Below are 72,089 nucleotides of genomic sequence, written 5' to 3' on the forward strand. Positions count from 1 at the left end.
AAAAGGTTCTAATCTTTTGAGTCCTGAGCCCAGAATTTGTACAGCATCACTTCTATGCTTGTTGAAAGGGTATCTATTTTCACTAACTGTTCCCCCACATTCCCTGTATTCCCCTGGCTCCTGCCTCCATTAACCCTCTGAAGCTGCCCTCCCTGAGGTCACCAAGGACCTTTCATCACCAAATTCAGAGGTCACTTTTTTTTTCTGTCCATGTCTTACATAATTTCTCTGAAACAACTAGCTGTGCCGGCCATTTCCTGCAACCCAGCTCTCTTGGTTGTTCTCACTAACTTCTTTTCTTGTTCCTTCCTCATACACATTGGTGTACTTTGGGGTACAGTCCTTTGGCCTCTTGCCTTTGTTCTCTGCTAGTGCTCTCTACCGGGGATGACTTTGCGCCCCCAGAGACACGTGGCAATGTCCAGAGATATTTTTGGTCATCACAACTGAGGTGCTACTAGCATCTAGTGGGCAGAGATCAGTGTTGATTCTGTGTACCCCACAACGCACAGGACAGTCCCCACTACAGAAAACTATTCAGTCCCAAATGCCAGTAGTGCTGAGGTTGAGAAACCCTGCTTTGGTTTTAAACAGAGGGTGCTGGAGACAGAGTGAGTCTTGCCACTTAGAACACTCACTAATGGCAGAATTTCTGGTCCCTGGGGGAATTATCTCTGCTAAGAGGCTCCCTTAGGAAGTAGTATGGCACAATAGCAGGGCAAGGGCTTTGTGGTCAGTGAAGCTAGGTTTGGATTCTAACTCTCCTAAAGCAGAGATCATAATTTCTATTTTGTGGAGTTGTCTTAGTGAGAAAATGAGCTAACCTATATAATGTACCAAGTACACAGGAGGTTCATAAATGTTAGTCCTTCCCTTTAAATCACATGATGTAGCAGATGTCCCCCTTAAAACTGAGCTCAGTTTGCCACTTAATACTCAGAAGGTAGGTGACACATAATAAGAGTTGAGTGAATATTTACAGGATGAAATATGAATAAACTAGTCACCTTATCCCTTTAAGAGGTTGGTTGGCATGACAGCTGCCTAGCTAGAGGTGTTTTCTTTTTTCTGTGATTGTTAGACACATAATTCTAATTGCACTGTAGCCTGGTCCCATCAGCATAATAACCAGTGAGGTTTTATGAGGTTAGACCATTGGCTTGGCATGCAACCCTCTAATTAGAGAGCATGTGACTGCCCATAATATAGAGCAGTAAACACAGAAAACCTTGTTCTCTTGTGGTCATAGCAAAAGTAGTAGAGGAGAAGAATAAATTCAGAGGCCTATGTGGTATTTTTTGGTCTGCCTATGAAGAAGGCTTCAATCTAACTTTTCTCTGAGATTTAAAGAAAGAATTATCACAGGGTGGTGCCTGTGCCTCAAGGAGTAGGGCGCTGCCCCATAGACCAGTGGTGGTGGGTTCAAGCCCAGCTCCGGCCCAAAACAAGAATTATCATGGAGGTTACTTTCTTAGGATTTTGTACAGTACCAATCATTGACATTTGACATGTTCCTGTCTCCATGTCTCATTCTGATGTTGTGATTCATTCTCCGTATTGTCATCAAGGTAAGCTTTTGGAAACAGGGATCTCATCATGACACTTACTATATCCTACTCCTTATTAAATTTAGGATACAAAAAATTTCATAAAATCGCATGTAACCTCCCATGTGGTCAAGCCTTTCCATCCTTTTCTTTGGACTTCAACTCACCTCCTTGACTATGTCAAAGCCCCCTCATGAAGCCAGGTCTCACTGCTTCATCCTTGGCAAAATTATGCAATTGTTCACTTGTTAGTATCCTTCTTTCATGAACATCAGTTTCTCTTATAAACTCTGCTCTGTGACAGCTGGGATTGTGTATCTTTTAGTCTTTCATAGTATCCCCAGAGCCTGGCACATCCAGCTGCTCAGTCAAGACTTCTTAAATAAATGAACAGTTAACCAATATAGGTAATATCAATTAGTAAGCATCACTTTCCTACTTTAGTCTAGGACCTAACCAAAACCAACTTTTGTCAAAATATGCAACTACAACTTATACACCAAGGAAGATACGAGCTAAAAGTAGAACGAGTTTATTGATATTGATGATAATCCTTATGTTAATATATGTACAGTGAGTCACAAAAAATGGAAATGGATTTTAAGAAAGGGAAAAACCGTATTGTAATACTCAATACATGCTGATAACAAAAGATGAATACAAGTCACATTTATAAGAGGTGTTTCAAGTGGTTACCATCAGTGTCCAGACACTTCTGATTATGGTGAACTCCTGCCTCAGCAATGTTGACCAATGTATCTCTGAGCATGCTGTTTCTACCCTAAGTACCACCACTTTAACTGGTTTGCTATGGTACACCACATCCTTTAAGGTCCCCCATTGGTAGAAGTTAAGGGATGTTAAATGAGGAGAATGTGGGGAAAACTCGACAGCACCTCTTTATCTAATCCACTATCCTGGCGAATTCTAATCAAGGAAAAAATATTCTAATCAAGGTAAGCTCTCACATCTCTGTGCACATGATAATCTTGGGATGAAAACTTTCCATTTTGCTATGTTAAGAATGCACTGTATGCTTGTTCTGCTAACTCCTGTCTCCCATGCACACTGTTCAGTATACTTTTGTGGGGAGTGTCTAAACTGTTCCAAAGCCACAGCAGGAGCAGAGGGACTTGCTGTGCAAGGGCTCCTGGGTCTTCCATTGTGCACGTCACACAGGGAACCACGAGTCTGAAACTGACCACAAATGTGTGCAGTTGTCGGGCGTGTTGGAGGCTCTGCTGCAAACTCACACCTCCATTGTCATTGTACTTCTGCAACGTTCTCACGTTTCAAATACTGCTTCAGAATGGTCTTGCATTCCTCAAATGACAACTGTGCTTCCACCATTTTCTTTGACTGTCCTGCCTGGCACATGGTGACGTAGCCCTCATTTGATTAATGCCGTCTTTTGAGTGAATGTCATACTACACATTGCTACTATAAACTAATTCAACTTAGACAAGAAATATATAGATAACATCTCCCAAGATGTGTATATGTGTTTTTGACACCCTAGTATTTTATTAATAGATAGTTAAATAATAAAATAATTATGTAGGATAGTTAAATCTTAGTTAAAAGTTAGTGAGTGCTTGCTATATGCTGCCAGGTTCTATGCTAGGTAACGGGAAGAAGTGATTTGGCAAAATTAGACATTGTACTTTTCACAAGTTCTCTCATTTAATAGCTCTATTAATTAGGTACAATTATTTTCCCATTTTACACATGAGAAATTGTGACATTGGAAGCTTAAGTAAATTGCTCATGATCATATAGCTTGTAAGTTGGTGATAGAGCAGTTATGTGAGCCCAAGAGTGACTCCAAAGCTGTTAATCATTACATGGCATAATTTTAAAAGGAAGGAGATTGGTTTAGTCCTAAGAGGCGATTTCTATTGGCAAGTGCTGCTGATACTAATAGATGCACCAGAGTTCATGATGAATTGGGCATTACTGTATGGAAGGATTAAGCTGTCATATATACTGTTCGAGGTGCTTTATGTATGTTTTCTCTACTCTCCAGAGTGAGTCTACTGGAAGGTATTATTATCCTCACTTCACAGGTGAGTCCACAAAGACTCAGGTAGGAAGAAGAGGCCGGGAAGGGGGCAGAGGCATGTGGGACACTTGAAAACTTTCCAACTCCTAAAAACATTGCAGTCTAACTTTTAAATTGTATTTCAAAAGTAGGAAAACTTATTGAAATTGGATTCAATAAACCCAGAATTTTTAATATTGAGACACTGAGTCACAGACTTCTACAACTGAAAAAGACTGGAGAGATCATCTGCTTTAAGCTCTTCATGGGGCTTCTGACTGAGTATAAAAGTAGATAAATCTTAGGTAGCTGAAACTTCGATTTTATTCGTAAAATGTTATGATTTATAGGCCACTCACAACTTGCCTTTTTTTTTTTTTGAAATGGGGTCCTGCTCTGTCTCTCAGAATAGAGATCAGTGGTGTCATCCTGGCTCACTGTAGCCTCAGACTCCTGGGCTTGAGAGATCCTCTTGGCTCAGCCTCCTAAGTAGCTAGGACTGACTACATGTGGGTGCTGCCACCTCGGGCTAATTTTTATATTTTTGTGGAGACAAGGTCCTACTCTTGCTCAGGATGGTCTTGAACTCCTGGCCTCAAGCCATCTGCCATCATCCCTCCTAGGCCTCCCAAAGTGTTGGGATTATAGGTTTGGCCACAACTTGACATTTGTAACAATCTATTCAATTTAAATCATTGAGTAACCACTTCAATCAATCTATAACTACATTTATATGAAAGAAAAGTATGTTTTCTTTATAAATATCTAACATTTGTAGTATTTACTAATTCAGATAGGACTTTAACAACAGGTTTTCCCTTAGTGGAGGAACAAGATATGAAGGATATTTTATCATCAAACGAAGTCTCAAAATCTGAGTCACACACATATTCCAGACAAGAAAAGCCCATTCCCAAAGTGAGATAATCATCTTCTCTTTTCCTCTCCCTCCCTCTCTCTCTATTTCTTTGAATTCCATGCCACTGCTGCATTCGATTGTCTTGGACAAGTGAGGATAGATCAGGTTTTAAATCTTAAGTCCTCTGGTCAGCCAGAGGACCTGACATGCTTCTGGCTCCCATGCCATGCAAAAGGAATAACATGGGTTAGAAAAATTGAAGGCTCACCTGAATTTACTTTAATGGGGGCCCCCAACTCCCCAGGGGGAAATGTCTGCAAAGATATCACTGGGAGCTCAGAGGAAAATATTATGTTCTAACCTTTTAAAAATTAATCCAACTATTAACAGGGATCCCAACTGTATTTCATTCAAGCCATAATCTGAAAGGTACGATGATTAAACCAAGACAAATGTAGTGTCATAAGCAAATGTCATGCCATAGATTTACCTACCAACAAGACATTGGCATGGTTCAGGTCAGAGGTTAATTAAAGACATCGAAAGGTCATCCTGTGATTAGGTGAAAGCACAGTTTTAATAGGGCATCAGTCCGACCCACACTGACAGAAGATTTATGCCAGCCGTGATGACATCGCCACAAATCCTGCTGATAACAAGGGCCTCAATATTGGACTGAACAGAATGATGAATGGAGCACACATCTCCTCACACTTCTCATTACAAGCTCTTTCACTCATGGTGCCACTTAGCAGCATTTATTTACTGAGGTTTGAAGGTGTGGGACAGCAGAACAGGATATCTAATACTTTTAAATGGAGACTCGTGATATAAAAATGAAACAAGAGATAAGATTAGGTCTTTGCATAATTGCCCAGCTTTTCTTCCAAGATTATATTCACTGGTACCGACATTATTCCCCCCTCCACGTTCTGCCAGTGTGTGAGCAGTTCACGAAAATTAATTGTCTGAGGCAGAAGGTCAGGGGGAGAAAATTACTGATAAGCATTAACCATGCTGTAAAATAGCACTTCACCACACCTCGCCTTCTGTAGCCCTCAGTGTGTGAACAAAAGATAACATAAAGAAAAGAATATACACATTTCCCCCTATGCCATATTTAGAGTTGCTCCTATTTGGATGAGATTAGGTAAAGGATCTAGAAAGAAAGCCAAATAAATGAAAAATAAACAAAAATCCAACAAACAACTTACAATATTGCTCAGGTGAAAGCAAATATAAGGGAAACTAAAGCCCTGATGAATAATGTTTACTTTTCCACAGAACTCCTTTTCAACATGTTATATATTTATCAAACCACCAGAGTGTAAATCCCATGAATAAGTCCTATCATCTCTCAACCAGTAGGCACCATGAAAATTATAACTACAGGACATTAGTAGTATTATAAAAGGCTACTTTCTGTAGATTCCAACACATCTACTTCTGCAATTTCACCATGGGAAGGCATCTTTCCGCTTGGGCCACCAATGAGGGCACAGTCCAGGAAAGGATCCCATCATATCTAGCCCCAAGCCAATGCTCACTGTATTTATTTATCAGAAATAAAGATGAGTCAGCCTGGCAGAAGTGGGGGAGCTGGTGCGGGAGAGCTCTGGGAATGTTGCTTTTCCTTGTTTTGAGGTCATTGTATTTGTGGGTAGAACAAATTGTAGGTGGCTTTACACAAACTGTAATTTAGCCCAGCACATACAACCACTTGGAGCCATGAAAATGCCTGTGCCAACCATGCACACAGCACTAGGACTCCCTCCTTGGCACTGAACAAACTAAATAGCATTTTGAGTGGCTGATTTAACCCCACATGACTGTAAAAAAGCTGTTTATAAAAGGAACGATTTCCTTGTTGACTAGTTGAAAGGAGGCTTCTTTTAGCAATTTTAGCTTAGTATTTTCATTTGCCCTGACAAATATTCACTAGAGAGGCCTTTAGAATAGATAATATAACCTTGCAAAGCGCTTCCTGGCCTTCTGGTAGTCTGATCCATCAGAGGCTTATTTATGTGAGGAACCTCTGGAATTACAATGACAGGCCAGTGCAGGGCAGTCCTGCCTGGAACAGAAGGTCTCTCAGCCTGGCTACTTGTTCCACCCAGACCAGGATTCCAAGTGGCCATTAGGAGGACTGTGCGATGGTCATCAGAGAAACTTGTCAATCACTTTTTGACAGTCCACATTCTGTCTGCTAGTATTCACAGAGCCCCTTAGCAGTGTGTTTTTGTGAGGCGTAGCTTATAATGGGAGGCATTTGCAATCAGTGTACCGTATAGCATATGGGGAAAGTGTTAAGGTTATATAATTTTGTAGAGAAGGATATTTTGCAAGGTGTCATGAAGAAATACAGTCATTTGCCTCATAACAGCGTTTTGGTCAAATAATAAGTACATATATGACAGTGACCACAGAGATTATGATGGAGCTGAAACACTTCTGTTGCTCGTGACCTCATAGTGCAAAGCAGGGCTCACAAGTTTGTGGGATGCTGGTGCAAACAACCTGCTAGGTGGCCAGTCATCTAAACGTCTAGTATTTACATTATTATATACAGCACCCGATACTTGATAATGATAATAAACAACTATGTTACTGGTCTCTGTATTTGCGATACTGTACTTTTTATCGTTATTTTAGTTACCTGTATAACAGCCTCAGGCACGTCCTCCAGGAGGCATTCCAGAAGGCTCTGTCATCATAGGGGATGATACAGCTCCATGGATGTTATTGCCCCGGAAGCCTCCTGGTAGGACAAGCCTCCAGGTAGAAGATGGTGATATCCATGAGCCTGACCCTGGGTAGGCCTGGGCTAATGTGTGTGTTTGTGTCTTCGTTCTTAATGAATTTAAAAAGTAACATAATCATAATAAGTCTTAAAAATAGAAAAAAGCTTATAGAATAAATATATAAACATATTCTTATACATTGTGTTTTAAACTCAACATTATTATAAAGGAGCCAAAGGTATCAAAGAATTTAAAAAGCTTATGAAGTAAAACTGGTATGGTAAACGGAGGTGAGTTTGTTTATTTATTTATTTAATTTCAAATTAATATGAGGGTACAAATGTTTAATTGCACTGTTTTCCATTCTAATGTAAAGTTCCAGTTGTAGCTAAGCCCTTCACCCAGGGGGCCTGGTGGACACCCTCACATTGTGCCCTTCCTGAGAGATCCCGCCAATCCCCCTCCCTCTTCCCCTCCCCTTCCCTTCTCTTCCATCCCCCTTGCTAGACTAATACTTGTGTTTTTTCTTTCGTGTGGCCATGTAGTCATTTGTATATTGGTTTCACATTAGTATTGAGTACATTGGATAGTTTTTTGTCCATTCTTGAGGTACTTTACTGAGAAGAATGTCTTTCAGCTCCATCCAGGTGAACACAAAAGATGTAAAGTCTCCATTTTTTCTTATGGCTGAATAGTACTCCATGGTGTACATATACACAGTTTCTTGATCCATTCATGGGTTGATGGGCACTTGGGTTGCTTCCTTCTTTTGGCAATTGTGAATTGGGCTGCAATAAACATTCTGATACAAATATCTTTGTTGTAATGCGATTTTTGTTCTTCTAGGTAGATACTTAGTAATGGAATTGTGTGATCAAATGGAAGGTTAATTTTACTGCTTAGAGGATTCTCCACCTTCTTTCCATAAAGGTTGTATTAGTTTGGAATCCCACCAGCAGTGCAAAAGTGTTCCCTTCTCTCCACATCCACACCAGCATCTGCAGATTTGGGACTTTGTGATGTGAGCGGAATTAAGTGACATCTCAGAATGGTTTTGATTTCATTTCTGATGATTAGGGATGATGAACATTTTTTCCATTTGTTTGTTGGTCATTTGTCTGTCATCTTCAGACAAGTTTCTGTTCAAGCCTCTTGCCCACTTATAAATGGGGTTGCTTGTTCTTTTCTTATTAATTTAGGTTCTCTGCAGACTCTAGTTATCAGCCCTTTGTCAGATTCAAGCATGCAAATATCTTCTCCCATTCTGAAGGCTGTCTGTTTGCTTTAGTTATGGTACCCTTAGCTATGTAAAAGCTTTTTAGCTTGATCATGTCCCATTTATTTATTTTCGGTGCTCCTGAAATTGCCAAGGGGCTCTTCTTCATAAAATCTTTTCCCCGGCCAAATTTGACAAAGGAAAGAACGTACAATACTTGTGGCTGGGCAGAACCAAGGTCATCAAAATGTCCACCTTACCCAAAGCAATCTACAGATTTAATGCAATCCCCATCAAGGCACCATGTCATACTTTGAGGAACTTGAAAAGATAGTACTTTGTTTCATATGGAACCAGAAACCCCCCCAAATAGGCCAATACAATTTTTAGAAATAAAAACAAATCTGGAGGCATCATGTTACCAGACTTCAGGTTATACTACAACTCTATAGTGATCAAAACAGGGCAGTACTGGCACAAAAATAGAGATATAGATCTAGGTAATAGAATAGAGAACCTAGAGATCAACCAGCTACAAATTCCCATCTGATCTTTGGTAAACCAAACAAAAGAATACACTGCAGAGAAGAATCCCCATTTAACAGATGGTGCTGGGAGTATTGGTTAACCACGTGTAGAAGACTGAAACTAGACCCGCACATCTCACCACTGACAAAATTTGACTCTTGGTGGACAAAAGATTGAAACTCAAGATACGAAACAATAAAAATTCTAGAAGAGAATGTGGAGAAAACACTTGACAAAATTAAGATTCGTTTATTCTTGAAGACATTTTAAAATAAATTCAGTGTAGCCCAAGGGTACAGTGTTTATGAAGTCCACGGTAGTGTATGGTAACGTCCTGGGCTTTCACAGTCACTCGTCCACTTCTTGTGAACTCACTCAGAACAACTTTCAGTCATGAAGTTCTACTTGTGATATTGCCCTAGACAGGGGTACCATTTTTTAATCTTCTTGCTGTATTTTTACTGTACCTTTTCTATGTTCAGAGATGTTTAGATGCACGAATACACACCATTGTGTTACCCATTGCCTGCAGTGTGCAGTGCAGTTCCATGCTGTGCAGTTTGTAGTCCGGGAGCAGTGGACTGTGCCATGCAGTCCAGGAGTGTAGCAGGCTGTGTCATCTAGGTTTGTGTAAGTGTACTCTATAATGCTCATACGATGACGAAATGCCCTAATGACATATGTCTCAAAACACTCCCTGTTGTTAAGTGACACATGACTCAACACTGCTGTCCCTTTGAGGTTTCAACAAAATCTGAAGCTAACCAACGTAAACAGCCTCTGCCTTCTCACCTCCAACTGCTAGACTGAAGTGTACAAAGACAATAGGAGATGTTTTTTATTTTCTCTTTCTTGGCACCAGGAACATCTTATGAAGAATTTTGGGTAAGTTGTTTCCCCCCCCCAAAAAAAATTAGTAAAAATAATCCATCAACTACCTAGTTGATTGATAACCTATTCTGTGCTTGGTATTACAAAGGATTTAACAAAGTACATACAAATCATAGTCCTTCTCTTGGCTTAAAATTCATTGATAAAATAGATAGAAATGTCAAAGTATAAGTATCAACATGACTAAGCACTAAAGAAATGGTATAGACCAGAGTTCAGCAAACTGTCTCCATAAATGATAGAGAATGCATAGTTTAGGCTTGCATGTTATACATTCTCTGTCTCAACTACTCAGTTCTGCTACTTTTGTGAGAAAGCAGCCACAGATGACATGTAAGTACATGAGCACAACTGTGTTCCAACAAAACTGTCTTTACAAAAATAGACCGCAGCCTGGATTTGGCTGGAGGATCATTATTTGCTGACCCTTGGCATAGACACTAAATACTCTGGGTATTTAGAGAAATGCGGAAGAGTTCCCATGGGTGGAAAGGGAAGTCTTCTTGTGGTAGTAGGAGACTATGCAGACCCCAGGTGGAGAGGGGAGCACAGTGTGAAAGAAAGCTACCTTAGAGGAAGCTGTGTCTGGGGCGGGTGGGAGTAAGAACACAACAAAATGGGCCTCTCCATGAAAGCACCCTGGATCAGTCCATTGTGTGGCTAGAAAGGAAATAACTGAGGCTGGAAAACTTAGAAAGACAAGAGGTTTATTTGGCTCCTGGTTCTTCAGTCTGTATGACAAGCATGGCTCCAAGCATCTGCTTCTGGTGAGGACTTCAGGGAGTTTCCAGTCTAGGAGGAAGGGGATGGGGAAGCAAGAGTGTTACACAGCAAAAGCAGGAGCAGGAGGCGGAGGAGGTGGGGCCAGGTGCTTTTACACTGCGAGCTCTCACGCATGACCTGATAAAGGGACAACCCACTCATTATCCTGGTGAGAGGACCAAGCCATTCATGAAGGCTCCTCCCCCATGACCCAAATACCTCCCATCACACCCCATATTAACACTGAAGATCAAATTTCAACATGAGATTTGGAGGGGATGAACAGCCAACCGTACCACACCCCTAGAAGGAAGGGCATTTCTGCTTGAGATTACCTGCACAAGTCAGGTCCTGAGCTGCATGTTCCTTAAACCGTGGTGCCAGGTTTAGGGGCTTTCGCTTTTCCATCCATCTGTTTTTCCAACCTATCTCTTCTCACAGGACTGGCATTTCAGGATCCAGAGTACCGAGATGTCAGCCCAGAAGAATAATGAAATTAGAGTTGGATGAGTATTTGGGGGAATTTCTTTGTGATGTTTTCTCTGAATTGTCCAAAGCTGCACACCAATCCAAGCGACAGTAGTTCTGAATGTCTGTGTCTCCATTGGCATGGGCTTCTAGTTTAAGCCAAATATTTAAGTCAAAAGGATGGCATTTCTTAAAGTATATTAATCTGAATAGTAGTCTGCCCCGATGATTCCATAAAAGAAGGTTCTGTGGTGCAAATCAAGCTTCCTCTTGGAGATCAACAAGGTACATAGGTGAATTAAAGGATATGAAAAACTCTGTTGCAAAGAAATCTTTTAAATTTGCACAACTATATATTTCCTGAACATTTGGCCATGAGACCATTTTCCATGGAGCATCTGTGAACATCTCATGGAATTCACTTTGGAAAACAGTGATTTAGGGAAACAGATGTGGAAATAAATGTTGTTAGCAGTAACTCATGTGGCTTCAAATTAACATGAAACACACACACAAAGGGTGATGAGAGAAAGATTTAAAAACTCAAATGGCTCTTGAGGGATATAAACAAAGGCTAGAGTTGAACCAACTTATGTGTCATAGGTGCTCACTCCACCCATCCCCAATGTGCCCAGCCATGGCAGGTGAACAGGAGTACTAAAATGCTGAGATAAGAGCAAAAAATGAGGAGCAGGGTATTTAAACTTGTTTTCTTCTTCTTTTTCTTTCTTCTTGTTGATATGAAACTTCTGGCTTTATTCTCTTTTCCCATATCCTTCTGGAGCCTTTGTTTGACTGAAAATGATTGTCATCCTGAGCTATTCTCAGCAGACAGGATTGAGTTTAGAGGGAAAGTAAATGCATGATTAGCAAGTGCATAAACATCCTGGTCCAGGCCTAACTCCCCTCCTCTGCAGAGCAGAGGAAGAGCTGTGCAGAGGAGCGAAGCAACCATGAATTTACTTGACGCATCTGGAGAATTCACTGGGAGAGATTCTGTGAATTTTGCTGCAAATAAGTCACACATTACAATATAATTAAACATAATTGTATGTCAAAGAGGCTCTAGGTGGTGTCTCATAGCATTTACTTTTTGTTCTGTGTGCTTCCGGGACATCCTAATTTTTATGCACTCAATTGTTATCTAGTTCTGCCAACTCATTCACTTAGTTAAGTACTAAGGACCTTCTACATAACAAGGGCTAACAAATTAATGAATAATATGACAAGAGGCTGATAATCCAGATGGGGAGAAAGACACAAAACCAATAAATGTAATCAAGTGTTTAAATGTTAGGCTAGTTATCTGTATAGGGATAGGCGAATTTAAGAGAGGCAGCTGTCAGCTCTTTGTGGGGATGTCAGGAAAAGTTTCAAGCTTAGAACAAAATCTTGCAAAATGAGTAAGTGGGTGCTAAAAAGCAATCTATACCAGACAGATTCTTGCATCTTCCTGAAATAGTTTACTAGTTGGTAAAATATCAGTTCCATGTGTGTTTGGTTGATCAGCAAATTCTTGAACACATCTCATTTTTAAAACACGTTGTACTTGAAAATATTATATCATCAGTGATCTTTAAAGTAAGATGTGTGAATCCCTTGGTCAGTTTTTGAAAAAAAAGTCAGTAAAAAAAAATCAATTAGCTAGTTTACTGATAGCCTGTTCTGTGCTAGGTATTACAAAGGATTTAGCAAAGTACAAATTGTAGTCCTGCTCTCAGTGGGCTTAAAATTCATGGAGAAAACATACAGAATGTCTAAGTATAATTATCAACATGAAGAATCTGGATTGGATTAAGTGCTAAAGAAATGGTATAGACCAGAGTTCAGCAAACTTCCTTTATAAATGACAGATCGTAAATAGGGTGAGGGAGATTCAAGATGATCTACCAGGGTGTGGGAAAAAAATGCCCAAAACTTTAAAAATTTTATCTTATGCCTTTGAAATTTCTATTTTTGAGATTGTTTTATATTGTGCATGTGGCACAATAGGACATATTTTAAATTTATACATAAGTACATATATGTTTGGTGTACATGGTTGAATTTTTTTTCTTACCAGTGAGGAATGGGATCCAAAAGTTTATAGCCCATCTGCATTCATTATTCATCTATATTTGTTTATTTATTTTTAAGACAGAATATCTCTCACTTTGTTGTTGCCCTGGGTAGAGAGCAGTGGAGAGCTATCATCATAGCTCACAACAACCTCAGACTCTTAGGTTGGAGTGATCCTCTTGCCTCAACTTCCCTAGTAGCTGGAAGTACAGGCGCCTGCCAAAGCCCCTGGCTAGATCTGAGTTCAACCACCCCTCCAGCCTCAGCTTCCAAAAGTGTTAGGATTACAAGCATGGACCACCACGCCTGGCCTTCATTATTCATCTATGAAGCGATTGCCTTCTTAGGTTCTAGGTGGACGCGAAGTTTTTGGAGAAACTATTCAACTTACCACACTAATCTATTATTATCAACATGAAAAATGATATATTACTAAGTAGAAAATGTATTAAATAGCAGTATGCCTAGTGTGGTTCTATTTTTTAAAAAATAGTGTATATTCACATGTGTGTACACATGCATAGAAAAACATCTGGGAGAGCATTTGCAGAAATGTTAGTAATGCTTATCTCTGTGCGATAGGATTATGGGTGATTTTGGTTTTATTCTGTATTTTTTCCCATACAGTCTGAATGTTTCGCTATGAAGAGATAATTTAAAAAATCAATTTCTCTTTCTTTTTTTGAAATAAATCTATATTTGACTCAAATTTTCTAAATACTTTAATGACAGAGTATCAAGCCCTATATTAGGCTAATACTTTGATGCTTACAGAAAAATCACTTGAGGGAAAATGGTTAGAAAGGATTTTGCTTTTTGTTTGTACAGAAAAGCACTTTATCAGCTCTTCGCAGGTTCCTAACCTCAAGTCTTTTGTCACTATGTCCACCCCTCCCCGCCTCCAATTAACTGCAAAAATCCTCTAAAGCCAATTTTTTACTCTTGGTTATACTCATACGGCTTTTCCCTCCATAGAATCTTCAGATATCAGGCAAAAGATTTTACAAGTATTTTACAGCATGAATCACTATCCTCTTAAGTTTTCCATATGCAGAACCTCATCATTTCACAATATTATGACTCAAGGACGAGATTGTCTCAGATTTCTTTTTCTTCCCATTTTGTGGTTCCCCAGCTCTGAACACAGAGAAGTCAGCTAGGAAAATGTGGTTATGTGAAAGACTAATTTCTCGCTCTAAAGACACCTTTTAAAAATAAACGTTTGGTTTCCTAATTGTGTAATGTTTTGCGAGAAACTGAAGAATTTCTCCTAGGAGATAGGTTTTTTATTTGCAGGAATTCTGTTATTTTTCTCAACCACTTGGTCATTAATATATTAGTCAGCTATTCAAAAAGGATCATTTCTGTACTTTTTATTTCTACACTTAAAAAAATTCCAGTCCCCCCCCCAAAATTCCAATCCCTAGTAATGTTCAGATTGCTTTGTGCCACTGCCTTTGTAATTTAGTTTCATGTTTTGCTACATGAAAAAAAAACCTTGTAGACCCTTAAAATTAGGAATGCTGAGAATATTAATAGACATATATACAAAATTTACCATGAGTTCCTTACCAGACTAAGAACTCTCTGAAGGCACAAACCGTGTTTATTTATTTTATTATTATTATTATTATTTTTGAGACAGAGTCTGTTGCCCTGGGTAGGGTGCCGTGGCATCACAGCTCACAGCAACCTCAAACTCTGGAGCTTAAATGATTCTCCTGCCTCAGCCTCCCAAGCAGCTGGGACCACAGGCACCCACCACAATGCCTGGCTATTTTTTTTTGTTGTTGTTGTTGCAGTTGTCATTGTTGTTTTAGTTGGCCCGGGCCAGGTTCAAACCCGCCACTCTCGGTGCATGTGGCCAGTGCTCTGCAGACTGAACCACAGGTGCTGCCTTTTATTTATTTATTTTTTCTGAGAAAAGGTCTTGCTCTGTCACCCAGACTGGAGTATAGTGGCACTTTCAGAGCTCACTATAGCCTTGAACTGTTGAACTCAAGTGATCCTCTCACTTCAGCCTCCCAGATAGCTGGGACTACAGGCATGCAGTATTACACTTAATGAATTTTTAACTGTTTTGTAGAGACAGAGTCTTACTATATTGCCCAGGCTGGTCTCAAACTCTTGGCCTCAAGCAATCCTTTACCCTGACCTACAAAAGTGCAGGGTTTAAAAGCTTGAATCACCATGCCTGGCCACTGCAGATTCTTAAGTGGGCCCCTGAGCCCTCCTGAGGCTGTTTTGGTTTGTGGATAGCTGTCTATAAGGGTGAACGACATGAGTCTGAACCATGTGGGTTCAATAATACGCCAATTTTCTTCCACCTCTGCCACCCCCGAAAGTGCAGGATCAACTCCTCTTCTTCCTCTTCCTCCTCAGCCTATTCAACATGAAGATGCAGGATGAAGACCTTTATGGGCATCTACTTCCACTTAATGAATGGTAAATCTATTTTCCTTATGATTTCCATTTCTAGAGCTTTGTTTATTCCAAGAATACAATAACATACAATATATGTGTTAATCGACTTTTACCAATAAGGCTTCAAGTCAACAGTAGGCTATTAGGAGTTAAGTTTTTGGGGAATCAAAAGTTACACATGGATTTTGGACTGTGCAGGTTGTCCAGGGCAAACTTGTTTTGTTTTGTGAAGGGAGAGAATGAAGGCTGGTATCTCCTACTCTGCCATCTTGGGGATATCACTAACTTATAGTAGTACCATACTGACCCATCCCATTGACTAAATGAACTTGTTTATATGGCTTCCAAGATTCTAGGCCTCTTGTCAGCTTCATTCACTTGAAACTCAGGATATTCCTTTCCCATTAGAGATGGGCAGTGACAGGCTTGGAAAAGTGCAAGGATAAAGAGGACTGACAGATTGTCCTTACCCTGTTTTTAAGTAAGCACACTTCCCTCCGGGGTATAAGGCATGCCAGTGTTTTGGCTCCCAGCTTTGGCCCCACTCCACACTCACTTTTATTTTTTATTTTTATTTTTTTTTTTTTGAGACAGAGCCTCAAGCTATTCCCCTGGGTAGAGTGCCATGGCATCACGCTCACAGCAACCTCCAACTCATGGGCTCAAGCGATTCTCCTGCCTCCGCCTCCCAAGTAGCTGGGACCACAGGCGCCCGCCACAACGCCCGGCCATTTTTTGGTTGCAGCCGTCATTGTTGTTTGGTGGGTCCGGGCTGGGGACTCAAACCCGCCACCTTAGGTGTACGTGGCTGGCGCCCCAGCCGGTTGAGCTACAGGCGCCGAGCCCACACTCACTTTTAGGCTGTGATTTAGGGATGTAAGAAGATGAGCAATGGGGGAGAGAGTTCTTCATTGAATATGAAAAGGATTAAAGATACGGATCTATTGCCAGCTCCTCATCTATCCCACCCACTCCAGCCATCACGTGGGTACAGCATGTTCAACAAAATCTCCCTGCCTCTGCCATGCACACTGTCTAAATAAACATTACCTGTGGCTTCTGGGAACAGCAGACCCACCACACAACCCCCCTACCCCAGGACAATGTCCATGAACTTCACCAACCTCTGGGAAGAGCGTAGAGATTGACCATATTGATGAATTATTTGGTGGATATACGGTGAGAGGGCAGTTTGGGATATCCAGAGCCAAATGGACTCAGTGTTTCAGGAAGGTAAGGTAAGCACAGATTCTAGATCTCATTCATTCTTGCAGAGATGGTGAGGAACCCAGAAGTTTGGTTACCACTGCGGGAACAGCTGCTGCCTCCATGCCAGTGGTAATATCTTCAGCAGAGGTGGCAAGACAGAATTAATTGAAAAGGAAATGCTCTATCCCTCTCCCAGACTACTAAAAGATGCAGAGTGCCAAAGCCTGCTGAATGTTATCACTGTGTGATTGCTGGCTTGACTGAACTTGGTATTATTTTAGCAATTGTCTCTCACAGAAAAGAGGTAACATTTGTTAAAAAGGAGTAGAGATCCCTGGGGGGCTTCATTCAGAATAGACTTTATGATAACATCAGGAGTAGAAGACACCTTCCTGATAAAACACAAAAGAAAAGAAAAGAGCTGAATCAATTGGGATGCTGAATAACAGAACAGCATTCTGCATAATTATTGGTGCAGGAAAGGAATGCTCATGTTGTTTGCATCCTTTCTTGCTTCCATAGAAGCTAAAAAATACCAATAAAGTGGAAGTCTCAAGACTTCCAGTTAACAGATTATTTAAGAAAAAAAAAAAAGAGGTTTCCAAAAAGTAAAATAAAGTCTTACTACAAAAAATAGCAAAATTGTAAAGGAGGGGAGAAAAGTAGCCTGAGATTTGTGAGAAATATCGGTCTGCAAAGCCCATTATCCAAAGACCCTGTACGTCAATACTAGATTTGAATTATGGAGCTGGGTTGTGCCTTCATTTACATGGTATTTCCCCAAGTAGCCAGATAATATCAATATCTTGCATTTATATGACGATCATCTTCCCAGATGGCTTCATTAAATTGTATGTTTTATGAGACCCACTCTCTGAAATGTGGTCATCTCTGAATGAGAATGATGCTCCTGGGTAACCCGGGGCAAGGGATAAATCGTGTTTTGCATTTATGCTGTCTTTCTATCAGTGATCATAAAAATCTTCAGTTAGCAAGCATTTCCTGAGCATCTGCGTGGGCAGAGCCCGAGACGATGCTCTATACGGCAACATAAGGAAGATTAAAAGGTGTGGTCCCAACCCTCCAATACCTCCGTCTCTATTAAGAACAATTTTTCTATTTCACAAGCATGAAAACTTGTGGCCAGACAAGGTTAGAAATTGGCGAAGGTCATAGAGTAAATTTTTTCCAGAGATGGAGACTTCATTTCCAGGGTTGGGTATGAGTGGTTTTGAGAGTAACATCTAAAAATGTTTAAAATACCCTTGATACATTTAAGTATCAAGGTTAAGACTTTGGTTTTAGTTAAGAAAGAAAAAAACAGCCCCCGGAAAGGAAAATGGAGAAGGACCTATTAAATTGTCAATACAGATTTGTGAATGTTACGAGTATCTAGGGCTGCGGTCATTGTGGTGGAGGGGCAGAAGAGCAGGTTTCCTACTCTGAAGAGTCTGGCTGATTTCCGAAGTAAAATACTGCCTATATGTGGTAATTTCAAGAAAAGAAGTCTTCTTCAATCCTTAAATATTCAACTTTTGGGCTTATTTCTTTCTAACTCCTAAAATTTTAAATATTTCTGAAAGAAGTCACATGCTCAGCCAGCCCAACGTGATGTTGGCACATAACAATCACTTCTGGAATTTACCATAGCCTTTCCTTTGCTTTTTTTTTTTTTTTTTTTCCTCAAGACAGTCTCACTCTATTGCCTAAGCCAGAGTGCCATTGCCTCAGACTAGCTCACAGCAATCTCAAACTCCTGAGCTCAAGTGATCCTCTTGCCTCAGCATCCTGAATATCTCTGATTATAGGCATCTGCCACAACCCCTGACTAATTTTTCTACTGTTTTTTTTAAGCAGAGATGGGGGTCTCACTCTTCCTCAGGCTGGTCTTAAACTTTTGAGCTCAAGTGATACTCCCGCTTGGGCCTCCCAGAGTGTTAGGGTTACAGCCTTGACCCACCATGACAGGCCAAGAACCTAAATTTTAATGGGTTTGAGGGTGGGGTGAGGTGGGGAGAGGAGAAGGTAGGGCTAAGGAGTGCCAAAGAAGGAAAGAATTAAGATCCAAGAGCCAAAAGGAAGCAGAAAGAAGAGCCTAGAGGTTGGAGGAAAACTTGTCTTTCAAATCTCATTTAGGGGACTCACTGATGTGTTGTCTACTACATATCTGATGGCATGGGGACACAAGACGAGTGCACTTAAAATACACACACCTGTAAGTTCATATATCATAGTAGAATTTCCATCTCTTAATTCTGATCTGCTTGAGATTTAGAGCAAGTCACATCACTCACTGGGACCCTAGAGATCCCCTATCTGTTACACAAAGGGTAGACTAGATGGTGTCTAAGACAAATTTCTATTATAATGGGTCTGTTTGTTCTACCTAAACAAAAATATCTTGTTTCCATTGGAAACAAGAAGTAGGGGAGCTCTGAGGCTTACGTAACTTGGTGAAGAGAAGGGACGATATTCTAATCTCAGATCTAATAGCCAGGCGTTTGGCAGGTGCCTACAGTCCCAGCTACTTGGAAGGCTGAGGCAAGAGAATTACTTGAGCCCAGGAGTTTGAGGTTGCTGTGAGCTATGATGCAATGGCACTCTACTGAGGATGACAAAATGTGTGAGACTCTGTCTCAAAAAAAAAAAAAACCCTAAGGTCTAGTGACCCTTTCTTGATGGATTCTAGAGCATTTTCAACACTTTCATTTACTGATGAAAGTATATTGGATTCTACATTGTCTATGTTAAGAGACTTGAGACAACTTCAGATGCATTTTGAATAATGGATGATCCATCTTTGCTCTAGATTTTAAATTTTTTTTTAAAGGCATATCTAGCTTGTGGCTCTGTAAGTGAGTAAGAAAACTTTAAAATTTTTACTTAAAAATTAAACTATTTCCAAAACATTCTAAATTTCAAAAACCTTTTCCGCAAGATGAAAGTGCTAGATCATATATAAATTAAAATTATAAATGCTGCAGGAATTCTGAGAGAAGAAAGATTGTCATGGTCAGGTAGATAATCAAGAAAAGCTTCACAGTAAAATTGGGGCTTAAAGTTGGGCCTTGAGGAAATGTAAGACTGCAATTGTGGGAGATAGAGGCTTTCTAATTCAAAGACTATCTTACAAAACACGAGGCCAAATGCAGGTTGATTACTATTCTGGCTCAGGATGAAATTTTCACTGATCTGTGACTACTAAAAAGAATAAAGGGCAATGCAATGAGTATGCCCAAGGACAAAACTGAAGCAATTTAAAAGGCTTTATTCTCCTTTATTCTGAGATAGTGTCCGTCCTTGTTTTAGTGTTAAAACACCCTTTCCTGACATGATAGTGGCAGTGGATAATGGGTATTTTTATTTTGAAGCAATGGCATCGTTTGCCTCCCTATGATGGTCTCTCCTCTTTTTTTTTTCCATTAAATCATAACTGTGTGCATTTATGGGGAAAGTGGAATGCTTACATCAAAGTGATTAACATAACCATCACCTCACTTATTTGTTGCAGTCAGACATTTGTACTCTACTCTTAATAGATTTGTACTGTATAATTGCATTGTGCACAATAGGTGAGGTCCCACCAAATACCCTCCCTCCTCCTGCCCTTCTCCCTCTTTTCCCCTCTCCTTCCTTCCTCTTCTCTCCTTCTTTTTGGACTGTAGTTGTGTTTTATCATTTGTATGAATGTTTAGGTGATTATATATGGGTATCATAATGGTATTGAGTACACTGGGTACTTTTTTCCCCATTCTTGAGATACTTTATTAAAAAGAATATGTTTCAGTTCTATCCAGATAAACATAAAAGATGTAAAGTCTCCCTCCTTTTTTATGGCTGCATAGTACTCCATGATATATTCAGGGGTCCTCAAACTTTTTAAACAGGGGGGCCAGTTCACTGTCCCTCAGACTGTTGGAGGGTCAGACTGCGGGCCCCAGAACACACTGGCTGCTAAGCAGGACAGGCAGCGGTGGCAAAAACACCCGGCGGGCCAGATATATGTCCTCGGCAGGCTGCATGTGGCCCACGGGCTGTAGTTTGAGGATGCCTGATATTTATATCACAATTTGTTAATCCATTCATGGGCTGATGGGTATTTGGGCTGCTTCCATGACTTGGCAATTATGAATTGGGCTATAATTAACATTCTGGTGCAAATGTCTTTGTTGTAAAATGATTTTTGATCATCTGGGTAGAACCTAGTAGAGGAACTGCAGAATTGAAAGGTAGGTCTACTTTTAGTTCTTTGAGAATTCTCCAAACTTCTTTCCAAAATGGCCAGATTAGTTTGTAATCCCACCAGAAGTGTAGAATTCTTCCCTTCTCTCCACATCCATGCCAACATTTGCAGTTTTGGGATTTTGTGATGTAGGCTAATCTTACTGGAGTTAGATGACATATCAACATGGTTTTGATTCGCATTTTTCTGATGATTAAAGATGTTGCTCATGCCTGTAATCCTAGCACTCTGGGAGGCCAGGTGGGTGGATTGCCTGAGCTCACAGGTTCGAGACCAGTCTGAGCCACAGAGAGACCTCATCTCTAAAAAAAAAAAAAAAAAAAAAGCTGGGCATTGTGGCAGGCACCTGTAGTCCCAGCTATTTAGGGGGCTGAGGCAAGAGAATCGCTTGAGCCCAAGAGTTTGAGGTTGCTGTGAGCTATGATGCCACTGTACTCTACTGAGGGTGACAAACTGAGACTGTTATAAAAAAAAAAAGTCTCTCTCTTTCTTTCTCCCTTTGAAATTTTACTGGCCAACGAAATCCAAAGATCTAGGCACCACCAGCTAGGTGAATATTTCTAAAATGGTAACTTTACTACATACAGCCTTTACCCACTTAGGCCAAGAAGTCAAGTACAACTTTCTAGCAAGAAAAAAGGCCACTGAAGTTTAGGATTTTATTTCCTGTTCCTGTGATACCATCATGGCAGTATATGCTGATTAGGCTTAGCTCTGATGTTATCAGAGTCAATCTGAGTATGCTGGACCTAGGTCGTGTCCCAGATCATTCAATGTCCTAGGTCATTCAATGAGATAGCACCCTAGAAAACAAGATTTTGTTTTGCTGATTTTTACTCTATTTCAGAACTTCCTGCCACGTTGGCAGTAGAGTAGTTGCCAAAATGTTTACCCAAGTCTCTGCTTTGTGTTGATTAAATAAAGCAACTATTTCATAATCCTTTCTCATTCTGTTGATGTGGAATAACTAGATCTTTGGATTTTCAGCTTAGTATAGGCATGCCAAGTTCCTTTCTCAGAAGCCAATCATGGGTATTTAAAGGTCTGCTCACCTCCTGGATACGGCGTGTGTGTGTGTGTGTGTGTGTGTGTGTGTGTGGTACCACCTCTCTAAGCCGACATGGAAATGCTCATTTTCCTTTGAGTGAAACAGTGTGAGGACACAGTGTTTTAGTACAAAACTTTATGGTTTTCTGTTTCCCAATTTGCTCCTGTATCTCCTAGCCCTGTACTAATACTAAAAAGTATAAGGAAACTTTTTATGGTGGTACTTGGGTTGGTGTTCTGAAAAGAAATAATGAACTTTCTGTATTTTAATTGACAACTTTTATAAATGTTTTTATTAGCTCACTTTGATCTTTAAACTTCTATAAGAAAAAATTAAAGCCATGAACTCTGATTTTATCTGTTTCATTCCAGAGATGAAGGAAATGAAGGCCCAGATTTGATAGTGACTAGCTCAAGGTCACCTAGCTAGTTAGCTGAAGTGCAAGGACTTGAAGTTGATCTAGTGTTATCTCTCATACCTCCCTCCAATACCCCACTGGAATTGAAATCACTGCAATAGCCACTGCCAAGTACTTAACAATGGATATTTGATGGTGGTCCTTTAAGTCTGTACCAGGATGGTTTTCAGTTTTTCACTTCATCAGCACAGGAAGGCAAGGACATTGCACTGACTCTAATATTTCATGCTTAGCTCTGGATTCCCTTGGTTTTATATTTCTGACTCTTCCCTCAGTTTCTTGTAGGACTTTATGATTTAATTTAATTTCATCTTATGGCTGGCTTTGGTACCCAGAAGAGTGGTAATTTGTCCTTTAAATTATTCACCCAGGGGAGTCGGTGTTCTTAGGAAACGAGAGGGGAGACCCTATAAGCTTCATCCCAGCAGAAGGATACATGACACACACTGATGCCTCACTCACTTGTTCTTTTTCCACAATACCTTATCTCCTGTGTTCAGCCCTGGTTCCTATAATACCTTGTATTTCTGCAGAACTTTTCACATTAACAAATAAAGCAATTTACAGTGTATTTATACACTGACTAGTGACTAATTATACACCTGCAAGCACTGCAATCATTCTGGACAAACAACATTCCTCTACATTAGCTTCACTGTAGAAAGGTGTCTTAGAGTTGTTTGCGGAAAGAAATTGGGGCAATAATCATTCTTGGCTCTGACACTTGGTTGTTCAACATGAGACCAGTACGTTTATATAAACTAAGATGCACCTCTGGACTTTGTACTTCAGACCTGAGCTAGGGGCTAGAAAGGGTATAAAAGAAGAGAAAGAGTGGATAAATATAATCCTAGTAATCCTTACTAAAATTGTTGATAAACTTGGTTAAAGATATGCAACAACTCATAAAGAACATGCGGGATTGTGGAGACATCTGCCAGGGGGGTATTTGGTATGCTTTATGCAGAACCAAGGCATAGAATGGAGGAGATTGTTATAAGTCTCAATTACTAGAATACAAGATGAATAATATTAAGGGCTACTATTTAATGAGTGCCTGCTGTGTACTAATTTCTTTACATATATTTCATCTAATATCATTGCTTGTTATTTAATCTTACTGTCATACCCACTTATCACACACAATTCAGGTTTGAAGAGGTAAAATTATGTCCTCAAGATTACACAGATGGTAAGAGAGAGCAGGAATTAAAACCTTGGTCTGTCTGATTCTTAACCACTCCATTATCCTTTACTAAGCCTAAGAGAAGGATGACAAGCATACTAAGATGGAAATATCTAGTATGTAGACAGAAGAAGAAAAGGATTCATAGCATTCCATTTATAGGGATGCTAAGAAAATGAATTAAATATTTTCAAAGTTTAATTTTTGGCAATTCAGTGGGGTGGGAACATTGGGGGTGCTCCTGATAAACTGGTGTGTTCAAGGGTTGGTCTCCAACGAATTCAAACAGGAAACAGATGAGTAATCACATTTAAAGATAGGGCAGCAATATAAGCTTGTAAGAATACTAAGCACTAATGTTTGGAATGAAGTGAGTGAAAAATGTTAAGCAAGCAAAATGAAGTCTACATGTTCATGGAGAAGGGAGAACAAGTAAAAAATACTGTATCTTCATTGCATGATGGTCCGTTCACTGGGCTCTGCTGACCCTGGCATAGTGGTTTTAAAACTTTTCTGCAAATGCTCTTCTCTCTTTGAAAGGTAGAGTCTGTTTCCTCTCTTTGAATCTGGGCCAACTTCAGTGATTGGTTGGCTAAAAAGAGTATGGTGGCGGTGACCCAGTGTGACTTACAAGGTGATCCAGCTGCTCCTGGTTTGATACACAGCATTGGATAAATGGAACACCTGGTGGGAAGGTCAGACCTGAGAGTAGGTACCCAAAGGAAAGAACCCATTTCCTGAGGTGGGGCATTCACTCTTGGTAGACCAAAGAACAAAATTAAAGTGTGAGAAGTATCAGGTCTAAGGAGGGAAGTTGGGGTGAAAGATAAAAGTAAGTATTGAGGTCACACTGGGAACAGGTCAGGCTCTAGAGTGCAAGCACTGATGATTGTGCTTTATGAACAAGACAAACAGAATTGGCTCAGGACTGACTGATGTGGTAAGGAATGCCAGGCACACTTTTACATGCAGTACAGAGACGTTCCCAAGGCTGAAGGAGCCAAATAGTCCCAGACACTGAATAGGCAAGGACAGCACTAACACTGGTTTTTAAAAAATAAAATAGGTAAAGAAGCTATTAAAAAATGTGGCTGTTAAAAATGTGTATATGTCTCATAACCTAGATGAGGTATATGTTTCTTAGATACTGAAAGAACTTTGAGGTAAAATAGAAGATCTCCTGTCAAAAATCTTTGAAAAATTGTGACAATTACAGAAGACTGAAATGGGCAAATGTCTTCTTCTCAAAACAGAGGTGAATCCTTTGAACTGCAGGCATGTGGACTTCATATATGGATAATCTTCTAGAACAATTCTTTAAAGAGATGGTTTTTAAGCCCTCAGCAAAGCAAAGGAGTCAGCATGAGTCAGCAAAGATGATGTGATTAGCCTGATTTTTTATATGAATTTCCCAATCTCTAATGACATCATTCTGAATAGGGGCTAGGCACATAACAGTTAGATAGTTGTGGGCCAAGAGTTCTTTCTGATGAACAGATTCATGTCAACCAACGGGTAGGCCTTTAGAGTCCTCTACAGGCTTCTGTGCTTGGTGCTGCATTATCCAAAATGTTTATTAAGGACCTGGAATGAGGTTCTGAAGGCATGCTGACGCAGGCTGTAGGCACTACAAAGAGCTCATCATGAGGCTGAAGGACGGAATTCATACAAAAAGATCTTGATAGCTGGTAACTATGGACATGTTTTAACAAGAAATTTGACATGGAAATTTATAAACTCTTTTGTTTAAGTACCCATCCCTCATCTGCAATGGAAAAAATCCGAAGCCCCCCCAAATTCTACCCCAACAACAAAAGCACAGGACAGAGAAAATAATGGTTTGTGGACATGAAAAAGATTTATCTAAATTTAGCATCTCAATATAACTTAGTAGTGGGATGTGACTGCCAAAAATGCTACTGTGATGGGACATTGGGTCAAAAGAAGTATCTAGAACAATGATGAACTCTGGTTTTTGTTCTGGAACTGGCCTTATGGTTTGGATACTGACAGACTGAAGCACCTTCAGAAGCAAGCAGACATTACAGTAAGGGGACAGAGAATCTGACAGATGAAAAGAGGCTACAGAAACTGGGTATAGATCGTTGGGACAAAAATCTCAGAGGGAGCCTGGAGTGAGAGGAGGATTTAACAATTTAAAGGATTTCACGTGGAGTGGAGGGGAATGGGTGTGGGCTATAACAAAGATGAGTCTAGTTGAACCCTTGGAAAAACTTTCTCAGATCATGCAAAGATGAAAACAGTTTCCTTAAGACAGGAGGAATTCCCAATTCTGGAGGCACTCAACAGAAACAGGAAGGTCATTTGTCAAGGATAGTATCAAAATGATTAAGAATAACACCCATAAAATGATGTTTTATCACCACTGTATCACACTTATTCCTTACAACAGGAAGCACTTGAATGAGGAGGAAATGGAGGATTAGCAAAGTCAATTAAGTTGCCCAAGAATACCCCATGGAACCCAAATCTGCCTTATTGCAAACAGTGCCTGCACCCCAAGATTTCTCAACTAAAACTCTTATTTGTGAGCTTTGATTTTCAGGATTGGAAACTTTATGAATGTTTAAAATAAAAGAAGAGTAATGGGATCTACGGAAGCTAAAGCCTCTGATAAGCCCTCTGAGAACATTAAGTATCACCAGGAATCTCCTGGCCATCAATGAGTTACACATACTGTTTCTCAGTTCAGAATGTGTTTTCTGATGGTAATTCCATCATAGATCAATATTAAAATTAATTTTATAAATGTAACATCTGCTTCTGAAAAGTTCTTTTAATTTTCTCCAACCATTATTAGCACATTAATTCCTAGCCTTTAGAAAAGGTAATGCTTCCTGGATTCCAAGGGGATTAAATTTAAAATCATTTCACATAATTAGCAAGTCTGAATCCCAGAACAAATCTAAATTCAAGTCCTTGAGTTTCTGTAGTGTATTTTATGTCTATTACATCACCTAGCTTTATACATATTCCTGTTGGGGAGGTTCAGCTATTGGTTGATTTGTGTCCTTCATCTGCTATCAAATTAAATCTTCTGCTTTTGTGAACCAATGTATATACATCTATAATTGGCAAATCAGAGGAAATTCTCTGCTGCTTCTATTAGTCTTTTATAAAAAACAACATACACTCAGACAACTATGAATATGGCTTACGTTCAGTTACAGATGAAAATACTTACATTGCCTTTGGGAGGGGTAAAGGTATAAAAGTCCCTTGAGTGTGAATTTGCTTTGAATGAGGGAGTGTCACAGAGCCCAAACAGCAGTAGAGTGAATTAGGAGAGAAATCTCTTAGGGAACACTTTGTGTTTTTGATTTTGAATTGTAGGGGCCCTTTTAATAAAAACGAATAGGTAGCGTCACCTCTATATTCTTGGCCTCTTCTGTTGCCTCTCTGACAAATAGTTTATAGTCTATAATCTTTCCGGTCGTCTTCTCAGTCTGCTGTTTTACACTTCAGTGATTCTGTCTTAGAGTTAGTTGTGTTCTGCATTTGCTTGCTCATCCACACTGACCTCGTTTGAGCTCTGTTTAGTTTATTTGTTGCTGGATGCTACATACCAACCCTTACAGGGACCATTTGACATTATAAACATTCAGTTTATTGACTTTAGATGTCACTGCTTCCTAACAGACCTGTTCAAAAATATCACAACAGGGTTACGCCATTAAAGGGTGAATGCCCCGCTGACTGCCCTCTTATTTTTGGAGCTTTGGAAGTTTGATGTCCCCCCACCCCCCCACCCCCGCTCACCTCAATGTTGATGGAGATATGCATCAATTTAAGAAAATATCTTTTATGTTACTATAGTTTTAAGCTTGCCCATTTTATGCTTTTTTTCATAGTTATTTTGCAAGGGTTTTGGTTTTACTGATGTAGGGGAGCTTAAGCCTAAGAATTTTCTCTCTAGTTTTATAGGTATAACATTGTAACTTTTATAGGCTTAAGTACTATTATAATCAACATAATTTAAATCAATGCTACTAGGGGTACATAAGACTTATTTGTGTGAAAAGACTATCTGGGATACTTCTGTTGCACTTCTGAATGCATCATACAGCATTCTTCTTAAATATTTAGCCTATATTTAAAACTGGTTTGCATTCCATGGCCATGTATCATCTATCGCATTTGCTATGTGGCCTGAGAAAGTCTGGAAAGTATTAAAAGCTCATCATGCATAATCATGAATTGACTGTATTCAATACCACTGCAGAAGAAAAGAGCTTTAGTGACATATTCAAGAATAGCAACATCACATTTTTTCTTCCCCATCTCTGTTGTCTTTTTAAGAAAATTCCACACACAGCATACATATTACATAAACATAGCTTCAACTTCCTTCCTATAAATCACTATTTCCAGACCTTCACTTCTAGACCAATTTGCTGACTTGAAGATATGTATTTCCACCATTCTACTAGACATTCCTACCTGAAAGTTCAACCAGTATTTCAAACCCATTCAACCTGAAATTCAATTCTTGTGCTCTTATTCTAGATCAATAATAATACTTCTAGTCTCTCAAACTCAAAACTTTGATGTTATCTTGCACTTCTTTCTTTTTTTCACCCTCACGTCAGTGGTCAGCAAGTTGGGCTAATTCTCTCTGTGCCTTGTGCCACTGTCTTAGTTTAGGCTTGCACCATCTCTCAGCTTGCAATAGCTGCCTGCTTAACGTCCCTGCCACCAACTACCTTCCATGGCAATCTGGCTTATAAAAGGAGGCACACAGATGATCTCATTGAGAGTCCCCACTTGACTTGCTTCTGTTTACATGGGTTTGGCTACTTCTGCCTTATTAGATTGTGAATTTATTGAAGGCAAGACCTCTGTCTCATTCATCCTTGTGTCTCAGTGTTTAGCAGAGTTTCCAGAACAAAACTGATACCCACTCCATGCTGAATGGGCACGAGGGAGTGGCTAGGAGTACAGGCTTTGGAATTAAACATATCTAGGTTTAATTTCTACCTCCCCTGCCACTTGCTGGGTGACCTTGGACAATTAACATTGTCAGTGATTCTCAATTCTGGATGCGCATTAGGATTACATAAGAAACTTATTAGAAGGGCCCAAATCCCCTCTTTGGTTCAATCAAATCAAAATATGTAGAGAATGGGGCTTAGGCACTAGAAATTTTAATAGATCTACGGGTGATCCTAACACACAGCTAGGGTTGAGAATTGCTACTGTCAGCCCTAAGTTCTCATCTACTTTTGGTATCTTTTTCAAAGGGATTTTGGGCATGTGAAATGAGAGTAAATCTAGCACTGTGCCTGACACACAGTTAGTGCTCAATCATGTTAAAATGGAACTTCAATTTGTAACTTTCTTCCTTCTCAATGGCTACCTCCAGCTATTCTGCCTTCCTTTAAATTTCTGGAATGCACAAGATTTTCCAGCTTTTGTGCCTTGATACTTGCTCTTCATCCTGCTTTAAGCAGACCTCTCTCAATCTTCAAGTCCTATTTCAAGTCACACAGTCTCCAGACATTTCCCTTTATTCTCCACCACAGTATGAAGATGCTCAATCTTTATAGCACTTGTCTTAATCTGTAATTTAATTCAACCATTTACTGGGTGTTTCCTCCACTAGACTATAAGCTAAGAACCTTCCCTGTTTTGTTCTTTTCCTAAAGTCCAGTGCCAAGTGCCCAGTATCTGCCAGTCGCTCAAATGATAATTGGATTAATAAATAAACCATCTTGAAATCTCAAAAGGGCAAAATTCCTTGAATTTTCATGTCCCTCATATCCCACATCGAAGCACTATGACAAAAACAAAAACCTAAAAAGTAGGATGGTCTCTACTGACTAGGAAGACTGCAATACTTTATTTTAACATCAATTGATGGATGTCTTTAATTTAGGTAAAGCTTCCAAGTCTAAGGTTCTTAGAAGCTTACTGAACAGCTTAGTCATCAACTCGTAGGCAATAATTAATGTGAGTTTAACAATATCTTGCTGCAAGAAGACCAATAAACTTTTGCATTAGTTAAGAAAAAGTTATTTTTTTCTAAATTACCTTTTGATTTGTTCTGTTGGGAGGCCACACAACATGTAAAATTAATGGGAAAAAAACATCCTCTGGTCACAGAACTATCAAATCAAATGATAGTTCTAATTACGAAAAGAACCTCAGGAATCATTTAAACTAATCCTTAATTTTATAGATGAAAAATGTGAGTTTATTATATATGATGACAAACACGCTGTCACAGAACCAGAATACAATCTAGGCTTCAAGAATCCTTCACTGGGTGGTGCTGTAGCTCAGTGGGTAGGGTGCCAGCCACATACACCAAGGCTGGCGGGTTCAAACCCAGACCAGGCCAGCTAAACAACAATGACAACTGCAACAAAAAAATAGCTGGGTGTTGTGGTGGGTGCCTGTAGTCCTAGCAACTTGGGAGGCTGAGGCTAGAGAATTGCTTAAGCCCAAGAGTTTGAGGTTGCTGTGAGCTGTGATGTCAGAGTAGAGACTGAGAGCAATGTAGTGAGACTCTGTCTCAAAAAAAAAAAAAAGAATGCTTTGGTGGGATTCCATTGACAAAAAACATTACACCAACTTCAAAGTAATTCAAAGTAGTTGCGATTTCTCAAAGTTCTTAATCTATTTATATTCTGGTATCAATTAATTTAAGATGTCAAGGTTTTTATAACAGAAATTTAGTCCAAATTCATGAGCTTGACATTTAGAACTCATGTTTCATTTACATCTTTTACATGGCAGGCTCTACAATCTGTTTCATGTTTTTCCAATTCAGCTCCAATCAGAATGCACATTTATCTGCATATTTATCCTCAATGCCCATTGAAAGACCAAACTTTTCATGCAAAGTGTCCTCATACCTAATTAAAGAAGACAATGGTCTTGTATTTTTCCTAAAGATGTACTCTGCCTTGTATTGCCATAGAAATGGCTGTACTGGATGTAAGAACCGGAAGAACTGGTGCTATGTGGCTCTTGCTTTTTTAGGTCAGGTCCCTCTTTGCAATAAATAGTGATATATGCCTCCATAGGCTAAATTTCTTCATGAGGATCTTCTTGAAGGTAATTTCTGATTGTACGAAAAAAAGTGGGTTGAGGTAAGCATAAGTGGGACATTAAAAACTCGTGTTGTTTTTTTAAAGAGAGCTATATGTTGGAAAATTCTGAAAAAATTCTTTTTTCTTTTAAAAATTTCTCATCCATTCTGTATAACTGGCCTAGATCTTTTTTACCGGTAGTGCACTAGTCAAAGTAAAGAAGCAAAGGAGTTCATCAACTGACACTCCTTTGCAAAACTGTCATGTAATTATTCTAGGCCCAATTGCATCTAAAAAGTCCAAGACTATTGTAACCTACACCCGCAATACATTTTTGGTTAAGCCAGCCCCCAAACCCAAAAGTTTATCTATGGAATAGCCTAGTAATGTAACACAATAAAGAAAGATTTTTGTCTTTTCCATTTCAGAATAGGAGACAACTCCTTATAATCAACGTCTTTTGACACTTACGTTATGGTTTGCTTATACATTGATAGCATAACTTTCATTCAAAACAAAAGTTCGCCTGTACAATCTCCAAAGATGCTTGGGTTGTTTAACGTTCTAAAAGTATGGTTTTAGATTCAACGGAAAATAATACTTCTGACAAATAAATGCTCATAAGGTTTTGTATTTCCTCTACTTTGGTGTAAACCTCTAAAGCCTTTTCTATGAAACAAGTGCCTCCCAAATCACGTTACCTGGTGGTCCTTGGGGAACGATTTTGAAGGAAAAGCTCCTAAAGCGCTGTCAAACAGAGAGGAACGATAAATATCAACTAAGCTCTTCCTACAGAAAAAGTTTTGACTTACTAGGGGAGGAAGAAGGGCAAGGATTTAAGCCGGGCAAAAGCACAATGATACTGGGAACCTGGTGGTCTGCCCTCCAAAGCCGTCAGCATCAGCCTCCCGCTCCGAAGGCAGCCCCTCTGTGTTGAGTGTGCAGGTGTCAGGGGGCGATTCCCTAACTCCGCCCACAGTTTGGGCGTCCTTTACAACCCTCGACTCCCTGGTCAGCAAATAACAGCTGATCCGGCAGCCTCGTGTCACCCGGCTTGCCCACGCCCACCGCCTGCAGCCAATTTCGCGCAGACCGGAAGCCCTTCTGCCCCGGCTCGCTGGCCCATTAGCCGGCGCTGGCAAGAACCGGAAGCCCTTCTGCCCTGATCCCCAGCGCGCGGTCGCGTTAGCCGCACAGGCGCAGTACCGCACAGGCGGAGTTGTGGGAGGGGAGGAGGAAGAGGCGGAGGGGTTACGGGGGCAGGTCCCAGAAGATGGCGGAGGCGGGGGTGAGTTGGGGGGTCAGCCGGGAGCCGAGGGTGATGTGGTGCTGAAGGAAGCGGCCTGAGGAAGGGGCTCGCCCTCGGGAAGAAGAACTACTTGTGTTTTTGCAGCCTGGGAACCCTGGTGGCAGTTGCGGGGAGCCAGGACCACAGATAGGCCTGCGGGGTGAGGGTCTCCGCTTACCTGAGAGGGGTCGGCGAGGTCCAGAACGGGACCTTGGTGTTGGGGACAGGTCATAGGAGAGGCCGAGGCTTTCGGATAGTGGAAGAATGTCTGAGTGGGAAGAAAGCTGAAGGACGGCGGGAAGGGCGACCCTGCAGGTCTGATGGGGTGGAGGTCGGCGAGCTGTCAAGCATATTGCTGCCAGAACTTGAGGGGCTCGTAGCCAGGGACACAAGCGTCAGTCCAGGGAGGGAGAAGGATCCAAAGAAGGTAGGTATCATGGGCAGGTTTAGAACTCACCCAAAAGATACGGCGTTGGGTGGAGGAGTGGGACTTGGCATTTTGGACTGTAATGAGAGCCCTTTGGAGTAGGTGTGTGGGTAAAGCCAAAGAGAACTCTTTCTTCGCCGGGACCTCGAAGTCGGCTGATAGTTAACTGAAATTTTAGGGCCGCTCGGTAGGAATTTGCAATATGGAGAAGGAAAGCAGTATGGATTATGGGGAAGGAGAGCGGAGAAGAGTGCTAACACTTAGGTGACAATGAACCATGTCCTGCTAACGAAGGAAAAAGTTGTTAAACTGTGGTGTTAACCAGGTACATAGTTGAGGCAGATAAACCGTGGCGAACTTACTGTTTTGTAGGATTGAGGAAGGAATGCTTTCAGAAAGAATGGCTCGGCTTGGCAGCCGGGCCACTGAAATTGGCTGGCATCTGTATCGCAGTAGAGCTGAAGACTGCAAGGGAAGACATGCCCCAGTCTTGGTGCAGAAAAAATAAAAGCGATCAAGCAGAGGCTAGATTGTGTTATCCACCTTTTAGGTTTAGCCCTGATGGTGAACCACTGAATAAAAATGAATGAAGGAAATACTCCCGTTAATGGGGTGCCCCAGACAAAATTTAGTCATGTACTCATCCTGTTTTCCTCTTGTTCTTTCTTTGGACTTTCTGTTTACTACTGTGTTTTGTCATAGTGTGTTATGTCTTAGTTCCTGTCTGTTGTAGTGACCAAACTGTGAGTCAAGTATATTTGGCAAAGAGGTTGCTTCTTTTTAAGCTGACAACTGTTGCTTTTTCAGATGGTCACACTGAGAAGGAAAAGATACAATGCAATTCAGTAATTTAAAAACAGCTCATTTTCATTGTTATCTGAAAATTATCCCCCAGACGGCTTAACAACTCTTTTAGGCACTGATATTTGACATTTAGAAGTGGTAATGGGATTTAAATTGCTCCTAGCTTAATTGTTTCTGTGTTTGGGTTTTAATGATGAGAGGAAAAAGGTGCAATGTCTTTAAGGCAAACGTTTTTTTCTCCCTAGAAGGTTTTAATGTCCCTGGCTGGTGATTCAAATGTGTATGCTTTTGTTTAAGGAGAATTAAACTGTTTCATTGATTTAAGTATCTTTTCTAATGGTAATGCTTACTTTATTTTGAGAATGTCATTTAATTAAGAGAGCAGGTGATGAACAAGATGTGAGGTGGTAATTTAACTATATTATTTATCTAACCTAAGCACCTGAAGAGACAATAATCTGAGGGCTCAAACATAGTTCGGTGACTGCTAATCATTGGAAGATGAGTGATTTTGTTGTTTGGTTTTAGGGGATATTGCAATTGTTAAAATGCAGTGTTTCTTAAGGTTACTGGAAGATTTTGTATGTGTGTTTGTTTTCAAATGCCTGTTGTCTGTTAAATTGTTTCAGTGGCCGGTGTAAACTTTGATTTTTCATTTGTAAAACTCATAATCACTTATAACCCCTTTTTATTTACTGGAAAGTAAAAGTATCAATCCATTAGTAGGCAGTCGTACACCTGTAATACTGTTTTCCCAGTATTTATTTATCATTTTTCAATTGCCATTGCTTGGTTTATTCGAACTATTTTTCTTTTTGATCAGTAATGTACTTTTCTAAACATTGAAGGTCAGGGCTCAAAGTTGAATTTTTCACCTATCTTGTGGAAAGGTAGAGAAGTTTTTCTTTGTGAATTATTAAAAACATTATTTTGGTATTAAGAGTGGTTTATCAATATGACTTTAAAAACTTTCTTGTGTTGGCACTTAGGTTGTTTTTGTATGGTATTTGTAGATGGAGAAAATGTGGTCAAGTAGAAAGAACTTTGGACATGGCATCAGAATGGTTGGGCCTAGTCCTGGTGCTGCCTGGTAACAGTTTTGTGATTTTAGAAAGTTACTGAACCTATTTTATTTTGTAAAATTGGGATTGAAAATACCTGCCTGATTACTAGAATTATTGTTGAGTACTATAGAGACATTGTCCTTTAAGCAGTGTTTTTATGCCAGAGAGATATTTCTTCCCTGGCCAGCAAATTATTTGTCAAGTGTTTTAAATTTTTCAAATGCAGATTTTTCTTAAATTTAGAGAATCAAATTTATCATTTATGTAGGAGAAATATTTAAAGATATAGGCACACTTTAAGAAAATGTCAATGCATAATAAGAAAAACAAACTTCAAAACAAACTTAAATTAGGGGATACTTATTCCTTAGAGTGTTCCGTTTAAAATAACCCCCTTCCCCAGTGTGTGACTAATACTATATATACATGTATTTTTTTGAATTTTGTTGTTGTGTAGTAGGGGGTAAAATAATTTGGGGGAATTTCCTATGCTTTGATGAGTCTGTTCATTTCAGCCATTAACTGTACATGTTCGTGGTAATAAGATCCAGTGGTACAGTCTTGATGTTGTCAATTTACTTGGTGAGTTTGCATCTCATTCACCTTATCTGTAACATGAAAGAAATGTTAGCACACTGTTTCTTAACTTCGGTAGAATAATGGGTTTTTTTTTTTTGAGTACTTAAAGTAAGTTGTGGAATTCTCTTTCCAGAAAAATGCACCCATACACAACTTTCTGTTTTATTTTGCATGATGCTCATAAATTCCTGGAATGGATGATCTTCCAGTTCCCTGCCATTTCTTTCTTTTTTTTTTCCTTTTTAAATTAAATCATAGTTATGTTCATTAATGCAATTATGGGGTACAATGTGCTGGTTTTATATACATTTTGAAATACTTTCATCAAACTGGTTAACATAGCCTTCACCGCATTTTCTTATTGTGTTAAGACATTTATGTTTTACACTTAGTAGATTTAACATGTATTTGTGTTTCCAGTAATTATATACTGTTGTATTATAATGTCACAAAATTAGCTTTTTGGACCTCATTTAAATAAACACCAAACAAGTGTTCTGTTATTTAAAAAAAAACTTTTGGGGTGAGGTAAGAAACTGCAAACAAGCATTTCCAGGAAAGGTTAGACCAACAGGTGTGGCAGAAAAATAGAAATAGTTTAGAAAGTCTCTTCAACCTTGAAATAGAATGTGGAAATAAAGTTCTACCCATCAGTGGGTTTCAGTCTCTAGCAATAAGTGCCTTCCCTGAGGGCGTTTGGAAATAAGGTGGGGACAATTTTGGTTAACACAAATGGAGGAGGGGATTTAGTGGGTGGGAGCTGGGAAGCTAAGTGTTTTGCAACGCTTAGGACAGTTTTACACAAGGAGGAATTGTCCTGCCTGACATTCTGATGCCCTTTGAGAAATGATGGCAAGTGTGGGGTGGTGGCTTACACAACTGAAATAGCTTTTTAAAACCAAAATTATTTTGGTCTTTTAAAAATATTATTAAATGTAAAAAGTGCTTTGCTATTCCGTTTTGGACAAATTTATAGACATAAACAAATGTTTTATTGGAGTAGTTTGGGTTACTCAAAACACATACCCGTCCTCTACGTGCTTTTGTTAGCAGCACAGTGGGGGATGGTTGCTGTGTCTACTAGGATTTGAGGAAATGAAGAGCCAACTATCAGTCTTATATCATGTGTAAGTTAGCCATTTTTTTACTTTAAAACATCTTTTTACATCTTAACCTAGTAGTTTTAAAGAAAATTTCAAGGTTATTTGTACATTTTTTCCTGTTATCTCTGTGCCATTATGCCATTGCCTACTTACATTGGCTTAGTATCGTAGAATATGCTCTAGAGTTAAAATGGGTTTTCAATGTCTGTACTTCTCTTCAGTAACCAGACACCTTTATGTAGACTTCATGCCAAGAAAGAAGTCTGAGTAATCTAAGTGGAATGAGACTTGAGGTATAGACACAAGCGTGTCTAACCTGAGGTCCGTGGGCTGCCTGCTGATTTTGAGGATGTTTTTTGCTTATCTGTGATGTTGGATAGCACAAAAAGTGTGCAGGGACCTTTTTTTTTCTAATTAGGTTTTGTTAATATTTTTGTATTTATTGTGTGGCCTAAGACAACACTTATTCTTCTAATGTACATCACAAAAGAAAAAAGGTTGAACACCCCGGAAAAGGAAAGGATAGATTAGACCTGAGGTAAAATTCTAGTTCTAATGCTACATGTCATGTGACCATAAGCAAGTAAATCTCTTTGATTTAGCAGCTTTCATCTGTAAAACGAGGAAGATCATTTCTATCTTTAGTATTATTTTGAAGATTAGAGTTACTTCTGATCTGTCATGGAGTAGGCCCCCCATAAATGGGTGCTCCTATCAATAGTGATGATAATGATGAAGAATTTTGTAGCTACTGAAACTTTATAAAAATGACCAGAACATGACACACTAATGTGTCTGGATATCACAGTGAAGACTAGTCTACAAGGGCCAGGTCAGGAGGAGATGTTTTCTGGGCATTTTCAGTTGGATTAGAGTCTATTTTCCTGTGAACCAGCTGTACAAAGTACTGTTTTTTCTAGTCCTCCAAGCCACAGAGCTTAGTTGTACTATAGACTAAATAAGTAGGTTTGTCAGCACTAGCTTGGGGACAGAATTCTCCTTGAGTGTTGGGCACAGAGCTTTGCATGTTTCAGAGGCTCAGTAAAGTCTATTAGTCTGTGTTTATCACATGGAACTGATAGGCTGTGACCGTTACTAAACATTCTCATTTTTAATAAATTACACTTGGGTTTTGTTCCAAAATTCATTTGTAAAGTAGTTTGAGAATTGGAAATCTAAGAGAAAATGTGTATATTTTAAATGATAATTAGGTGCTCTGTTTGCCTTCAGGAAGGCCTGCTTAACCCTATATAGCTTGATTAAGAAAGAGCTGACACAGTTTATTTGAACAAATGTGAAAACATGGAGCTGCCGTCATGGGCTAAGCAGAAACCTTTCAGTTTGCATAGGCATAATGGGTGATATAATAATGAATAAGACCTACATAAAAAGATTATAATCCATAAAGCAACTATACTTTTAATTATAAGGTAGCCATTATAAGTGCTAATCTAAGGTTTTAAATAAACTGCTTTGGGACTCGAAGGAAATATTATGTACTGGCTTGTGAGGATGCCCAAGATGTTTTGTTGCTGTGCGGGATAAAAGTAAATTACAAAAATAGTCTGTGCAGTATTTTCCCATTTAAAAACTGTCAGTATTCATAGAAAACATGTAAATGAATATGTGACATTGGGGAGGCTAAATCATGGTAAGAATGATGGTTTTGGAGTAGACTGCATGGATTTGAATCTTAGCTTGGCCTCTTACTCGGGGGTATGGAGGTGGTCACGTGACTTAACCTTTCTTTGCTGTTTTTGCCTCACCTGTAAAACAAACAACTGCATGTACTTAGGGTTGTTGGGAGAATTAAATGAGCTACCCACCACCTGTGAGGTCCTTGGCCCAGTACACAGAGAAGGCCTCCAGGCTTCGACATGCCCAGAGAAAAGATTGTTTTGGCAAAATGGGTGAACAAATACCTAGACTGATTATAGTAGCAAGGTTCTGGGTTTTAAGAGTCAGGGACCAAGTGGATAAAACTCCTTAGAATCTGGCCGTTAGGCTGCTTTTCATTCTCTTAGCATCCTTTCTTCTGCTTCTTCCTCTAGTTTTCTCACGGTTGCTCCCAGGATTGTCACAAGGACAGACTGAATTGAGGCAAGGGTGGGACATAGCTGTGGTGCTGGGGAGAGTGAGTCAGATCTGGCTGCTGTGGTTAGGGTAGGTGTACATGTGTGCTTGGTGGTCTGGTTTTTATAGAATGCTTTTGGGCAAAAATGTAAACATATAGATATTAGACATTAAAAGAGGTCATTTTGTTCTCTGCAGAGGTTGTTCTTATGACCAGATCACCTTCTGTTGTGAAAAAATACAATATCTTGAGTCAAAATATGTTGGTTTTCTGTAAAATAGAAAATACTCTTTTGTAACCCCTAGGCTTGAGATGTAGGGAGAACTGGGTTTGGTCTTCCAGATTTGGGTGGAAGTGTGTCAGATTATCTATTTCTCTATTTTCTGAGGTGGGGCAACCTGCTTTTACTATTATTCTAAATTTCAGATCTTTTTAGGTCACTTATTCTGTCCTAGTAAATGTTAACTGTAGCAGTTTTTTTTTTTATTACATCAGGTATATAAAAATACCTTTAAACCTTTTCTTATTTAGTGAATAGCAAATTTAAATAAATAAGTATATTGTCATTACATCACTTGACTTTAATATTAATTAGCTCTGAAATCAGGGAAATTGTAATAATTATATATTAGACATGTATTGATTTCTTTTTTCTTATTTCTTGCAGGATTTCTGGTAGGTCCTACTTTAGGACGAGATGTGATGGTACTGTTGAAACACGTTGATCTGCTTTGATTCACAGACAGTTGAGCTTTTCAGCTGGGAAGCCTTTTTTTTTTTTTAACAGCTTACTGAGCTTATGAAACCATGGCAGAAGGAAAGACAGATTCACCTGGTCCAAAGAAGTGTGGCCCGTATATCTCATCCGTCACTAGCCAGAGTGTGAACTTGATGATTCGAGGAGTAGTGCTTTTTTTTATTGGAGTATTTCTTGCATTAGTATTAAATTTACTTCAGATTCAAAGAAATGTGACACTCTTTCCACCTGATGTGATTGCAAGCATCTTTTCTTCTGCATGGTGGGTACCACCATGTTGTGGCACAGCTTCAGGTATGTGTAGGATGTTTCTGTAATATGTAGAAAGAAAACAGGGTAAATGAGTGTGGATATTGTCTAAGCAATAAACTTTTAAAAAATATCACCTTTATTGAAGTATAATTTAGATACAGTACAGTGGACCTGTTTTAAATGAACAACTTGATGTGTTTAGGCAAATGCATATAGTGATGTGGTCAGTGCTACAACTTAGCTATAGAACATTTCATCACTCCCCCAAATTTCTTTATGTCTTCTTGCAGTCCATTCCCCACCCTCAGCCTCAGCTACCACTGATCTAGGTTATGCTGCCATAGATTATTTCTGCCTATTCTAGAATGTAATACACATATAAATGGAGCCGTAGAATATGTACTCTTTTGTGTCTGGTTTCTGACTTATGAACTTTTAAAATTTAATTCTAAAAACAGTCCTTAGGGATGAAGCCTTTAAACTCTTTACTTTTGTCCTTTCTTCAACTTATCTCATCTAAGTTTTAGTTTAAGTTATTTAGCTGGTCATCACTGTGGTTTGAAGGATTTGATGTGTGCTCTGTGGTCTTGCTTTTAAAGTAGAGAACATGAAATAATGGAATAGTTTTATTCAAGTTCAAAACTTCATGTTATATTTTTTAGATTTTTGTATATGCTTTTTTTCCTTAGTATCTTGTTTATTTTTATTTATTTATTTATTTATTTATTTTGAGCTAGAGTGTTAATTGATCACCCTTGGTAGAGTGCTATGGCATTATAGCTCACAGCAACCTCAAACTCTTGGGCTCAAGCAATCCTCTTGTCTTAGCCTCCCTAATAGCTGGGACAATAGGTACCCACCACAACGCCCGGCTGTTTTTCTTTCCTTTTTTTTTTTTAAGAGACAGGGTCTTGCTCTGGCTCAGGCTGGTCTAGAACTCCTGAGCTCCTGCCTCAGCCTCTCAGAATGCTAGGATTACAGATGTGAGCCACCACATCTGGCTGTATCTTTTAAATGTACCTTAAGAATAGTAAGTATTTAAAGAGATCAATAAAGTAGCCTCTCTTTGCTTAAAATTGTTATTATCCTGTTATTTACTTTAACCTTTTTTGGGGGATGGATGTTGTATAATAGATAAAGCAGAGCATTTTAGAATGCTTTGTAGAAACCACACTTCCATGATGGATTGCTCTTTAGCTTTTTCTAATGACTGAGCTCAATAAATTAATACTATTTTATGTAACAAAACGGTGGAAGGAAGCTATAATCATGTGGTGGAAGATAATTCTGATTAAGAGAGGAAATTGCTTTTTTGATAGCCATTTGGTGTCCACCCTTAATGTGAATACCTTGCAACATAATGTAGGTACTTCTTAGCTTACATCCAAGAGCTGGAGGTCAAAGGGCAAATTTGAAGGGTGAGGTTGAAGTTATGAGATGTTTTAGAATAACCACATGAAAACTACTAAACAATTACATAATCTTGTTGCATGGATAAAAGGGCATTATTGTAGTATGGTTTCAGTGTCGTTTATGTGTTGATGTCTCAATATTACAGTATTAACATTAAAAGAGAAGTCATGAAGGTAGTGACTCCTAGGTTCCCTAGGGTTATCTCCTCCAAAAGAATAGGCAAAATAGTCTAAACAAAAAGAAGAAAGCATAAATTATATATTATCACTCTGCTGTATATGCTTTTGGTTCTTATGCATTTTCCTTTCTTTCGTTTAAACTCAGAAAAGAAAAATAAAGTTTTCTCAACAACTTTTTCTAGTTCTTTGTTTATTTTCTTCTATGGTTTAGTCTCTCCCTGGCTGCCGGTGGAAGGAAGCATTTGGGGACATGGAAGAACAGGTCTTTTCAGGATAAACAAAAGCAAGGTTAGAGAAGGGAGACTGTTGCTTATAGAATGTTTGCTAATATGCCAGGACCATCACTTAACCCCGGGGCTCTATTGGGCAACTTTGGGAGAGAGAGATTTGGCACCATGTCTGTTTTGGGGGGATGAGGACACAGAGATGTAGAAGTCAATGAGCTTAGAGTCTTTGAGCCAGTGAGTGGTAGGAGTGGGCTCAAATGTCACATGCTGGGGAAGGGGAAAGAGGGAACTACTTGTACTTCCCCTGCTCAGGATGCCTCTTTTCAAGCCTCTAGACAGGTGGCAGAGTGGGAGGGAATTCACTGGCATGCATTTTGTGTTTTGGGTCAGGGCAGTAGAACCTAACTTAGGTTTCATCGTATCTCCATTATGGAGAGAAAGGGGCTGCATCTGCCGCCTGATGCTTCTGCCTGTGTAATATGGGCACTTTTACCACAAACTTGTATTTTATGAAGGAAAATTTCAGATGCTAACATATACTACAGTTCAGCCACTTTGTCTCTACTTTCCTTCTCATTCTCAGCCACTAGGTTCATCACACAAACTTCATAGCTTTTCTTTTGGGGATTTGTATTCACATTTCTCGCTGAAGTATTTCTTCTGCAAGCAGTGTGTACCATAAGGAAGTAGAGCGGCATTAGGAAATCTAGATTCCAGTTAACTTTGCTACCAATTTTGTTGGGTAAGTCATGCGTTCAGTAGATGAGAGTGAAGATAGCAGATTTGTAAGAGTTGCCTAAGTTAGAAAATGGATTCTCGCGTGATCTTTGCTACTCCACGCCCCTCATCATCATTTTAGGGAAACTATCAAGGGAAAAAAAGTTAATGATGTAAGAAACAGTGGGTATGAGTTTGGGTGTGTATGTAGTGTGTGTATATTCTGTGTGTATGTGTTAGTATGCACTTTCAAAACCTTTCTATGTTCTGAACCATCTTAAATCAGAAAAAAACTGATAATTGTCCTGTGATTTTCCTCTCAGACCCATGTTCGTAGACTGAGCAAGTCCCCTTTGGAGGGCTCTGGAACCCGCACTTCCTGTGTGTAAACCAAAGGACTCCTGGGTATTTGCTGCCTTTTCCTAGAGCACAGTCCTGGAAAGTCTGCCATTGGTGCTTCTGGGGGGACGATTAGTCAAGAACGCTAGTAAACTTCTTTTGGTCTCATTTTCCTTTTCTTAATTTCCTGTTTTTAGTTTGATAATGCTGATGTTATAAGGCAACAATTCACTGGATTTGGAATTGGAAATCCCTTGAGCATTATTGGGGGCCACAAAGGAATCGAAAGAATAAACAGAAAAAAGACAAGCTATGTGGGTAAAGTCAGTAAAGAATTTGCCTCAAAAATCCCAGCTAGCCAGGTTATATCCAAAGCTGTGAAATTAATATCTAATTTGAAAAGAAATCTTTCCTGTTGAGCTGTTCAGTCAGTTACTGCGTTCACTCTCAGAGAGCCCTGTAAGCGTGCTGCCTTTCTCTCATCTTCCCACAGCCAGTTTCCGAATTCTGCATGTTTCCTCTGTCTCTTTCTTGGTCCAGGCCCTGGAGCATGGTGCTTGCAGTCTTTAGACTTTCTCTTTCTGCCTCTAATTTTGTACACACACCATCCCACCCCTTTGTGTTGCATACTCACTGCTTCTCTCACTGGTACAAAGGAGAAGATACTGTGTTCCAGATTGCCCAGTGTCTTCAGGGTAAGTCTCTATGATTATGGCCTTTGCCTGTGTTTCTCTTCTTCAGAGTCCTTCTGGACTGAAGCTTCCTCCTTTCATGCCTAAAGCTTACAGTTTTCTGGTAAGGCTGTTTTTAGTTGTCCATGCTTGTCCTCAAACACCTCCTTTTTTTTTTTTTTTGAGACAGAGCCTCAAGCTGTCCCCCTGGGTAGAGTGCTGTGGCATTACAGCTCACAGCAACCTCCAACTCCTGGGCTCAAGCGAGTCTCCTGCCTCCGCCTCCCAAGTAGCTGGGACCACAGGCACCCACCACAACGCCCGGCTATTTTTTGGTTGCAGCCGTCATTGTTGTTTGGCGGGTCCGGGCTGGGGATTTGAACCTGCCACCTTAGGTGTACGTGGCTGGCGCCTTAGCCGGTTGAGCTATAGGCGCCGAGCCCAAACACCTCCTTTTGCTGAGATAGCTGCTTCCACAGCATTGACTGCAGAATGTTTCTGCCCCAAGGGTCACTTCTTAGTAAAACTTTTCAGACAGCCCAGGACTGCCCCGCCCCCAGCACCTGCAGGAATACTGGGACTGCTCTGTGTCCTGTCAGCACTCCCCTAATGTAGGAGAATATTTAATTGTTTCTGTGGTCACTTTGCAACTGGAATCATGTCTGTCTGTCTTATCAAGTCCCTAGGAAATCCCAGGGACTACTTTCATTGTTAGGGCTTAAGTATTTGTTGAAGAAAAACATTATTCTTTCTCAGTTTTCTATGAAAGTATTTTTCACAGAAATATGAGTGATTTTGTTTTTTTAGTTCCCGTTTCCTTGAAAAATACCTGCTTTAAGCGTGTTCCCCTTAGTGCCTTACTGCATCAAGCACAGTCCCATGGAAAAGCCATAACCTACTATGGATGTTTTACAAGCTTCTGTGTCTAGTCTTGGTGGATTGTAATTAGTCACTGATAACCTAAAGATAACACAGGAAGTGCGATTTTGCATCAGAGAACCATCTGATCAAGCAGGACTGTGTTTGCATTTGATTTTACACAGGCATGATTTTAACAGTCTCTCTTGCTAATAGAAGTACAGGAGAGGAAAGGAATCCCAGACATGTGCTCCTGAGCTCTCAAACAGAAGAACCTCACAGTGCTGTATGTATTGCTGTCAGACTCTGCCATGCCTTTATTTAAAAGAAAGAAAGAAGATATTTAATGGGAAGTGACAAGCTCCCTGGAATTCTCTTTCTCAGTGAGCAACTGAGAACCATGCATACTCAATGGATTTGATTTTTACTGGCAAATCCCAAAGTTGGCAGAGTGGCAATTTAAATTCCTTTTTGTGTTTTTGCTTTCTCTCCTCAGTTGTCTCTCACTTACAAGTCTGATATCACATGCATCAAAAGATAATCAATTTTACTTATTTATGTCTTTGCACACACGTCAGTATTCTCTATGTGATAATTCTTTACCTTAGCATCAGCTGCTGTGCAAAATTGACTTGGAATGCCTGCTCTTAGTTGATTTTTACTCAACAACATAGAGGGAAGAGAGGGTAATGATAGATAAACTGTTAAGTTTGGTGACCCATTGAGAAGAAAAAAAGGTGATATTAGATACATTTCAACTGTTGGGCGTGCTTTTTGCCATTTTAATTGTGCAGAAATTTAAAAATGCTGTCAGTGCCACAGGATTTTATAGTCTTTTAAATAGGAATATAATGTGAAACTTTAAAATTTACTAATAACTGTTAGAGCTAAGCATTGCTGAGACACGTTGTTAATCTCTGGACGGTCTATACTCAGCACTCAAATGAGTTGTGGACTAGAAGATGCATACAGAATTGCAGCATCTTATCTCCAGATGGAAGGGTGGTCACATAGTCTCTTTAGAATGCTGCACCATTGGTCTGCTGGCCTGTGATTTTTGATATTAATTGGTTTCTGCTTTTCTTTGAAGACTGAATGCATCCCTTGTAGGAGACAGCCAGCCATACCAGGTGGGGGAAGGGGCTCCCAACCCTCAGACACTTAAATTTTGGTACAATAATTTCATGATACATCGTAGGTAGTATTGGATATCTGAAACATGATTTTTAACTGATCGGACATTAGCATCTTTATTACCAGAATGGCAGCATAATCATTTTGTCTTTAGGAAGATTAGACAATCAAAGCTGCCTAGCTATTTCCTGTTAAATTTAATCTGTGGAAATAAAATTTTCCTTATGATTTGCTGAAGAATGTTTTGGATCATTAAATGGTCTTTCTAATGACTAACTTAGCATTTAAAATCTTCTCCTACTACATGAATAAAATGTAGAGGTTTGACAGATATTTAAGTTAAGAATTGGATGACAATATTTTGGGACTTAATCATAAACATGTTGTATACAGCTATTTGTAATTAACTACAAATTAGCATTCAAGTTCTTTCTAAAATTAGGAGATAATACTAAGATGACTTCTTCTACCAGTGGGTTTAAACTTTAACTGAAAATTTATAATTTCTATAGACCTTGTTTCCTACATTTTTTCTATGTGCAGAATGAGTCTTATGTGTAGATTTCTGTTTCAAGTTTTCCTGCATTGATAGCATGACCTACAGTCTCATTAGAGGGCCTGGTTGGAAAGGAGGGGCAGGAAGAGAGGCTAGACGCAGAAGCTTGTAGGGGTGAGACTGATGTACCTAAGAGGCCAGCCAGAACTATTGGAACATTGTGTGTTGTACATTTGTTGCCTTTAATAGTGTATTTTATGGTTTTATAGCTTCGAGAATTTTGCTTCACTGCTAACTGGTTTCATGCTTTTTATGTCTCAGAGATAGCAGTAGTAGAAAAGCAGCATGAGTCACCTCCAGTCTGCTAAATTGTGAATCACACTTAAAGAGTGTTTTGTCTGTGATAATTTTAGAATATTGTTATAAGCGTTTACAATGCTTTCGGTGATGTCATCCTCATTTTCTTTTTCTTTTAGTAGATAAGGTTAAAAATATCAGTGATTGATGTTAAGTAACTTTTTTGTAAGGAATTTTTAAAATGCTTATGGTGGTTGTAGTGATTCTTTTTAACTTAACGTGTTGCCAGTATGGTGTTGGAGATGACTTAATTTTTTCTCTTTTTTTCCCCCCACAGCTGTGATTGGGTTATTATACCCCTGCATTGACAGGCATCTAGGAGAACCACATAAATTTAAAAGAGAGTGGTCCAGCGTAATGCGGTGTGTAGCCGTCTTTGTTGGTATAAATCATGCCAGTGCTGTATCCTTTAGCTGTAATGAAATGTATAATAACAAAGCAGCTTCCAACAAACCAAAGGTTAAGCAGCCCTTTGCAACTTCACTCTTGTCAAATTATGATATGCCCACTTAGTCATAAAAAGGATGTGAACTGTATTGTTCAAACATCAGGGTAGCAGCTATGCAATTATAGAGTGGTGAAGTATAGCCTCTCATTTAAACCCCTATTTTTTATTATGACTTAGAAACTTGTGCACATTAAAACAATTTACATGTTTGTCTTAAATTAGGTTACTTAATTACTTCCATATAGTTTGGGTAATCCTAAGATTGAAACAGGTACATTTTTGAAGAATTTTCTTTCTTCAATCAGAATTTGCCAATAAGCTTTTAAATTGTGTGATAATCCACTCTGCTTGTTAATTATCTGGGATAATGAAAGAGAAAGTCAAGAATGTAATTTGATTTCAAAATTAAGTCAACTGTTATAATAAATGGCTTTTTTATTAAAAAAAGTAAAATTTACCCTTAAGGACATGTAGTGGCTTCAGGTGCAATTTATTATTTGTTTTTTATGTCTCTTAATTTAAAAAAGCTATAATTTTTCTTTAAAGGCTCCATCACTTATTGCTTTTAATCAAAACCAGCAAATGACATTAAGTATTTTAAAAAATGGCATAAGTAGAAATATCCAACTTAGACTTTTGCCAGAAATAACAACTTTCCCCTAAGGTACACACATTTCATCATTTGAGGATCCAGACATTTTATTTAGTGATTGATGAATATGTTTATAGTGTCCTAGCTAGAAGGATGAGGTAGCTTCTGTTTCTCTCCCTGTGACTCCACCTCCACCCCAAGTGTCCATTCCTGGAGCAAAATTTTTCCTTCATGAGGTTTTTAATCCAGTTATCCTCCCTATTTCCTCTCCTCTACCTTCTCCCCACTCTTTCTGAATTTCCTGTGTAGAAGAGTATCTGGGAAATGCTACTCTTGCCTTCTTTTGTCAGAAGACGTGGTGTAGACAGTGAAGGGGGCAGGGGCCTTGGGAATTGGAGAGAGCATGAAGTGTGACTCAGGCTGCCGAAAGTTTGCTCTTATCACTTTGCACTGTTCTCAGGGCTGGCAGAGTTGGCTGGAGAGAGAGGGTGGGTTATATGGCAAGTACAGACCTGTGTCTTTCATACAGCGTATCCAGGTGTCTTGGAGAGGCTTGGGACAGAAACCACTGAAAGATGCCAGGTCGTATATCCTGAAAAACACAACTGCCTTCCGGTGCCTGTTTGTGCTGGCCCTTGCAGGGCTGTGAATGTAGAAGTCCTTTAGTGGCTGTTATTAATTTAGTTTTCCATTTCCTTTTGTATTAAAGGATTTTCTATCATCTTTATTTTAGTGAACTTTGTGAAATTTAAGATTTTATAAAAACAAATCTAGTGGTTAGTAGAGCTTAGAAAGATAAAATCATGGATTATTATATACAGAAGAGAACTTGGAAATCATCTACTTCTACTTTTCTTTGTAAAGATAAAAAGACAGATGAAAGCTGGAGAGGTTGGGTAATTTGCTGAGTCATTTATACTGCCAGTTTGCAGCAGAGCTGACCCCAGACTCCAGAGATCCTGAGTCAAGTGTAGGAGATCTACCCAGGAGTAGATAGACTCATTCTCTACCCGGGAGTCACATAAGAATGTAAATTTCTCTCTATCTGGTGGATCAGACCTTTCTATCCCAAACATTTCAGCTCTGTTTTTAAGTAGAGAAATTAAAATAGGCTTTTCTGAAATTTTAAAAACATTCCATATCTAGGTTAAATGCTTTGTTCACTCTTCTTTCTCTCTCAATGAACTACTTAAATATACCAGTCCTATCTGTTCTGTCTGTTCTGTAAGCAAAATGAAAAATGTTTACAAAAATGCATAGTATAGACTTTTACTATTAGGGTACATAGACTTTAAAAAGCAACACTGGAATACTTTTAAGATTTATATACATGTATTTTACCTGTTTACCCTGGAGGCCTCCTTAATTTTCTTTTGATGCTTTAGATTTTTAAGGAAGTTTAGTTAGCAGAGATAGAATGCAATTCCTATCAAATCACACTCTTTTGTGGATTGTTTAATGAGTAATTTATTTTCATTATAATTATCTTAACTATCATCATGCTTCTTCTGTGGATTGTATGGAGAAATTAGAGCTCCAAACCTTTTTTTTTTTTTTGGAGGTTAAGTATAATGATAACTAAAGAATAAGAAAGCTTTTTCCAGAAACCTATAGGTTTCTTGATAAATCAAGCCTAAACAAGGAATGATCTGGGGACCCACAAGTGCCCTCAAGTGCTGAGAAATAAACAAGCTGGGTGTTCAGGATACTGGTTGGGGTGGGGGAATGGTGGTGAACAAGGGGGTGTGAGAGGAAGCGGTAAATGGCTTTATATGCATATTTTGTTGACTTCTCTGTAGTTGTAGTACAGCCAGTTAGTTTGGTGAGATACGTGGTTCCTTCCCCCCACCTTGGGAGCTGGTTATAGAGCCAAGATGTGGCCTTTGGGATATAGATCATGCCCTTTCGATGACATTTGAAATTAATTCCTTTAGTGTAATCCTCTAGCAAAGAAATGAGAAAGTCAAATTTGTAATGCTTTGTTTTACCCTTCATTTTGTCCAGAAATTTTGGAGTAGGAAAGGGCCATACATTTGTGAATAGATATTTAAGTAGGTGACAGAAATAAAATATCATTTGAGCAAACTGTCCTATACCAAAAAGTCTCAGACACCAAAATAGCTTGGCAGGTTGCAAGATAATGTTCACTTCAAGGCTTTATCCTCAACAAATTAAAACTGGAACAGGTGACATAATAGAAAGGGATACTGTGTCCTTGGTACTCTTGTTTCTGAACTGCATTATTATAAAATGTGTCTGTCAGTAAATCATAGAGAGAATGTGGTGCCCTGTTAAATAGCTGTCATCTCTTCTATTTTCAAGTTTCTGTATGTTGTTCAAGTAATTCTAAACCTGTTTGAGAAGTAATATTAGTTTCCTTTTTCTCAAAATTGTGTTCCTTTAGTAACACTATTATAAGGCGTCTAGTTACGTTTTTAGCAAAGAAAGCATTTTTTAAAGTATGGGCCTGGCCTTGTAATTGGGAATTTATATAGACTGTTTTTTTTTTTTTTTTTTGAGGGGTTATAGGTTGGTAACATCTATTAATTCATATCACTTGGTATTTGGTATTCAGTAAATACCAGAGACAGTTTTAATTTCATTTAGTCTCATACATTGTATACATTGTGTTAAAAGACTATATACTCAAGTATAGGCAATTAATTCTCTTCTCAACAGTAACAGCTTTTATTTTAGGAAAATGAACAGCTTATATTTTCTGGTTTACAAGTTTTGACTCTTTAACACTGATCTCAGAAAGTGGATTTTGATAACAACATACAGTTGTCTCTTACCCTGGCTGCACTCTCCATTGGACTGTGGTGGACTTTTGATAGATCTAGAAGTGGTTTTGGCCTTGGAGTAGGAATTGCTTTCTTGGCAACTGTGGTCACTCAACTGCTAGTCTATAACGGTGTTTATCAGTGAGTATTAATCTTTTTAGTGCTTGTTTATTAGATAAATAATGATTAACTACATTCAGAATTGAGATTTTGAAGTTACATCCACCAGTTTAATGAGTAATTTATTTTCATTATAATTATCTTGTGTATCATCACGCTTCCTCTGTGGATTGTTAAAAATATTTCTATTATTCTAGATATACATCTCCAGATTTTCTCTATGTTCGTTCTTGGTTACCGTGTATATTTTTTGCTGGCGGCATAACAATGGGAAACATTGGTCGACAACTGGCAATGGTAAGCTAATGCTTATTTAATCACTTTTCTGTATGAGATATATGATAAGTTTTCTCTAAATGGCAGCCCTGTAGGGAAAGCAATTTGTGAAGTCAACATTCTTTTGTTTCTCTTTTGTATTTACATTGAAATAAATCATTTGGAAGAATTTAATTATAAATGTCTAAAAGTTGAGGAGCCACTGCAGAAAAAAGCCAAGTGTGTTATGGATAGCATGATACGATTTATCAACCATGGAGGATATTAGATTTCTTTTTTTTTTTTAATAATCTATAGGTTTATATCCCATTATATCAAAAAGGGATAGTTTTAAAAGTGAAAAGGGGGAGAATTAATAACTGTGTGGCTACTGGCAGGTATAAATTTGAATTGTCTCCAGAAAATTAAGACTTTTGATCATTTTAGTTATAAAGGAAAAGAAAAGAGCTACATTCATTCAGAGGCCACGACAGCTAGGAAAGTTGAGTGGTTTTCTTTGCTGGATGATTATTCTTAGAGGTAGGGTGTCTCTCTGTTGCCTTAGCTAGAATGGAATGGCATTGTCATGGCTCACTGCAACCTGAAACTCCTGGGCTCATGTGATCTGCCTGCCTCAGCCTCCCAAGTAGCTGAGAGTACAGGTGCAGCCGCTATACCTGGCTAATTTTTCTATTTTTTTTTTCTTTTGTAAAGATCAGGTCTTGCCTTGTTGCTATGGCTGGTCTCAAACTCCCTGCCTCGAATGATTCTCCCACCTCAGCCTCCCAAAGTGCTGGAATTATAGGTGTGAGCCACCATGCTCAGCCTTGCTGGTTTTTTTGTTTGTTTGTTTTGATAAACTAGTCACCCAATTATCTTAACACCACTGGTTTCTGATTTTGAATTGTGGTATGCATCTGTATAACTGTACTTTAAAAATACTGTTTTGACTGGAAGCTTTTACTAATGTGATGGATTTTTTTCCCCTTTAAATCACAATGATTCCAAGAAACAATGATTTAAATTTCCTATGTCAACTCTGTTCTTAAGTGCATGACCTGTCCCTTGCTGCTTAGCCTTACTGAGCACTCAAAGAAACCTTCTTAGCTCCTTCAATGGTATAGGATTGCTCTTTCATATACTGTTTTTATTTGCTCATAATGCAGAAACCTCATCTTTTTCCTGCTTATTGCCGTGGCTCTTTCAGTTCTAGAATATGAATTATCTTTTTCCCAATTCACATTTGTCATTTAGTGCTAGTTAATTGTGCAATTCTCAGATTCTTTGAGAAATAAAGTGGGCATATATTAATTAAGCATTAATTTTTAGAGCTTTTTAATTTATTTGGAAATTGCTGTTCAAAAGAAATCTTAATCTGTTAACCTTTTAATTTTTGCAGTATGAATGTAAAGTTATTGCAGAAAAATCTCATCAGGAATGAAGAAGGCAAAAAGTATCTTTTGAACAGAGTAACAAGATGAAAAAGACATGTAAATGATAGATATACCAACAGAACTTTGGACTGTAAAATTGCCAGGATGCAGTTTTTCTCCTTGATTGGTGTGTATATGTATGTATACACACGCATATATATATTACTGCAATCTGTGATTGCTTCATCTGTAAATCAGTTATAAACCTTTATGTATTTGACTTAAATAACTGTAAGATATATATGCACTACATTAAAAAGTTGATTAATAGATGAAATTTTTAAATTAATTTTTTAAACATACCATTCATTGTATCTCAATATTGATGTGCCAAAATATGCTGTTACTGTCATGCAGAGTATAAGAATGCTTTGAACAATTTATAAACTTAGTGAAATAAGAGGAAAGCCAAAAAGCCAAAAAAAAAAAAAAAAAAGCAAATGAGAAGCTGGTATTTTCTCTTTTACTTGCTGTTGTGCCTTTTATTTTTCTAATCGCAGCAGTATGAGTTATGAGTGTCCTAAGGTGTGGTTAGTTTCTATTTTACTGTGGTTTCATGGAGTTTTGAGTATGTAACATGGTAAAAAATGAACTACTGTACAATGATTTCAAACCTGCATTACTGGAGAGAGCCTAAAGAGTATTGTTTTTGCTTGTTTTATATTTTATTGGAAGTATATGTGATGAGCAGGAGAGGTTATCCGCGTTAAATTGTTTAGAGTCTAAATATGGAAGAGTCTATATAAGTAAAAGTAAGGACCACTAGGAAATTTAACTGGAATAAATATATGTTTTGGAAATACAAAGTGAACCTCCTATAGTGCCATAAAGTGTAAAGTGATATTAGCTGTCATTTGCAATGCAGGATCTCACTACTTGTGCACATGGAACATATAAGAAACTAACTGATCAAAATGAAATTTTTAATTTTGCTGGGTTTTAGAAAGCAAACCACTTTAGCTGGGCTCATATGACTGATTGTGAATGGAATGTCTGGATTTTCAACCTTATCATGTGTGGTCTGAGGAATGGATGGGTACAGAACTTCTTGTGTGTCCATATGACCATAGTGAGTAGTTCAAGACTATTTATGAATGACTTGTGATGGCATTCTGTGCATGTTAAAGATCTTGCAAATGGTTTGGGACATATTTTTTCCAATAACTAGCTTCATTCAAATATGGCTTAAATATATTCTTAGATAACTTTTTTTCCCTCAAGTTTTGCTTTTGATGACAATTATCTGATACATCAGGGGAAAATCTTCTGACTACTCTAAGGGTGTGTGTGTGCGTGCATGCACGTGTGTGTTGGAGTGAGTGAGAGAGAGGATGTGTATGTGCATGGGCCTATGCTTTCCTAGAATGTCACGTAGATATTTAAAATTTTTGGTTTTAAATGGTTGCTGTCAGACTGAGTCTTATATGCCAAACTTTAATCTGCTTTTATGTTTTCAGGCTGAAAATATGAAAATCCTAAGAGGATTTCATATGGAATATATATACACAACCTTAACTATCGTGGTGGAAAACATACTGCTGTAATTTATTATTCTATCTTCCAGATAATGGTATTCATTTAGAACAAAATAAGGTATATTTTTAGAATCAACTTTGTAAGCATTATAAAATCTTTAATAAGTCATAAGGTCTATAATGTGTTTGCTTTAAAAATTGCTGTTAAAAGCAAGATGTATTAAATACATAATTATACTCTTGGTTAAGAGTCTTTTTTTCTTCCTTGTGGTAAATTTTAGAATATAGAATACTATGGATTAGCCTAACAAAATTAACATATGTGATTGAATTTACCAATAAATGATGAAAAGAAGCTAATTACAATTGACCCTTGAAAAACGCAGGCATTGGCGTGCTGACCCCCCAATAGAGTCAAAAATTTATATCTAACTTTTGACTTTCCCAGAACTTACCTACTAATAGACTATTATTGATCATAAGCCTAAGGATGATATAAATAGTAAATTTAAAAGTATTTTATATGTTGTATGTATTATGTACTGTGTTCTTAAGCTAGAGAAAAGAAAATGTTATTTAAAGAATCATAAGAAAAAAATTACTATTCAGTTGTTCAGTAAGTGGAGATGGATCGTAATAAAGGTCTTCATTCTTGTCTTCTTCACGATGAGTAGGAGGAGATGGGGGAAGGGTCTTGCTGCCTCAAGGGTGGTACAGGTGGGCAACCTCACAGAACTCAAAACTGCGTGTTAGTGGACCCACACAATTCAAAACCATATTGTTCAAGGGTCAGCTGTATTTAGTGTTAGTGAGATTGAATGTTATTGGAGTTTTGATATTGTTTTGAGATCATCCAGGAAATAAGAAAAGATAATTATAGCAAAAAATATAATTGTTCTGGGTGATGCCTGTGGCTTAAGGAGTAGGATACTGGCCCCATATGCTGAGGGTGGCAGGTTCCAGCCCACCCCGGCCAAAACTGCAAAAACAAATATATATATATTTTTATATATATATAAAAAATTGTTATGATGTTTTGATAAATATATTTGTGCAATGAAAGATAGTGGTAAAAATTTTTGAACATTGCTATATTGGCAGTGCTTTTGTGCTTTTATTATTTAAGGTTATAGAAATTGGAACAATTGAAAATGGTACTAAATTCTACAAAAGCACAAAAGCCAACACCAATTAACTAGCCAGAGCCCTGCTAATGTTTTTGTTGTAAAATTTATTTTCACTGGGCTGTTTTACTTCCATTAAGGGTAAATCACCTAATGTCAGAGATGACAAGTTTGTCATTTATGTAATTTTGTTTTCTTTGTAGACAATGTCTTTTTGCTCCTGGAGATTTACATGACTTTTATCTGTAAGGGCTTTCAGTTTCAGTCTGATCTGGTTGGTTGCAGACTTGTTTTTATGTCTCTTGCTTGGCATTTGGTATGCACTTTCAATCTGAGTTCATTTTTTTCCCATTTCTTTTTTTTTTTTTTCTTTTTTTTATTGAACGGTAACTATGTACATTAATGCACTTCTGGGGTACAGTGTGGGGTTTTCACATGCAATCTGAAATACTTCCATCAACTGGCTGAGTTCATTTTTTTCAATTCTGAAAAGTCTTAAATGTGGCTGTACATTGGAATCACATGGGGAACTATAAAAAAAAGGCTGGTGCCTGGGTTATACCCGTAGACACTCTGATGTAGTTGGTATGGGAAATGCCCAGCCATTAGGATTTTAAGAATTTTCCCAGGTTGTTCTAATGTACAACCCACATTGCCAGTCACTGGTGTAGTTTGTGTAAAAATAAAGGGGTAGAGGCCGTATGAGATGGGTAGTGACACTGGAAATGGAGAATGAGGGACGTGTTTTGGAATCAAACCATCTGATCTTGGTGACTTGGGTGTGAAAATTAAAAAGAAGAGTCAAAGGTGACTTAATTTTTCTATCTTGGGAAACTAGGTGGATGATATTTTTATAAGCCAAAAGAGGATTGCAGAGGAGGAGGTGAATGGGTAATGTTAATGAGTTTGAGTTGGTATTTTGAGGTTGGGTTTTATAGGGTTCATCTGAGAAAATATTGTAAGCAAACGTTTGTGTATTTGAATCTGGGTTATCGGATGTAAGTGAGGGGAGTCATGAGCACGTGGCAGTAATAGAGGAAGGTATAGAGAACACCTAGGGAGCGAGTTATGATAAAAAGGGAAAGGTGAAGAAAGTCAAGGAGGTGTGGTCAGGGGTAGGAGGAAAACCGGAAGAGAAGAGTGGTGTGGGGGAAGCCACGACAGAGGGAGTTTTCAGCAAAGGGTAACTATGACGTTCAGTTAGAAGGATGAATAATCTTAGAGATAAAGGGGAAGATGATATTAGATTGGTTTATGTTGAAAATGCTTTTTCTAACTTGTTATATATACATATATATATATATATATTTTTTTTTTTTTTTTTTTTTGGCAGTTTTTGGCCAGGGCTGGGTTTGAACCCGCCACCAGCAAATGGGGCTGGCGCCCTACTCCTTTGAGCCACAGGCGCTGCCCAACCTGTTATATTTTAACACTTAAAATATTTCACTATATACTAATAAATTAGGTCACAAGATATTTCTAAGAATCTGATCATATAGTGGCTCTTTTACTGGAACCAGTGGGGGTGTGGGGAGTAGCTAGAGAACTTTGAAGGAATGTTGGAGATTTGGGTAACACCTATGAAGAATGGACATAGGAACAGACTAGAAATAAGGAATTGCCAGTTTTGAGGCCATTAAGGACCCATGAGGCTAGAGGTGAGATATATGAGTTTGAGATAACATAAAAATCAAGGAATGTAAAATCCATATAGACAGAAACAAATAGCTCTCCCGACACAGATAAGTCAAGCAAGTTGAAACTTGCACAGGTGAATCAGAAAGGATGCTGTTGACTGTGTCTCTTGGAAGAGAAATAATGGACCCTTTTTATTCTTCTAAAAGTCCTCTGTTAAAGAGATCTCTGACCTTTGTTTCTGTTTTCTGTTTACCTCTTAGCTTTACTCTTTGTTGTGCTGCATTCGAGAAGAATTATTTAACTGGTTATTCCAGCTCAGTGAGTTGCTCTTCAGTTGTATCTATTTAGTGTTCAGCCCATCAGTTGAGTTTTTAATTTCATTGATTGCAATTTTAATTTTTAAGATCTCTACTTTTTTTTTTTTTTTTTTTTTGTGGAGCTTTTGACTAGGGCTGGGTTTGAACCCGCCACCTCTGGCATATGGGGCCAGGGCCCTCCTCCTTTGAGCCACAGGTGCCGCCTCAGATCGCTACTTTTTTTAATGGCACTATATTGTCATTCTTTTATTTTCTGAGCATGTTCTTCTAAATTTCTGAATGCTTCCGAAGAGCCATTGCAGAGAAGGGCAGGATGAGTCTGCCACTAGCCTAGTGTGTTTGCTCTCTGATTTCCATGGGGTGCACTGCTGAGCTTGTTGGGACTTGGTGCCCACACCCACCACTCGCATCAGGGGCTGAATACTGTTTGTCTCTGCCTGGTCCAAGGTTTGTGAGTAAGAGAAGTGTGGAAGGATCAGCCAGCCTGGCTGCTTTCACAGAAGCCTGGTTGAACCCATCGGGTCAGTTGTCCTCAGCATTTCCAGCTCCAGGCATCGGCTGCCTCTGAGCTTATGACATCACGGTTTCATTTTTAGCAAGTCTTCTCGAATGTTTTGAGCCATGGTTTCCCTCCATCTAGCTGCTCTTCATTTTTTCTTGCTTTCAGAGATTGCCTGCAGTTTCTGGGTCATGGAGTATAAATCTTATTTTGTGGGATAGTTGTGGATTTCTTTTCTTTTTAAGGATATTTTCTTTTTTCTGTTTTGTTGTTTCTATGGATTTAGAGTGGAGGGAAGAAGCTATAGCTTGCCCAGTCTACTGATGAGATTCAACCTTCCCCACCACTTTTATACCACAAAATCATGCCATTTCCCTGATGATTTGTCTTTACATTTCAAAAGCTCAGTTTAGTTAGGAGCTGAGATAAATAGATTAAGTTGGTGGGTTTTTACTGAGTCTCAATAAAAATTGGGACATAGAGAGTTTTTTTCTTCTTGAAATAGGTATAATTCATTCCGTTCATTGTGCCAGCAAGCATACTTGTATCTGCTCCTTTATGCCGCCCTTCTTTTTATCACCGATGAGATCTGTGAAACCTGTCATCTTTCTTTGTGACTTACAAGATAGACTTTTCCAGGGTATGTCAGCTGTTCTGAAGACAATGTTGTTAAGTATCAGATTTGGCAGATCAGATAGATAATGATGTGCCTTGGAAAGACTGGGCTATTGATGAGCCTCGTGTCAAAACTGATTGCCATATAAGGGCAATTTTTCCCTTTCACTGTTTCCCTGGTTTCAATTTCTGTGAGGATTTTTATGTCAAGGGGCAGTTTTGATTCCACATCAAAATTGTGCTGTAGCAACTGTGTCCTATTCTGCGTTCACACGGCTGTATCTCTAACTGCTAATCTTTCTGTGGTCTCTCTGAAGGTGAGCTTTAGAGTAATGAGCACTTGAGGAACACATTGCCATTTAAAAATAATCCTTTCCGATTACTGTTCTGAAAACAATAAATTCACTTAGTACTACTATGCTTCTATCAGATTGTTTCTTTCGCAAGATTGCTTTCTCTTTGGGAAATACTTTTTGAGGAAACTTGTACAGAACGTGACCATGGTCTGATTCCTTATAATGAGCAATTGAGTAGACAAAGGAAAGAAAGAACCCAAGTGTTAAGTCTGTTTGTTTTAGAAGAAAAGTTTCTGAAATGCATTCCCTGGGTGTTTCTGCCATTGAATGAAACTCTTTTCTGTTCCCTTCATAGTCATCACATGTCACTCCTAGATCTTCTGGGAACGTCTGCTCCACCAAAGTATGACAGTGGCAGTTCTGTTTTGAAACAGTTCTTCTGCTTATAAAAAAGCTTGAGATTTCCCAGCAAGACATGATGGAAGACAAAGTGCTGCCCCGTCACCTTAGGTCTGGCTGGGCTTGGATGCTTGCAGACTGACACCTTTAAGACAAAGCTTAAAGATGTGTATAAAGACGAATCCTTGTGGAATTTTCAGTGCCCCAGACCCTAGTGTATGCCTGTCCAAGGGAAAGCAGGGCAGTGCATGTTGAAGCAAATCTTTCTAGAATTCATGTAAAATTCATACTTAAAGTCAGGTTCAGCTTTTTTCCCAGAAATCGGTGAGTTTTAAATGTTTGATATTTTCATTTGACTTTCAGATGGTGACTTGTTTTTGTTAATGTGTAACTTGGTTAGCTTGTTAGGATAGAATATGGTATAAGAAGAAATTAACCCTTGAAACCTCAGGGACTTTATGTAACTGGGTTTATTTCTCACTTATGTGCCATGGATAGCCTGGTTCACAAGAGGCTCTGCTCCATGGCCTGTGGTTGCCCTCCTCTGAACATGTAGCCTCACTCATCGCCAAGGCATGGCCACAGGGGCATGGGCTCTCATCCCTGCTCTTCTCTGCTTGGGCCAGAAGGAATATGCTGCCCTTCTGCTCAGTGCATTGGCACGAACTACCTACTTCTCTTGACCTCAACAACCTGCAAGGGGGCTGGGACTAGTAATCTCTCCTTTGGAGGGAGGGAAGAACCAAGTACTGGTGATCACTGGTAATGTCTGCCGCAGTTGGTGTAAAACATTTTGTAGCACACTGTTCCCATTAGAATATTTTTCCCTTTAGTGAACACAACTATAAGAAAATAAGAAAATGTTTTGAGTTTTGGTGGTATAATTTTAAATGATAAAATTGTAGTCTTTAAAGTATATAAAATTTAAACTTTGCATCTAAATCCTGAAGTGGTGAGAAAGAAGGAAGAGTTTCATTTTTGTCTTTCCCTGTCATCTGAAAGGAACAATGAGGGCAGGGAATGGACAAAGCATTTCCCTTTGTGCTCCTGTGAATATCCCCACATACCCCTATGGACATTGGCCCCATTTTATGGCAGCAAAGGTCCACGTTTTCCTGACTGGCAGGACAGAGTCTCAAACCCTGCTTTGACCAACAATTCTTCCTCATCACCACACTGTTTACATCCCTGAAAGTCCCTTAGCTGCTCATGAGTCATCTTGCATATGCATTCTAACAGATTTCTAATACCATCCCTTAGAATATGTGGCTTGGCATTATACGCACTGGTGATATCATTGCAAATTTAGATTCTTAGTAGAAAGATGAAGGACTTTGTAGACGTATTCAGGTTGAGTATGTTCCTTCACTAAGGAATCTGAATTTCTTTAGAAAGTTCCAACCTAATTTTAATGCTACCTGCATACGCTCTTACTTACTTTGGGTGAGAAAGAGGTTGGTGGATTACTTGTAATTATCCTGTAGTTTTCAAAGAGAAAAACATAAATATGAATTCACCAGATGGTTTTATAATCTATTTTAGGTTACATAAAATAATTCAAGTGTTTTTGTTTATTTTTGTTCATAAATGTTTTGAGTGTGATACTTCTTGAAACAATCTCCAGGATGAAGTCCAGGCTTCCTCTTGCATGTCTTACAGTAGAAAATGGTTTCTCTCCTTCCACCTTTCTGATTTCTTCTGCTGCAGACCGTGGAATCCTTTGTTGGTTTTTTTTTTTTCATTTTTAGATTGTAAAATACATCTTCCCTTTGCTCAGTGTCAGAAGATGATGGTTTTTCCCTATTTTTTTCAACTTTTATTCTTCATGTTGCTCACAAGCTGAGTGATGAGATTTCTTCTGTAAAGAGGTATGTCTGCACTTTTTCTCCACTCTCCTTCTTATGTAATGAGTAAAGGACGTAGCTGTTCACAACGGCAACTTCCATCACCAGAAGACTGATTTTTTCCACCATTTGTAGGACCTTCTTGTAAATCCAAAATATCCACAGTACTGACCAGCTCTGTCCACTTTTCTTATAAACTTTGTGTATTCTAAAATAACTTTTTCAAATTAAACAGGATGTTTCTTCCTCTAACCAGTGATCAGCTGTGTTTGAGGGCCAAAGACTGTACTCAGCATTGTCACTAACCTATTGTCATGGAATGAGAGGCATATAATTCATATTCCTGAAGTTTCTTCTTTTTTAGATCACTTGGAAAATCCTTCCGAGAAGCCATAACTGTTTCTGTTATATGTATTTTCATCTTATGAAATTCCTGAGCTCTGGACATCTTCTGACATCAGAGCAGATGATGATTACATCAGACGAGGTCCAACATAGAATCAGAAAGTGCTTTAATAGAAGCATTCCTAGAAAGCCTAACAACCTCCCCTTCCATGAATGCCCTGCACTGGGATCTCAAGCCTCTTTCCATAGCAGTTATCTACTGTAGCCTCCACAGACCCGGTCCCATATGGAAATCGGACAGAATAGAAAAGAGATAACTTTATCAGGTTGGACTTCTGACCTTTTAAAAGGTTTAGTCCAAGAGAAGTCTATATATTATTGTGCTTGGTGGTATACTTTTTGATGTGACCTGTACTGCATAAGTACTGGCCTTGTGGGAGCTGTGCATGTGGGGAGATGGTACGTTGTATAAGAGAAAGAACAGCATTAACACCGAGGTCAGGAAAGGCCTCAGAAAGGTGTGGGCACAAATACCAGCAGGAACGGGTATTGCCTAGGGGAGGTGAGGACTTCCTTCTTGGATTGATTTGGATGGACTGGTAAAAAGTAAACCATGTGAACCGATAGGTGAGTGACCTCTGAAGCATTGAAAGTTGGGTCTGAAGGTTGCAGGTAGAGGAAGTACAACAAGCAGTTGCTTTTCTTTGGGGGATTTAAATGGCTCTTGTAAAATCTACATGTAGGTCATTCTTCTGCTCAGGCAGGGCACATAGCTGCCCATGGGGGTTCCACCTCAGTTCATGGTATGCCAGTGTCGAGCAGATCATTGTTAGACTTAGTGAAAAGAACCTTGTCAGTCTGATCAAGGTGTCATGTCTGGCTAAGAAAGCCAGGGAAGAGTCAGCCCTGGGAGGCAGATGATGCAGGCTTTGACTCTAGGTGAGCTGCTTACAGGTTGGAACCTGGGCAAGATCTTCATGCTTTCTGGACTTCTGGTTTCTCACCTGAAAGATGTTAACATTAAATGTGATATTTCAAAAGCTTAGCTCAGAAGAGCCACCCAATTAAATATTCGTTCCTTTCCCTCTCTTCAGAGCATGAGCCTTGAGTGGGCACATGAGAATTTCCTTTGGATTAGATGCTTCCTCAATGTTATCAATGGTTCTCAACCTTCCTAATGCCGTGAGCCTTTAATATAATTCCTGTGGGTCATGACCCACAGGTTGAGAACTGCTGGTCTAAGTGAAAGGAAGCACAATTTTCAAATCCACTACAGCTGCTGATAGTCTTGCCGCAACTTCCCTTGTTGGGTTAGTTAACAGGGAACAGGTTCCTAAGGATGTACCGCAGAAAACTGGCTAGTTGTCATATTGATTGATGGTTTGACAGCAGGGCTGGAGGTTTGGCCAGGTTAGTCTGGGACTGTTATCCATGGAGGGCAGCTCAGATAGGAAGCCACAGGGTGGGTCAAGGCCACGAGAGGGAGGGAAGGAGGTGGGAGGTAGGAGATAGGTAGGTTTTGTCAGCATCTTATTTTTGCCTAAGGATAATGTCTCTGTCCTCATACTTTATAGTGTCACCACTGTGAAAGTGCAGTTTCCCAAAGGAGGAGTTACATTTTAATTAACCACAGGTACCTGATTTCTGATGTATCATTCCTTTTCTCCAGGCCTCATTGTTTTGGATTATTTTTGCCCATGTCCGCCACTTGCCTACTTCTTTCATGTGTATCAGAAAGAAACCACCAAGCATCCTGGAAATCCTAGTACCAGTCCTCAGGATATTAATTGTCGAGTTCTCCCCCACGGTTACACAAGTGCTGAAAAAGTGGTTCTCTTTCAAATAATGTCTTGTCAAAACGCCAGGCACAGTTTGTTTTTGACATTTGCTGCTACTGTTAAATAATAGTCTTGCTTCTGTCATAGCTAATGTTGACTTGAAGGCATTTGGAGGGCATTTCTCAACTCCAGCCTTAACATCTGGGTCTTGACGGATATTTTTCTTGCTTGCCCAAGGCAATTGAGAGTAAGGGTTGCAACCTTTGTTTTTCTAAGCTCCAAGAAAATTTCAAATGGGCACGTACTACCTAAAACCTTAGATGGGGTTGTGCACATGTACATACATAAATAATCAGACACAAACAAGTTGGAGTTCCTGAAGTTTGGCCATCCTGGGAATGACATTTAAATAAATTAAAGTGGTATCCCATTTTAGGACCCCTCAAATCCACTGTTCTGCCTTGGTAAACCTCTATCAGTTAGAATGTCATACTTAATTACAGGTCTTTTTAAAATCAATACCCATCTTTATTGTTTTAGTATTTGCTATGGAGAAGCCTCTGAATACTGGCTGTGAGCCACCTCAGAGAGGAGCTGGGCTCTTCGTGGGCCAGTGTTCATTTCTTTCTTGTGTTGCTGTGTTCATTAGAAATTTACTTTCTGCTCCTTTCCCCACTTTTGTGCAAAGGCATCTTTTGAATTTTTCCTCCATGCCCTGTAGACAAACATGTAGAGACCTTCTGATGGTTCATTGTTTCTGAACCATGCACCTTTATGAGGTAATGGAGGGGAAGGCAAGAAAGAACTGAGCAGCGCAAGTGAGCTCTGTACAAGAACTCTGCAGAATTGCATAGGAGTTGGCACTGTTCACACGTGAAGAGGCCAAGAAATGCATAGTTGGTTTCAAAATAAATACCAAAGGAATGGTTAATTACACAAGTCTGTTTTGAGGTTGCAGAAACACAGGAGTGTGTCAGTCATTAAGATTTGTGGTCACTGGCTCACAAATCTGTGGCTCAAGCGGCTAAGGCGCCAGCCACATACACCTAAGGTGGCGGGTTCGAATCCCCAGCCCGGGCCCGCCAAACAACAATGATGGCTGCAACCAAAAAATGGCCGGGCGCTGTGGCGGGCGCCTGTAGTCCCAGCTACTTGGGAGGCTGAGGCAGGAGACTCGCTTGAGTCCAGGAGTTGGAGGTTGCTGTGAGCGTGATGCCACGGCACTCTACCCAGGGGGATAGCTTGAGGCTCCGTCTCAAAAAAAAAAAAAAAAGATATGTGGTCCCTAAGGCAACCTGGGTTTGAAGCTTTATATATGGGGCTGCAGATTGTAAACCTGATGGTTCTTCTACCCACTTTTCTTTGCCTTTCTCCATGTCTTAAAATTCAATTTCACTTCTAATTTTGAGGAATAATTTTTAGAGATTTCCAAAATTACCAAATCAGAGCATGACTTGTACTACCATCACCTCTTTCTCCCTGTCCTTTTATCCTGAGGTAAGATTACTTGGGAGCCTATTATTAGATGGCAGTAGTTTTTCTTCTTCTGAGAGGAATATGGATACCTGTAAAAATAAAAATGTAATCATCCCACGATGACTCACATATTTCACACAGCCACTTAACTGACATATAAGATTCAGGGAAGAATGGTAGAGCTGGAAGAGACCCTAAAGTTCATCTAAGACAGTCCAATCTTAGCATTTTACAAATGCAGAAGCAAAACCACACATTGATTACATGCTTGTCCCATGTCACACACCCAATCAGTGACAGAATCAGACATTTCAGTAGCTTTAACAGTATGTTAATGTTTCAGTTTGTGAAAGATGGATATTTAATTTTGTAATTATTCAAGATTTATGTCAATGTAGCATATATGCCAGCAATTGATAGGAAATGGGCATTTGTGGATTATGAATGTTCCTATTATGAAGGACCATTATTTGTTACCTTAAGTAATAGCTGGTAAATAGCACTGTCTATTATATGCTTTACATATACCACCTCATTTGATTATCCCCAAACAGAAATCAAATGATAATTATTATCATCTCTAAGGTATAAATAAAGTCCATACTTCATATGTGAAGAAACAGAGATTATACACAACCTGCTAAAGTCACACAACTAGTATATATAGCTGGGATGAGCCCAAGGCCTCATTCTCCCCAAGATGCATCTATACTGCCTGGGGGTGTCAAGACAGGAATTGGGAAGTCCAGTTTATTCCAATGAAATGTTAGATGCAGAACCTTACATATATGTGGAAGTCCTGCCTTTGCCCTTTCTAAGCAAATTTTAATTTTAACTGGAGCAACGACAACTTCACTAGTACAATTCTTGGTGAAGAAATGAGTTCTGAGATTTACTGTTCTGTGATGCAGTAAGTCAGATGTCTTGAAAGAAGAAATGTGGAAAAAGAGTATTTGTATCAAGACTTTTGTGGAGATATTTCTAAATCACAGACTTGGGTTAAATAGCCTCATGATGGTGGATGTAAAGCACACCTTGCCAGATACATGCTCACTTATGACTTCAATTTGAAACTCTAAGCCATTCTGTTATCTTCAATTTTATGATTGAAAAATACCCAAAATGTTATGTCTGCAAGAGAACAACTATGAAATGGACCCATTATATTCTAAATTTTCTCTATATTTGCATAAGGAAAAAATCATTAGCATTATATTTATGAAGTTGAAAGTGATTTCTATATATTTTGATGCTTTATATTTTGACATCACCTTAATGAAGACAGGATAGTAACAAGATGATGAAGCCAACTGTCAGTTCAAGGACTGTGATTATAACCTATAAATGGAAGAGGCTAATTGTTTCCTCTCCCTCTGCCCCACGTTTACTGTGGAAGGATAGTCCTGTAAACCACATTAAACTCCATTGTTCCCTGAGTACATCCTCCCTGAGGAGGCCAGGCAGGAAGCTGGAGTTGCAGTCACATGGAGGGATGGGGTTGGCTTGCTGTAATCCAAAGCTGACGGCTGTCTCAGTTGGGACTTTTGGGATGACACACGGCAGAATTTCTGATTCAAAGTGACTTAAGCAAGAAATAAAGTTGGCTCATGAAACTAAGAGCAGGACTGTTTTGACATATAGCTGAGTTTTTGTGACCTGTGATGGGACTAGCTGCTTCCCATCCATCGTCCTTTCTGCAGGTGGGTCTCAGGCACCCTACGGGCAGGATGACCTTGGCAGCTGCAGCCTCACAACTCTCAGAAGCCTCTACAAAAGTCCCATATGTTACTGGCTCTGGTCAGGTTAGGTGTCCATTGCTGAAAACCAGTTCCCACGACGGGTTCTCCATAGAGAAAATAGGATATGATGACAGAAATAAGGGTAAATGTAAAATAAATAAATGATGTCTTCTATCAGAGTCAAAAAGCCATGAGGTGGAAGTTGCAAAAGCGAAATAGGGAAACAGAGGCAGCAGATGACCAGGACAGGTGGGGGAGGGGGAGAAACTGCCTGATACCTATTTCTCATGAAAACTGTGCTTTCCTTCCAATAAATGCTTTAAAAAATTGAGTGGTTTTCTATACTGTTTGTTATAACCAAATGGCCATGACTGAGACAGTTTACTAATGTTCTCCTTACCAATTAAAGCTGGATTCCAGGTGCTATGAAGTGATAGATACACTACGGATAACTGTGCTCCTCTGTGGAGAGAGAAGCCTGCTGGCCAAGCATCATGAGAACATTCTTTGGGGCAATTATATGCGTGGTTTGAACTAAATGATCTTTGGAGGCTCATGCAACTTGAGGTTCTGAGGTTCTCTGGTTCCATGTAAAACTCACCACTTTTCAACTTTTTTCCCTACCCAGCCAAACTTTCTCATTTGGTGTCGAGGAACAGGCTCCTGATTACCCACATGGGTAAGCACGAATTGGCCATGCTTCCTTTTAAATAGGATCTTCCTTTGTAAATCAGAGCACTTAGGCCAAAGGGACTGGAAACACCATTGACACTTGAATTGGTGATAGATCACAACTAAATATTTTATATTCTTGTTAGAAACAAAGATAAGGAAAACTAGGAAGGAAGATTCTAGAACTGCTCCATGAAATCCATCCTGCATTCATAGCTGCTTTCATCTTCCTTTGGCATTTATCAAACACCAGGTCGGAGGGACTGGAAGATTAATTTGGTCATTAAGATGATAGAAACACGTTTTATTCAGTTTCTCATGCAGGGCCCAAAGTAGGCAGGCTGTGGGGCTATATTATGGTGTCATGATTTGACAGAAAAACCACTGCTTTTGTTCCTATGTGTCACAGAGATGCGGTATGACCAGCGGGCCAGTTTTCAGGGCTGCTTGTTGGTCCCATCTTGCTAGGTCATCATGAATGAATCCAAGTGGAACACCAGCAGCCCCAGCCTTAGAATGCCTTTCTGAAAGCCTCTATGTGGAGTAGTCCAAGAGTATCACCTTTAGTCATCTGGCATAGCTCCCTGCCATAGCCGGCTAGACAACTTTGATTTTTGGCAAGTCAAGTAATTCCATTGGGATAACATGTCTTTAGAATTTCAGAATGAAATTCTCTTATCTTGCCAAAACCATTATGTCCTTTCATAGTAAAGTTGATACTGTGGGTCACTCTCCTCCCAAATGTCATAAACTCCTCTCTCTCTTTATAATTACTGGAATGAGTGTGGAATGGAGAAAAAAAAAACTCACCATTTGAAGCCAAACTGTGTAGGGAGATGTTTCATCACTTTTGGCAGCAGAGAAAGGCTCTGAGAGCTGGACTTGGAGATAAATACCAGAAACTCATCCCTTTATGGATTGTTTTATAATGACCCTTTTCTCCCCTGAGAATTGACTTGTATTCTTTTCTATTGGCTAACATTAGTTCTTACTTGTCCTGGGAAACTGCCTGTTTCAACTCACAATCCATAAGCAAAGAATGAAGGTCATGTGCGAAAGGATTAGAGAACAGGAGGTGCCTATTTAAAGTACAAGTCTTAGCTGGGCTTGGTGGCTCACTCCTAGCACGCTGGGAAGCTGAGGCAGGTGTTTGAGAACAGGAGTTTGAGACCAGCCTGGGACTCACAAGAGTGAAACCTTGTCTCTACTAAAAATAGAAAAATTAATTAGGCTTTTGGTGGGTGCCTGTAGTCCCAGCTGCTCAGGAGACTGAGGCAAGAGGATCACTTGAGCCCAGGAGTTTGAGTTTGCTGTGAGCTATGATGATGCCAAGGCACTCTGCCCAGGGTGACAGAGACTCTGTCTCAAAAAAAAAAAAAAAAAAAAAAAAAAAACCACTGCAAGTCTTCCAGCCTGAAAGGATTTATCCCTTGTAGAATTTTGATACTTACAGTCCTGCCATCCTAATTTTATATATCCTAATATTAAAAGTGAATGTATTCCACAGCTGAGTGATTTATTCAAGAATAAAAAACATACATTATTTAATGTTTGCTATTGAATGATTAATCTGTGCCATCTAGCAAATGACAACCTTCTACTTCTGCACAGTGAGGGGCAGTGCTCTCTAGTGAGTAGAAAGGCTCTAGATGAAGGTCCAGATACCAGGGGTCTAGCTTTAGCTCTGCTAGTAACTAACTCACTCAACAACTTTGAGTCTCTGTTTCTTCATCCCTAAAATGAAGCCAGAAAGAGCTGATCTCTAAAAGAGGCAACAGAGTCTCTCTGTTCTTAAGCTTGGGGTCCTGTCTTGGCTGTTCACTTGAGAAAGTTATTTTTCTTCCATTTACTTTGCCTTTTTTTTTAATCAATAAGATGGGAGACATTATGAGTTGATGTGAGGATCAAATAACCCAAAACATACAAAATAATATTTAAAAGAGAGCTGGGTCATAGAAGTGCTTACATGTAATTATTAGCAACAACACCATCTAAAATCCCTCCAAGTCATGAATAAGACCTTGTCCTACACACCACAGAGCTGTGAAAGGAGGACTGAATTTTCCAGTAAGATCTGCAGAAAAAGATAAGTATGAGAAAATTAGAAAACAATACAAAATTACCTGATTTAATAAAAGGTTGATTCTTTCTCCTTCCAGGGAAAACCAATAAAAATTAAAAAAATATAGACCTTGGTGAATTTGGGAGTCAGGGCCTTTCTTTATAACCAGAGTGAGTTTAGTTTGGAGATGATCTACACACATCACCAGAAGACCTGGTCATTTCTCCACACCCAGCTCTCCCCAGGGACTGACTCCTCCCCAGTCTGCCCACATCTCAGGAAATCATAGCACATCCTCTCAAATCTATTGGACTAAAAGTGAATAAAGGTATAAAAAGACCTAAGCTGTATAAAGCAGCTATGATGAGTAGATACCAAACTATGTGCCTAGATTCAAGAATCAAATTATATATCTTGATCTTCATCAAGATTCAAACTATACACTTGAATGGATACATTTTCGATTCAAGTGCCTATAAAACAGCCACAGTAATTAACGTTACCATTGACCACCACAGAGAAAATCACAATTTCCAAAAGTAGTAATCATGTAGACATCATTTTCTGGTCACATGGTGCATCAAAATTAGAAATTAGTGCAAAACTGGAAAATTTTATAGATGTTATCCCTTAACTTTTAGGTCAAAGGAAAAGTACAATTTTTTTTTTAGAAAAAAATTAGAGAAAATTGTGAAGGAGATAATATTCAAAAGCAGCAGCATTAGAAGTTTCTCAGGTAAATTTAGTGTTTTTTCCAATGTTATTTAAGCTGTTCCAGAGCACAGACAAAGGCTCACACTGCTGATATTCCTCTGTCATTGGATAAGGGAGGATAACAAAATCTTAAATGATTTGCTCAAGTCATTCTGGCAGAGCTTGGGTCTCCAATCTTTCCATTACATGCAAATACTTTCCTCAGAAAGGAACTGCAGAATGGGCGGCGCCTGCAGCTCAGTTGGCAGGTGCCAGCTACACACACTGCAGGTTCAAACCCAGCCGGGCCAGCTAAAACAGCAATGACAACAGCAATGACAATGACAACAAAAATAGCTGGGCATTATGGCAGCCACCTGTAGTCCCAGCTACTTGTGAGGCTGAGGCAAGAGAATCACTTTAGTCCAAGAGTTTGAGGCTGCTGTGAGCTGTAATGCCAGGGCACTCTACCCAGGGTGACAGCTTGAGACTGTCTCAAAAAAAAAAAAAAAAAGGAACTGGAGAGTGGTTAAACCCAGACCTGGAGACGTGGAACTAGAAGACACCCCGCTTCCTTCAGAGAGCTCAGTCTAGAGAGGCAGACAGTCTGGGACACCTGTGACTGCAGAACTGTACACAGGGTGCAGAAGAAGCCCACAGGAGACCTACAAAACCAGCAGGGCTAGTTCAACGGATGAGTTGGAGTTTGCAAGATAAAGAAGCAGGAAAGAGTGGTAAAACCCAGTGTGAGGGCAGAGGCCTTTGCTCAAGCTACCCTCTGATGAAGGGCCTCCACCTCTCATGCCCGCTACTCTCACCTCCAGGTGGCTCCCCTCCTCAGAGACTCTGTCATTCACTGGTTTGTTTGTTTACTTTTTTGCCATTTTATCCCTAGGACCCAGCTCAATGCTTGGACTCTGGTAGGTGCTTGGTAAATATTTGTTAAATGAATGAATGATTTGGAAGTTGTGTTCTCGAAGCAAAGCTGGCCTGGAATTTTTGCATCGGTGTGTTCAGTTTCTTTTATGGCAAAGATGAAAACCCATTCAGATGCTTATTCTCCTCTATGCAGGGCTGGCGCATGGGGAGCACAGCTAATGACAGACACTGGGCTTGGAACAGTCACCTTCTAACCTGGGTCTTTCTTTCCGCCCTCTCTGTGGCCCCCACACAGCTCCTCCTTGAGGGCATCGTTAGGTGAAAATTTTAAAGGGCTGAGAGCTGTACCCTGGCTGCCATTAGGCTGTATGTACCCATATGTCCCATGGCTATTTATTATTTTTTGTGTGATCTCCAGCTGCTCTCTTAACACATCCAAACCTTAGTTCCTCCCTCTATAAAGGAAAAGTGTCCCATCTATCTTGTTTATTGGCCATGTTTTTACAGCTCATATCAGAACACCTAGTATGTAATAGGTGCTCAATAAACAGGAGCTGAGTGGGTGGCTCTTGTTATTGGTAACGGCCATGGTGTGTTCAGCGGCTCATTCATCAGTCCTGGCACATCGCAAATCCCAGTCAGCAGAACCTCCTCCTCCATCCCATTATGTCTGTGTGTGCAGAGCGCAGTAATGAGCAGACAAAGATATTGAGAAATTAATTAAACAGTACGAAATGAGTGAGGCAGTGAAATTCGAAGTCTTTGAAAATGAAGACAGAAAAAATAAAACTGAAAACAAGGCCTCCTTGCACCACAAGGAGAAGCACCCTTCTTTAGGTACTTAGCCCGCGGTTAAGGACTCAGGATTCTTGTTGAAGTAAATTCTTGGCATCTAACCAAATCCTTCACCCTTCAGCTTCCCTTGAATTCTTTTAAAGGCACTCGTTTTCCTCTTCCTCTTCTCACTTGGGTCAGGTTTTCCTGGGCTCTGTTTCCTCAGCACGCCTTCATATGTCAGCGTCTCTTGGGTGTCCATCCTCAGAGCCTACTGCCTGCTGTGCTGACCCAGCCAGTCACCAGGCCCAGGCCCCTCTTCCCCAATTGCTATATACTGGCAGTTTGCACATTCTCGTCCCTGCTGCTGCCCTCCACCTTCAGACACCAGGTTTATAACTCCCTGGGTTTCTGTGCCAGGTTCCGAACTGTCTCTCTGGCTTCAGCTATGGCCCTTGCTCCCCTCTCCTAGTTTTCCACCCACACTGAAGTCAGAGGGAGCCTTCCAACACACTGGCTCTGCTGCTGTCAGGAAACAGCCAGGGCTCCTCAGCACCTGCACCTTGGGACCGAGTTGCTGCCAACTCTTTAGCCGTATCCCGCCCCCCTCTCTCTCCCTCTCTTTGCCTCCCACCCCAGGGGCAGCAGCTCTGTGCTCATCCCTGGGGGCGGGCTTTGTTCATCCTGCTCTTCTCACTAGCACAACTTTCCCCACCCCCCAGCAGAGCTCAGGGACCAGCAACTTGAAGAAGACTTTGCTGACAACTCCCCCGGCCCCTTCCCCAACGTACACCCCTCTGTATTCCCGAGACATGGAGCGTGTTTACAGCATCACAAGGCACTTGCTGCACTTACGACAGAGTGTCATGGCTGCCTCTGAGCTGCTGGCCCCCAGTGTGGTGTAGTGGGAGGGGCAGGCCCTCTGAGCCGCCCAGCTGGTTCACATGTGGGCACTGCCACCCATCAGCTGAGGGGCGTTGCACAAGTTACTCCACATATCCGTGCTTCCAATTCCCCCACCTGCAAAATGAAGGTGATCGCGACACCCACTTCTCAGGTGAGTGTGAGGATGGACTGAGCTAGCAGCTGTAAAATGCTGGGAACAGGGCATGGCGCCTACTAACTAAGCTGTACATGAATGTGACTTTTATGAGACTCTGATGACCTTGAGGGCAGCAGGATCTGTTCTGTTCACCTCTGAATCCTCAGTTTCCAACTGATTCCCTGGCATTGAACCAATGACTAATAGAAATAGCACTAGTATCTGTACTTGTACTTGAGCTTCTGGCTTTAAAGTCATCATTCCACAGAAGCCCTGCCGACCCTCACGTGCTGCCAACCCACAGAACTATTCTCTCATTCTCTCTTTTCCTTCAGCATGTGGCTCCCACCTGAGCTACAACGCCAGGTGGCTTCTAGGTAGAGGTGCATGTTGTGCAGAGGGTGCCCCGATGTCTCCTTTCTGCCTGGCCCCACCTTGGAGTCCTTGAGCATTGGTTTTCCACCTTTCCCAGGGCTGGGGGCACAATAACACTTCTGCTGAAGAGCTGGGCATAGCCCTTCTCTCCTGTTCCCATGCCATCCTGACCCCCACCTCTGTAGGAGACCCTCAAGTCTGGGGGCCGAGAGTAGCTGTCAATTGAGCCACTTCAGACCATATTTCTAAAACAGAGAGAAAAAAGGAAAATGCTGCCAACCCCTTTTTGAGCCTTTGTGAAAAACAAATATCCCCAAACTATTATTATTTGTTCAAAGAAGATAAGAGCAGTGCCTTCTATTCAAGATACTGTTTTCTTTCCCCTAAAGTTTGGCTCTCCACCAAATACAAGTCTCAGTGACCTCAGTCCAGGGCTGCTCCCTCCTTGTAATCACAAAGACAATCTCTGGCTAGGATCTGGACCTTCAGCAAGGCTCTGGTTCTTTCCTGGAAAGGTGAAGGAAATTTAGTAACCAATGTCGGCTCACTTTCAACAGGGGTGTCCAACCTTTTTTTCTCTTACGCATATTGGAAGAAGAGATGTTTGGGGCTACACATTAAATACACAAACACTAGTAAAATCTGATTAGAAAAGAAAAAAAAGAAAGCTCTGTGCATACCAAGCCACAGTAAGCAAAAGAAGTTCTCACAAAATCAGCAGGTAGCATCCAGGCCACAGGTTGGACACCCCTGAAAACAATGTGAAAGAACAGATGATGTTAAGCAGTTTTGAAAATTTATTCATTAACTTTTTCAAGCCTTAATGTCCTCTTTCATAAATCGGAGGCCATGGTATTGTTTTGCAGAGTGACTGTGTAGATAAAATGAAATAACTGGAGATGGCCGTTGTCCTCAGAGAATCCCTATCTAGCCTATTTAGTGATCCAGGTCTTTGGAGCATCAGGGGCCACTGGTGGGTTGCA

At 39.6% G+C, this 72,089-nt stretch overlaps 1 protein-coding gene and 1 long non-coding RNA gene across 7 annotated transcripts; one reads left to right on the top strand and one right to left on the bottom strand.

Annotated features, from left to right (window-relative positions):
* Positions 1-10,528: 10,528 nt before the first annotated feature.
* On the bottom strand, positions 10,529-32,229 carry LOC111726270. The gene is made up of 3 exons (XR_002774081.1): positions 32,161-32,229; positions 10,921-11,028; positions 10,529-10,615 (listed from the first exon to the last, which is right to left on the bottom strand). It is a non-coding gene; the product is annotated as an uncharacterized LOC111726270 (long non-coding RNA).
* On the top strand, positions 31,860-52,780 carry INSIG2 (insulin induced gene 2). Of its 6 annotated transcripts, XM_023514797.1 has the most exons (7): positions 31,995-32,142; positions 38,701-38,708; positions 38,821-39,084; positions 45,711-45,835; positions 49,231-49,397; positions 49,574-49,673; positions 51,031-52,780. In XM_023514797.1, exons 3-7 carry the CDS (start codon positions 38,841-38,843, stop codon positions 51,070-51,072), a joined length of 678 nt encoding a protein of 225 aa, XP_023370565.1. In that variant the 5' UTR covers positions 31,995-32,142; positions 38,701-38,708; positions 38,821-38,840; the 3' UTR covers positions 51,073-52,780. The 6 variants fall into 6 exon arrangements, with proteins under 6 accessions (XP_023370564.1, XP_023370565.1, XP_012662344.1 ...); XM_023514796.1 differs by lacking the exon at positions 31,995-32,142 and adding an exon at positions 31,860-31,982 and having other exon boundaries at positions 38,701-39,084; XM_012806890.2 differs by having other exon boundaries at positions 38,701-39,084.
* Positions 52,781-72,089: the final 19,309 nt, after the last annotated feature.

The sequence above is a fragment of the Otolemur garnettii genome, unplaced genomic scaffold (genome assembly GCF_000181295.1).
Source record: "Otolemur garnettii isolate 467f Iridium unplaced genomic scaffold, OtoGar3 scaffold00059, whole genome shotgun sequence".
NCBI lineage: Eukaryota > Metazoa > Chordata > Mammalia > Primates > Galagidae > Otolemur > Otolemur garnettii.

Coding starts and splice junctions, on each gene's coding strand:
- INSIG2 (XM_023514796.1), top strand. CDS start 38,841: ATGGCAGAAGGAAAGACAGATTCACCTGGTCCAAAGAAGTGTGGCCCG. Junction 45,836..49,230: donor GTATAAATCATGCCAGTGCT/GTATCCTTTAGC, acceptor CACTGATCTCAG/AAAGTGGATTTTGATAACAA. Junction 49,674..51,030: donor TTGGTCGACAACTGGCAATG/GTAAGCTAATGC, acceptor TAATTTTTGCAG/TATGAATGTAAAGTTATTGC.